General features: G+C 43.9%; 1 protein-coding gene across 1 annotated transcript; it reads right to left on the reverse strand.

The window, feature by feature from the left end:
- Positions 1 to 12,804: 12,804 nt before the first annotated feature.
- On the reverse strand, positions 12,805 to 56,889 carry LOC142767797 (uncharacterized). The gene is made up of 5 exons (XM_075870041.1): positions 56,727 to 56,889; positions 51,712 to 51,774; positions 49,432 to 49,593; positions 40,649 to 40,704; positions 12,805 to 12,930 (listed from the first exon to the last, which is right to left on the reverse strand). Exons 1-5 carry the CDS (start codon positions 56,887 to 56,889, stop codon positions 12,805 to 12,807), a joined length of 570 nt encoding a protein of 189 aa, XP_075726156.1.
- Positions 56,890 to 72,089: the final 15,200 nt, after the last annotated feature.

Consider the following 72,089-nt stretch of genomic DNA (forward strand, 5'->3'; position numbering starts at 1 on the left):
CCAAAAGATGTCCTCGAGGACGTCTGTTTTTTCCAAGCTAGGATGGGGCCTCTTGATCTCTCTTTATTTATTTTTATTTATTTACATTTCACCTACATCGCCGTGAGGCATTACGTAGGGGAGGTACACATAATAATTTAACTGCATAGTTTTCAATCAAAACAATTGATTCAACAAATAATACAGCACTCAAAATATTTTAAGAGGAAAAAAAACACTCGAATATTGGTGAGTGAAAACAACGTCAAAGTCATGCATTTGAAAACACGCACACGCTTCGAGACAGCAAACCAATCTCAGTGGCAGTGATATTGTAGGAGTTGTTACAATGAAGAAAAAAAGGATTCATTAGCACTTTCATTGACGAGGTCATCCGGTAGACGGTTCCATCCCTGTATTGTTTTTACGATAAAAGAACTACCGAAAGAGTGGGTTTCGTAACGGTATTTTAATCTTTTTCGTGAATGGTCTTGACTATTAGAGACGTACGTTGGTGTGAACAGATAATTGAGAGGATTAAGGGCATTTCCATTATAATATATATAATTAAGAAATTTAAGCCTGAGTGTCTGACTCCTTACAATCAGTGTCTCCCATTTCAATGCTCGTTTCATTTCTGTGATACTTTCTTAGTCGTTTTGCTCTTTGGTCTTCGTCGGTGGGTTTTTTCGCTTGGCGCCTGGTTGCTGTGTTTCCACTGCTATCATTTCTATTTCCTCATTCTCTCCCTTCCCCGTGGTTTTGGTAGCTGGCGTGGAGACGGCCACTATGGCGGTCAACGGAGGCGACGTCTCTATCTGCATTTTCATGAGTATTTCATTAAGTTTGCGCTGTAGTTCATCTATTTTTAGCTGATTCACTGTTTTGCGTTTTCTAGCTGCTGTCTGAGCAGCTTGTTTTCCGTTCTGTATTCCTCTACGCGTTTCTCTATGTCTCTGTAATTATCCCTAGCGTTACTATTATTGCCGGACATTGCCGAATCACGATTGGCCACTACGTCTGACCAGCCCACATTGTCTGGTGTCTTCTGTTCTCCTTGCTGCTTCGTTGTCGCATCGGGCGTCCTTCCCCTCGAGGTGGATCTTGGCCCACTCCTGGTCCTGGGTCTGCTTCTGGACCTTGACCCCAACCGACGTAGTTCCCAGGCTCCCAGCCTGGACTTGGATCCGGATCTGGACCTTGATGTGGGTTGACGGGCTGGTTGTGTGTTGCTGCTTCGCCAGCAACACACAACCTGATCTAGTGTCCTGATCTAGTGAGTCGGCTTCCCGCTGGAGTTCTGCCTCGTTCTTCTTCGCAGCCCACCTTTGTTGCTTTACGAAGTATGGCGTCTTAAATTTAGTTCTGCAAGTCTGGTCTACCGTGTGGTGTGCGTCTCCACAGAGCTTGCACTTGGGTGTGCGTTCATGGTGTCTGGTAGGATTTTGGCACGACATGCTGGGCACAACTTGCCTGGCGGTCTTGGGCAAATCGGGCCTGTGCCCGAGCCTCCGGCAACTCTTAACAAAAGTGTAATTGCTTCTGGTTGAGAGAAACTTTCATCATGATGCTGTTGAAGTAAGCCCATATGGGGACTCTGTTGCGTTCGTACAGTAGTATCACTGTGGTCGTGCTGCCTAGTCTCTTGGCGTACGCCAATGAAGGGTTCCTCGCGTTCACCAGTGCATGCATGAGCTGATCATGTGTGTACTTCAACGGAATGTTGCGGATTATCCCCTTGGCCATATGTTCCGGTGCCTAGACGTACGCGTGTGTCTCGTACTTCTTCCCGTTGATTTTTAAATCCTTGATTTTGACGAATTTCGTCGCCGTCTTCTCATCCGGTGTGCTGATCACCAGAATAGTTTGTGTGGGGTTGGGGCAGATCCTGACGATTTTGTCGTTGCTCACCCCTGCTTCTTGGCGTATCGCTTTGTCGAGGCTGGCTCCGCACGTGTGTCTAATGCTCAGCCCGTCTCTTGGTCTTACGATTATCTTGATGTCATGTGCAGGTAGCCTTAGTATCTTGCTTGCTAGTAAAATACTGTTCACGATGCTGTTCCCACCTCTACGCGTCGAGCTTCTTGAGTGGGTGCATTTCTTTGCTGCCTCTTTGCCAGGGCTCACACGGCCCTTCCTTTTATACGTGACTTCGATCCAGCCCTCCGCGTCGCCGTCAGCGTCTCGTCTCGTCGGATCGCTATCGTCCTCTCCGGAATCATTACTTGGAGTTTCCCCCACTTCTGCATCTATACGTTTGTTTCGGAGGTGCGTCCGATTCCTTGGCCTACAACTCGGCAGCGTTGATCACCCTTTCCAAGGCCGGCCTCGGCCTTGTCAGTGTAGGCTTAGCTGGAAACGCTTGTAACTCGGGTGGTTTTTCACACAAAGCTTCAAAAAAGGTCTCTCACCAAGGCTTTTGGTGTCGAAGCGTTTGGATGGACTAGCTCTATCCGGTGGTGGTCGATTGCCAGGTATTTGACTTGATTAAACTGCGGAAAATATTCATAAAAGGCTGAGCTGACGTGAAGCGCGTCCGCAGCGTTCCGTTGCCCGGCAGCGCGTCAGTGGAAATGACCATCCCCGTACCATCGTTCACACACGTTAATGTAAAGAAGAGGAAGTACTCCAGCGCAGAGGCAGCAGCAGAGGTGAACCCACCGCTGGCACCCTGAACGACGCAAGAGAGAAAAACGTCTTTGTTGAAACACACAGAGAGAAAAACATGTTAACTGACTCTGTGGACATTGCTTGAAGACGTAATTGACGCTCTGGACCACGAACAAAATGTCAGAAATGTTCCCTCAACTGCGAGCGGCGTTTCCCAACCATCAAACGGTCATCTTCGCAGACTACCAGGAAATGGAACTTTGATGGCATCCGTGTCAAACTCTCATCCTCTCTGAATATCAAGAAACGGTGCCTTGATGGCATCCTTGCCAAATTCTCGTCCTCTTCGAATATCAATAAAATCAGCCTTGATGGCGTCCTTGTGGGCGTCGCTCCTCCTTAGGTGGTCGGTCCTCAGGTCGCTACTACCAAACGAATCTGTGGAGTTGGTGTGGGACGCGATGTAACTGCGTACTTTTTTGGCATTGCATTTCAGCATGGCGAAGTTGCTGAACGAGTTGCCCAGGACACAGGCACAGCCCAGGATGGCTACGCCGAGCACGGCCACGATCACGTAGATGTCATGGCGGTTGACCAAGACGCCGTGAATACTTACCCGCGTCTCCAGCTCCTACTCCATAGTGGCCGCTCCTGGCCATGCCCAGCCAGCCCAGGGGGCTGCGAAGCCCTGCACGGCTCCGCCTCGAATGGGAGAGGCGTCAGGAGCTGCAGCATCCGTCCTAGCCGTCGTCCCGGAGTCGAATGCCTTGTCATCGTGAAGTCAAATCAAGTCAAGATCCTTGACGTTGTGGCGTCAAACCTCGAATTGATAGTTTTAATGCTACGTGAGTTGCCTACTTTTCTGGAAAATATTGCTCAAAGGCTGGAAAGCCGCTTCACGGCTGCTAACTTTTACCACTTGCCTTGCCCTAATAACAGCGATGACTTTGAAGAGGTTACAGCGTCGGAAATAGCCCAAGTAGTGAAAATAATACCCAATTCTGCTCCAGGTCCCGGTGGAGTAACTGCATTGGTAATGAAAATAATCCATAAAGTATCACCTCAAGATTAACTTGCAATAGTTAACCACTCCATTAGACATTCGTGGATTCCTCTTGAGTGGAGATTCGCGAAAATGATTACTTTAATAAAGAAACATGGAGCTGGATTTACTTTTGATAACATCAGGCCTATTTCGCTCCCATCTAATCTGGTAAAACTAATTGAAAGACTTCTACACAATAGAATAGACGACTGGTTGGACAAAAATGCAATTTTAGGCCAATGCCAAACTGGATTCAGGCGTGGGCCTCCATTTGGTGTGACCATGTTGATCTGGAAAGCAGGATACAACCAGCTCGTTCTAAGAAACAGGTTTCCGCCTTAAAAACCTAAGATATTGCAAAGGCTTATGACAGTGTGGAACACATTAAACTAATAAATTCGCTATCGTACATCAGGTTCTCAGATTACTTCGTGGCATGAGTTTACTCCTTTCTAAAAGACAGAGAATTCTATTGCTCTCAATCTGGCATATCGTCTTCAAATTATAAACAAACTAGAGTTCTCCCCCAAGGATCGGTTCTTTCACCATTATTGTTTATTATTTTATTGCGCCCAATTCCAGTACAACTGGATGTAGAGGTTTATGTATACGCAGACTACATAGCATTTTTTACCACAGCTACAGATATACATACATTATATCAGATGGTACAGTTTTATATGAACGCTCTCGAGACATGGTTAGACGACATTAATCTAGCATGAAACATCAGGAAAAGTGCAGTCATAGTTTTTCCTATAAGTGTTCCAGTGCAGATTTTCGTACTTTACAGACAGGACTTTATCCCGCAGGTGACATCGATTAAATACTTAGGAGTGACTTACACTGAAAACCCAAATCGGAGTCCACACATAGAAAATATGGCAGCTAAAGGAGCACAGACGCTTGGAATTCTTCGTAGACTCATCAATAAACGTTGTGGTTTACGTCATGATGTGCTAGTATATATATATTGAATGTATATTCGCCCAATACTGGAGTTTGGCTGTGTCTTGTTTTCTAGAGCACCCGCCTACAAAATTAGACCACTGGTAATATTAGAACGCGAAGCGCTACGGTTATGTCTTGGGCTTCCGAAATTAGTCGCAATTATTATTTTATATAAGGAAGCGCACCTGCCTTCTCTTCGTGCTAGGTTCCAAATACTAGCAGTCCATACCTTCCTAAAAATATACGCACCCCACATAGGAAGTCACAATAAGTTTTCATTATTGAGCCGACGTTATTTTTTAACCAACAGTGATCTAGACTAAAATGTCCACAAGTCATCGTGGAACAGAAGCTCTTGGAAACATTAGAAGTTAACCTTCGTGAAGTATGGGTACTAAAAACACCTATTCAAACAAATATAATAGAATTTGACAATATTTTTCCTAATAATTCCAAAACTCTTCCCAGTAGATATTTAATGCCATTTTGAAAGACCACCTGGCAAGATTATACACAAAGATTGTAATAGCAACGGATGCTTCAGTTCGCGAAGAGAAGGCAGGAGTAGGAATTACATCTTCAGTGTTGGATAGGTCTTTTTCGATTTGTTTACTCGTTTTACACCTATTTATCAAGCGGAATTACTGGAAATTCTCTTAGCGTTACAAAAATTACCTCAAGCAATAACAAATGCTATTATTCTTTCAGGCTGCTTGTCTGTGTGTAGTTCATTAGCTGCGTCTAATATGTCCAATGCTTCACTTTTACGACTAATTCGCTTAGTGTGGATACCAAGGCATAAAGGATTAACCCTCAAAGAATATGCAGATGCACTCACAGCAGCCTCAAATAATTATCTCATAATTTTTATATTACTGACGCTAGCGTTTATTGCCATGGCACGCTTTGAAAAATTTGTCATGTCAGAGCAGTTTGAAAATTCTCGATTGGCAACATCGGATTTTTCCCATGCTAAGTACCCTTGGAAAAATCGATGGTGCTCCTCTAGAACGGCGGAGATATCAATTACGAGACTAAGATGCCGAGTCACCCCCACCCCTGAACTTTTATCTACACAGGTCTGGTCTGGCACAGTCTCCCCTATGCCACCACTGCAACGAGAGTGAATCCCTTCACAATTTCCTCTTAACATGCAGGTTATACACAAACCAACGGAGGAGATTGTTAGAAGAACCTCTCCGTAGATTGGCTCTAAATTGGCTCTAAATTTATCCCTTCCGGTGGTCCTCTCCTTTGGAGTAACTGAAAAGGAATTTAGCCACAAGAATGTTTGCGAGGCCGTATGCAATTTTCTAAAGGCAACAAAAAGATTAGAATGTTAAGCTGAGGCATAAGTTCGCTTTATTTCAAATCATATTAGCCTGTTCGTTGTTTTTAATACCTCAGTTTTATTTCTAATCTATCGTTTTCCAATTGGTTCTTCGTTTAAACATTGTTATCTAAATAATCAGTATGGTAAAAAAAACTCCACTTCACAAATGAGGCACCATCCATTTCATGGCCGATCCTCGTGGTTGGTTGCGCCAGGACTCCGATGAACAACCAACCAACCAACTACCTACGCTAGACAAGATAAATTGATTGCTAAGTTTATCGAAATCCAGCATACTTTTCAAAAAAGATTAGTCACCTTGTTTTAGGGGCGAAGCTCCTGGCGCCGTGGTTGTACGTCCTGTGTTTGTAGTTGTAGCCATCTCTCGCTTAGTCCTTAGAATGTCCGCTCGATGGCAGTACTTGTATATGATGAATGTATGATGAAAAGATGCGAGAAGGCGGTAATTGGAGTGTTCACTAGATGGACAGGACAGACAGACGGACAGAGGGACAGATGGATGGACAGACTCGCGGACGGAAGCATGATTAAATGAACGGACTGACGAACCCCCCTCATCATCATTCACTCTGTGGTTATGCTGACCTCTTTTATTTATTGAAACAAATTGAATTGTAAGGATATCAGTATCAAGCATGTTCATTACACATTAACGTCCCCATAACGTCTCAAAGACCTCGGTATACACAATCATTATGAGTAGTTATGCGCAGCGGTGCTCATTTCTCAACGGGAGAGGCTTAACCTAACCACTACGGGGAGAAGATTGCTACGCCGTGTATGTTACATAGCTCGTGTTCAGTATGCGGAGGAGCAACTACAGTTCATGAATAAACAGCTGCGTGAAAAGGTTCTATTATCCCTTATCCCAAAAAACATGAGCACCCGATATCACAAAGGTCGTAGGAGTGCACGAGGTCACAAGGTACAGTGGCAATACGGGAACAATCGGGACACTGTGTACACAGATGTGACCCTATGCGGCACGAACAGGCACGCGCTCGCAGTCGTAGGAGCGGCCCCGGTCAAGGCCTTTTGACTTGCGCCACGGCACGAGCCACGTCCACGAATAACGCTGAGGCTTTAGCTATCGCGCTTGCTATTAAAGCAAAGGATATTCTGGGACGATCGTTCCTTGTTCTCACCGATTCCATGGTCGCTTGTGGACTCTTTCTCGCGGAAAGACTACCACACACCACCATTCGCCTAATAGGACCGTACCTAACGCAGGACCATGCTATCATCTTGTGCCCGGGTCACGCAGGACTTGATAGCAAAGCGAGAGCGCACGGCGCAGCTCGTGCTTTAACCAACCGAGCAGCCTACCACTCCGACGACAGCCCCTTTTTCCGCGAGATATCCTTGAAAACCAACGGCTTGAGCGACGAAGGTGCTGTGTACCACACACAGTTTTACCCGACTGAAATTCTTATGACTGGCGCCGTATACAAGCAAACAGATATCCAAATCTTTCGTTGAAGCATGCCATTCACCCTGCGATGTACAGCCATAGTTGTCCGTGGTGCGAAGGCAGGCGCACTTTCACCCACATAACGTGGGATTCTCGGAATAGGCCAACCGAAGTTAACTCGCCGCAAATAGCCGCCAAAATTTTCGCAATGGAGAAGTGGGAGACTTAGCTCGCCAGCGACGATCTGGGAGTGCAACTAGCGCTCCTCGACCAGGCGCAGCTGGCCACTAGAGCCAGTGGAGCCCTGGAATAGGGGCCCCACCCACAAGCTCCTCGTATCTTTTTTCCTTGTTTTTTTTTCAAATAATCGTTTGATGTATATCATTACACATTATTCTTTATTAATATTCCCTTTTTCTTATGAGTTAATCTAACAAGTGTTTTTAAAAACATCTTTTGATTAACATTTGGACATCACGAAAAATTCCTTTTATATCGGAAGGAGTCACTCGTTTCAGGCCCATCTCCCTTTATTTGTGACGCCAAGATGAAATGAACAATCAATCAATCAATCAATTAGGAACCTTAATTCAAAAAAATAAAATATGGTTAGAATTTTTATTCACTCAAAAACTTTGTCCCTCCCTCCTTTTTCTAATCATTTTCTTTGTCATAAATCTTACCAAAACAAATATCTCAACAATAATGGCAGATCCCACGTACAGTGGGAATCGATAAAATGCGAAGCACGAATGAGAAATGTGGATATGTCACTTTAAAATGAGCACAACGTTATGAGGTGTAGGTAAATGATGTCGTACAATATTTCCGTGTCATGATTATCATGTTTGAATGTGTTGTTTACCTTTGTCATCTATTCAAATGACATGATACCAAGCTCAGTATATGTGGAGGTAGCGAAACTGTCACTAGCACGCTGTGACCGTAATAGGTTGTCCTGTTCTTACATGACACGCGTGTCAGGATTATCATATTTGCACCAGCCATGTATTTCGTCATCCGTTGACGTCATGTGACACTAAATTTGGTATATCTGGTGCTGGCAAAACAGCCGCGAGTGCGTCATGAAGGGCCCAATTTACTTCAGTGTAGCGTTGATGCGCGCGCACGCTGGGCGCAGTGACGCCACGCTGGAAAAACGCGAACATTCTAAGTCTGACGCCAGGCGCGACCAGCGTCCGTCAGCGCATCCCGACGGCAGCAGTGGGAAACGCAACATGCTTCATTTTCCGCCGATGAGTGACAAAGACAACACTGCGTCTTTCTCTTTTCGTGACGGAGGGACGCAGGACGTGGTGAAACGCGCCGGCGTCAATGGCGCAGTGCGGCGCACGCCTGCCAGTATAAGGCAGGACCGGCGTGACGCGACGAAATAAACGCCGGCGAGCACGCGCACCGCATCACATCGAAAAATATTGGTGCCTTGACTGTGGCATGTAGTCATATTCTCACATGACACGCATCTCATGCTTATCACGTTTGCACCAGCTACATAACTTCGTCATCCATTGGCGTCACGTAATACCAAACTGGGCATATGCGAAGCTAGCGAAACGGCCGCGAGCGCATCATCAGTGTGACATGTAGTGATGTTGTTACATGACATGCACTTTATGCTTATCATGTTCGCACCAGTATCATACCTTCTTCATCTTTTCACGCCCCGTAATACCAAATTTAGTATAAGTGAAACTAGCGAAACGGCCGCCGGCGCATCATGAGCGTGGCAAGTAGTCATTTGGTTACATGACACGCATGTCATTATTTTCATGCTAGGGTCTTTTCACTTGTGTTCGCCATGCACTCATGCCAAACCATACCAGTTTGGCAACCTTCCATGTGAACGAAACCACCGCAAAAAATGAAAGACCATGTAAAGTACATCATGATATCACATGACATACGTATCATGAATTTCATGTTAATATAAGTCGTATATGTTCTTCATTGAGTCACATTATGTCATACCAAGTTTTGTATTGATACAATTATCGAAACGGCCAGGAGAGCTAAAAATCGTAGATGGTTAGATAGATTGATAGATACGCTCAAAGTCGCTGATCTTCACTAAGAAATGCTTCGGATTCAAAACAAATCACGCACACAGTCATCATACATACAAGCTCACATTGATCACCCCAATAATGTTTGGATCCAATCTTGTCCCACTAAATGTTTTTGTGACTTATTCATGCCCAGAACATGTGCTAGTTAAAATGACTATCCCCGTACCATCGTTGAGACACGTTATTGTAAAGATGAGGAAGTACTCCGGTGCAAAGGCAGCAGCAGAGGTGAAGCCACGACTGGCACCCTGAACGACGCGAAAGAGAGAAACAGCTTTGTTGAAACACAGAGAGAGCACAACAAGTTTCTTGACTCCGTGGACATCACTTGAAGACATAGTCGATGCTCTGGACCACGAACTCAACGGCGAGCGGCGTTCCGGAACATCAAACGGGCATCCTAGAAGACTACCAGAAAATGGAACATTGATGGTGTCCGTGTCAAACTCTCATTCTCTCCGAATATCAAGAAATGGAGCCTTGATGGCATCCTTGTCAAGTTCCCGTCCTTTCCGAATATTAAGAAATGCAGCCTTGATGACGTCCTTGTGGGCGTTGCTCTTGCTTAGATGGTCGATACTCGGGTTGCTACCACCGAACGGATCTGTTGAGTTGGTCCTGGACGCGATGTAACTGCGTACTTCTTCGGCATTACGTTTCATCAGGGCGAAGTTGCAGAACAAGTAGCCCAGGACGCAGGCACAGCCCAGGGTGGCTACGCCGAGCACGGCCACGATCACGTAGAGGTCACGGCGGTTGACGAAGACGTCGGGGATGCTTACCCCCGTCTCCAGTTCCGACCCCATAGTGGCCACTCCTGGCCACGCCCAGTGAGCCCAGGGGCGCCGCGAAGCACTGAACGGCCCCGCGTCGAATGGGGAAGGAGCCAGGGGCTGTGGCAGCCGTCCTCGCGATCGTCCCGCAGTCGAATGCCTCGTCATCGTTCTGGCTCCTCCAGTCCTTCTTCTCCTTCTTCTGTTCTTCTCGTGGATCTTGCCCAATGTAGAGGATTGGCCAAGTGTTAGGTGAAGTTTTTTTTTAAGTGTTTCTTCGCAATACTTCTGGTATGATCTAGGAATAGCTACTAAACAAACTTAATTACGGAATTTGAGTATTTAAATGATTAGGAAATGAAGAATTTAGCTGAACATTCTTTAGTCTGACTGATAAAATTCTTCTTTGGCGTAATAAACATCCCTGTGACTGTAGCCCAGAGTAGAGGCGCCAACTGAAAGAACAACTGAATCGGATATTTTTAGACCAAAGTTTTGAGAAGGTGGTGATGTGAACCTTTTCCTCAATGACACGTGCCGGCGACAATAGAGAACGTAATGACTCATTCTTTCCTCCTCCTTCTCCTTACAGAAGATACAGGGAGAAGACAGCGCTTAATTTGCTCTATGCAGGTACAAGTTGAGGGAGGTAACCCGGCAGCGAAGTATGGTTGTTGCCACTTCCGTTATTCTTGACCACGATGAGCTCAGGCCTCTGCTGTGCTCTCGATGCTCTGCCTCTGCGCTGGAGTACTTCCTCTTTTTAAGATGTTATTGTTATTGGAGGATCTACTTGACTATATATATATACATATATATATATATATGTATATATATATATATATAGTCAAGTAGATCAAGTAGATATATATATATATATATATATATATATATATATATATATATATATATATATATATATATATATATATATATATATATATATTCAGTTGGAGTTTAGACAAGACTAGTTTATTTTCCAAGAAAAACAGGCTTCGAAGGTGAAAACCAAATGGGGCGTGGCTGCGTATCTTCTGCGGCCCTCCGGAGATAACGTGAGGCATGTTGGCCGCGTCTGCGCCGTGCGCTTCGGCATACGAATTGGTATGCGAACACAAATAAAATTATCGCGATCACCGGCGTCATCGCCCGCTACAACACAAATCAAGCAGAAACATTCACGTGCATGTGCATCTATAAATATCGAAGCTCCTGCTAAGTTAAATATACATAATCCAACGTTTCCATTGCAAACACAAAAGCATGCTTGATACAGGATTTCCGAAAGCCGTTATTGTGAAAATAGTAAGGAAATATTGAAAGCATATTTTACCGCTACCTCATACTTCTAGTCACACCGATCATTCTTTTAAAGTCATCCCTATCTTTGCCCGTACTAAAATAAATAGAAAATTGGCCTTTACATTTACCGATAATGGAAAAGAATGTATTACCTTCCAGGATTGCTACAATGACAGAGCTTTCTTTGTTTAATTCAGCATTACTAACCTATTTGCAGCTCTGTTATTTTCATTTATATTTGCTTTATCTGATGTTTACTCTTGTTTTTCTGCTTGCCTTGTCACTACGTTTTATGAATTTCTGTACTATATATATGGCATTGTATTAACCTGCAATTATTCATTCTCTGTACAAATTGTACTCTGTTTATGTTTCCTCCTCTATGTAATGCCCCTATTGGGCATTTAGGGTAGTTGAATAATTAAATAATTAAAAATGATAGTACGTCAGAACATTTCATTTCAAAGCAAAAAAAATCCGCGCACATGTGCGTTCACCGCTGGAACACTCTGAAAGAGTGCTGCGTAGTACGTAGACATCTTCGTATGTGGCGGTTCTAGGAAGGCTAATAGAAGTGAGCCGCAAAATGTCACGCTAACCAGCGCCCGTGACTTCAGCTCATTTTATTAATAGGGCCTTTCTTCTACCCTAACAACTATGGTTGCACTTGCCTGGGGATTCCACTTCGTTTTTCCGTTCAAGATTCAACTTTTCCATTTACTAGGCCGAATGAATGATATGCATAGCACAACGTGGACAACTGAACTTTTAACGCGATAGCGTTAGAGAGCTCGTGTCACAGAAATTCTGCGGTGTTGGCACCGTTCGTTGTCAGCGAAAAATCGTCCGTGAGCAAAAAATTGAGAAAGAAGCAAATAAGTGAGGAATAAAATTCGCAGCTCCATTGAGTATCGTGCTCAGGCTGTAAGCGGGGCAAGCAGGTGTCCTACCACGAAGCCACAATGTTACTTGCAGTTACTTCGGGAAAAAACACTACCTAAATGTCGTGTAGTGGAAGGAGTCTCGTTAACGCATTTTGTTTGAAAGTGTGACGAGAAAAACGAGGCCAACCGGCGATTTGTAGGGACGTTTGGGAAGCCATCCCACTACGTCGAAAATGACCGGAAAAGTGCAGCCATTGCCGCTAAAAACACACAGCAATTTTCAAGCAGCTCTAAAGATGGACAACTATATAAATCTAGCGGAAAACATATCACGCGTTTTCAGAGGCATTGATTAAGCTAACATCTAACGCTAGATAATATTCTGCCATCTGAACTAGCGGCTTTCCTCTAGCCCGCTTCTCTTCCACCGCAAGTGAACTCAGTGGACTTGTTCTTGCGTAATGGTATCTCCTCAGTTCCTGTGTCTTTGGCGCCCACAAATAGGGCCCCCATCGAATGAAGAATCTGGAAGTACTACAGGCAGAGATGTGAGCAGAGACACAGCTCATTTCAAAGTATCTCAGAGGTTCAACAGCCTGGCAATGGTGGTATCCTCTGCTTGTCGTTAGACCAGCTCTGTGTTCAAGACCTCCTGAAGTATTCTATGTTCGCCTCCTATCCGCTGAGCGCATTCATCTCTTCTAACTTAGCATGCATGAAAGAGCTTGTGGGAAGCCTAGACATTAATTTGACTCTATCAAATGTATTGGAGATGTCCGCGGTGGCTTGTGCAACTTCATTTACAGGTGCACCCATGTGGTTGAAAAGACCAAAGGCCCCACGGAGTTGGTGATTACAACATTTGCTAGATGGAGTCGACCAACAAAAAATAAGGCGTGGCCCCTTACCTACCTTGTTGAACCGCTTTCTCTTCGACCACTGCTGTGCGTAAAATGCTCAGGCTATGGTCACACGGGGAAAGGCTGTAGGTACACTCTCAGATGCTGCATGTGCGGGGATACTCACAATGACAGTGAGTGCCAAAGCCAAGAAAAAAAAGTTGTTTATGCAATGGAGCGCACAGTGCTGAAAATCCAAACTGATTTGCTGAGGTGCGAGAAATCCAAATTCTCGAAATCGTAGATCGGAGATGCTGCTCCAGAAAAGAGGCCTTAGCTGAAATTCAGACTAGAAGTCATGTTTATGCTGGGGTAGCTTTCTGTCATTCTGTCAAACTACGTCGACGGATGAATCTTTGTCCCAATTCCTAGCGGAAGTGGCCGAACGAGCAAAAAAGAAGGCTATGGAGCCCTTTGCTGCAAGCATTTGTGATGATACGTCTGAAATTTCGACCAACAAAATGGCTCGCACATTTGGAACGCCGCCAAATATTATATTCTTGCAGACTGCTGAGCTTCCACGACCGAATAATGAAGGAAATACGGCAACCACGCCACCTGATTTGGTCCACGCAGGACACTCTCTAGATGGACACCAGAACCAAAAAATGGTGTATATAAAAAATTGATGAGTCCGATGACAAGGATTTTGCCTCTAGACCACTAAAACCCATTAGGTCTCCTCTGTCAAAGAACACAAGCTCGCCATAGCATGCTAAAAGCAAAAAAGCACTTATAAGACAAAGCGACCGCCTCAAAGACAGATTTTTTTTTAAAATTCATTTTGAATAAAGGAGTCGTTGAGTCAATGTTTCATCGGAAGTGTAGATTATTTACTTTTCAATAACTAATTTAGTAAAGTTGTTTTCCTAATTCATTCTTGTTATAATCACATAATAGGAGAAATGGCTCTCTGTAGATAAACGGTTTCATTTAACCAAGTACCATTCGTTAAGACTAGACCACACGTCGAGAGGTGGAAGACTAACAGCTTTTACCTCTAACAGAATCATTTAAAGGCAAAAATCTTGTACAAGTATATGTGCCCAGAATGCGAGTTGTTTTGCAATAGACGTCACATTACCCAGCCGCCGATGTTTCTCTTTAGTTAATGCGTACTTACTCGATGGTGTACAGGACACCAGACGATTGGATAGTGCAATGAGATCATGGTGTGAAGAAAAATTGTAGTGGGCGGTTTTAACTCTCAATACACGTGTTGATTTTGAAAACTGATCGGTGTAGAAAACGTTTGTGGGAGTGGGCAACAGATTATAACTTTTCGTGCTTAAACGCCAGAACCCAACATTTATTCGCAATCGATGTCGATCAAACTAAGATTTAGATTACGCATGTTTGAATATTTCTAGCTAGTCCTGGACAGCGCTAGACTGTGCTAAAAGCAGTGATTATCTTTTTATACGTTTTGATTTTTTTGCCCGAGAACGCCTGCTTGCTCTGAGGCCAGACGCTATGCGAATTACAGAAAATATAAACATGATCTGAAATCAGAATTTTCTGCTTCCTACGACACGGTTAACGATTAAAAAACAATGAAGTTAAACGCAAATATTAAAAATGTTTATAAACAAGCTGAATTTTCTGTTGAATCGGCCAGGAGGGTGCCTTCGAGTCTTTGGTGGAACGAGGATTCCGCACAAGATCACCGCCATTGCCAGGCAACTTGGAAATAGCTCATTCACAAATAATCTCCCAAAAACTGGTCTCCTATAAATCTATGGCAGCTAGTTTTAAAGGGCCACTCACCAGACCCCATACCAAATTTTAGTTAGACAGTGGAAGTTCTTGTGTGTCCAATGAGAAAAATTTCGCTACAAAAATATTTTGAGTCGGTTCATCACGAGTGGAGAAAAAAGGTTTTTTTTGCAGCGGCGCGAAACGAAGATGAGAGGATGTGAGCTGGAGACCCTTGCTGCTTATCCGCATAGCCATCGCAAGCCAAATCTCTTCCACCCCCCTTCGCCGGCATCCGACCAAGAGGTGACGTGCGCAAGATGGGCCCAAACAGGTCCAACAAACGAGCACGCGAGCGGCGTTGCTTTATTGGCCAGCGTTATTTTGTGGTCTTCTGCCTGTTTCTGCGGGATCGTTTGAAAACGCTGGCTTAGACGCGGTAGAATCGATGAGCACAATGAGTACGCGAACGCGTAGGAGCGTTTCATGGTGGTCGTCTGCTTCATGTGCTGACCGCGGTGACACGAATGCATGCGAAACGCCGACACATTAGCCCCGCATCTCGTTGCAATTCACCGGAGAAAAACGGAAAAGACGCTTACATTCCCTTAGTGTGGCTCATTATTTATCTAGGGTTTTATTCATCTTTTCAAGCAACAAATTACGTGAACAACGCATATTATGTTAAATAATTTTCGCCATATCACGTGCCACTGTCTGCAACGTCACAGCAGAGCCGTATACGTAGCGGACCAAAGTCACTGCATTGCCGTGTACATAGGGTCATTCATACGCGCAAGTCATGCCCTAATCCTCTAGGCATGCGCCCGCAGAGGGGAGGGGTACCAGCGTTCATCTTAAAATTTGACCCAGTTCCGCGGCGCGTAGCAATGCAAATTTTCGCAGAGCATGAACGCCTCGTCTACGCATTGCGCTTGTCAGCTCAAGACTTTGAAACCTGATGAGTGGCCCTTTAATAAACGCATAGCCGCTAGAGAGAAAGAGGAACAGGGTCACAGACTTGACGACTTCCTTTCAAAACTAAAAAATAAAAAAGCACTGTTTTGATACATAAGAAGAAGAAAAATGCGGCCATAACCAGTAATTTTGTATTTTACAGCCAAAAGTACAAGTATACTTGAACATGCAGAAAGATGGCTGCAGTCAAATTCAATGATTTTAAAGGTAAATAAGAGTGCTCACTTAACGTTTTCTATAGCCAGTTCTATTTCACTTTTCATTACATACAATGATGAACCTATTCCGCAAGTAGACTCTCCTAAATATTTGTGTGTGTTGTACACAGGAAAATTTGACTGGAGTCTACATATAGTATACATTTTGGCTAAGGATTAACGGGTTTTACGCTTACTGCAAAAAATGAGTAATCTCGAATTTGGCGTGGGTAGATACTTCATGTTAATGTTGCACAAAATTTATATACGCGCAATATTAGAATTCGGATGTGTGTTGCTTTGACGAGGACCGGCGTACAAAACAAAGCCGTTCTGTCTCTTGAAGCGGGGGGTTTTCGTTTGTGTCTGGGGCTCCCTATTTTTCCAGCAATATTGATATTTATTAAAAAGCGCGTCTGCCTACATTAATTTGTCGAATCCGTTTCTTAACAGTACAAACCTTCCTAAAACTTTACAGGTTGCCAGTGAAAAGAGATGAATAAACTTTCATCAGTGACCCAGATTCTTTCTTTCTGACTCATTGGCCACGTTTTCATACACCACAAATAATCTATGTACAAAAGAAACTTACAAGTGTAGATCTCAACATTAAAAAGGTATATGCATCTCATAACTCAAACCACATTCTTATTATAGAATATAATGAGATGTTTCCTCAACATTCTAAATTTCAATCTTGCAAATTCTCAGAGAACAGGTTAGCAGATTTTTCGATACATACAGAGACACGTAACATCATAGCTACCGATGCTTCCGTCAGTGAGGAGAGGGAGGCGTAAGAATATTCTCCCAATCCCTTGGCTGACAATTTGCCGTGAGGCTACCTGATTTCACTCCGGTTTTTGAAGCGGAGCTTATGGCAGTCGTCTTGGCACTGAGAAAAGTGCCGATGGATAAGAACAGGGTAGTAATAGCTATTGATTCGCTCTTAGTATGCGCAGTTCTTACAGCTTCTGATACTCTTGCGATCACGACATTATGACCTTCAGTTCCGTCTTAGGTGTACCTGTAATTAGTATGAAACCTAGCTCACTGTGGATTAACACAAATAAAATGACCGACGCCTTAGCCTGCTCATCGCTAGATCTCCCAATAGTTCAGGTTCTCCCAATCGTAAAATACTTCACCGCATTCAGGTATGCGATAACTATTCACACAGATAAGATGAAGACAATAATCATGTCGACAGAATATAATCACGTAAGCTATCCATGGAAGACACAGCGGAGCAAATCTCGGCAATCAGAAGTGTCGATCACCAGATTTTGATATTGTTTCCCCCCAATAAACTTTTACTTGTACAGAGCTGGTCTGACGATGCCACTCCTCGGCCAATTCTGTGGAGATTTGGGAAATATTGCACACTACTTTTTTGTATTGTTCAAGATATTCTCATAATAAAGCTTCACTTTTATTTTACTCCTCATGCAAAAATAGGCTTGAGCTTATCGTGGGAAATTGTTTAGGTTCGTTGCCTCAAGCTTGGAATATTACCACAGGGATGCCTCTCATGCCGTGTGTAATTTCATTATAGCTACTCAATGAGGATTGTTTACTCTGGTATTTATATATTCATTTCAATTGGTTAAAAGCAAACTAAGTTTTCCTAATTGTTCCCTGCAGGGTCATATGGAAGTCTGAAATACTAGCTGTAAAACATAAAACTTGTATTTAAACTGAATATTTCAAGTAATATTGCAAATTGCCTGCTTTATTTTTGGTTTTTAATTACATATCTTACCTGAAATATCATTCATCAGTTTTAACGTCACATTCTTGACCAATCCCCTAAAGTGGGTGCGTGCCATTTATCGAAGTAAACAAACTTTTCCTGCGATCTAAAAAAGTGTATTCATTTGTGGTCTTTTGCATGCAAGTCGATTCCTCTTCGACAAACTGGTGGAGCTGCTGGGTGGTCTTCATGCTTGGCACGCCTTCGCGGAACAAACAATCGAGCCCAGGAATCGCTACCACGCATCAACACATTGGTGCACTGTTTCAGTCACCGTCTGCTACGCCTGGCGCCCGAGCTCAATCCACAGCGAGAAATTGCCAGCAATCAGTTGCCTCTGTCAGCCAGCATGGCCACTGCAGCTACATCCCACATGACACTTCATAATCCTATATTTGTGACTGTTTTCATGGTGAGGCTCATAAAGACGCCAAAGGCTGCCTGGGTCAGTTCGAACGCTGTGTGAAGTACAACCATTGGGCCACCCCAAAGGACAAGATTTCGAACGTCTACTTCCGCCTGAAAAACAACTCCCAGACGTGGTACATGAGCAGAGAAAAAACTTGGCTACGTGGGATGACTTCAGCAACCAGCTGCTAGACATCCCGACACCTCGACAGACAGGAGAATGTGCAACGTCTCTTGGAAGCTCGAATTCAAAAACCAGACGAGAGCGTTGCTGTGTTCGCCGAAGGCATGACCTGTCGTTTCAGCAGCGCAGATCCTAAGATTCCGGAAGACATGCAGCTACGGTATCTCATGCGAGACGTGAAGGAGTAACTGTATGCAGGGTTTGTGAGGAATCCACCAACCACAGGAGCTAAGTTCACGAAAGAAGGCACAGCGATTGAACGGGTCCTACCACGACGGTAACACCAGCGAAACCTGGTCACCTTTGTAGCGAGTAGTCTAGCCGCGGCTACGAAAGCCTCTGCGACAACTACAGGCCTCTCCTAGAAGTCATCCGGGAGATTCTAAGGAAGGAGCTTTAGCAGTTTGGAATAATTCTAGCAACTGAACCGACGCTGGCATTGTCTATTATCGCCGATGTTGTCCGGGATGAATTCCGTCAGGCTTTCTCTTCATCCGGCTAAGCTGATGTGTGATGACATCTTACTTACGCCGATGCAGTCGGACACCTTGTCCTCGCACGTTCGGAACAATTAGTGGACCATCACCAACCCAGCTCTCAGCGCCAGCGACATTGCTAACCTCGCTTATCTCGCCGACGAGACTGCCGTATGGCCATCTTGTGAACCTCACAACGTGGTTCAGCAGTAAATACCCGCTGGCCTTCCGGCGTCGGGAAACCGTTTTGTGGCATTACCAACAGTTTTTTGCCCGTTTTGTGCGTATCCTATTGCCATATACACAGCTCACTAGGGAAGATATCCCCTTCAAGTGGAGCGAAAACAAGGAGCAGGAGTTTCACGAGCTTTGCCCGCGCATGCAAACAACCTATCACTCTTGCCAACTTCGATGTAGATGTGGCAACAAAACTACATAAAGACACTAGTAATATGGGTTGGGAGCACTGCTCGTACAGTTGCAGGACGACAACAATATGGTCATCGCCTACGCCAGCAGGACGTTTTCCAAGCAGAAGTTAACTACACTACGACGAAGAAAGAATGTCTTGCAATGGTATGGGCATCCTGAAGCTTCGCCCATATTTGTACGGGTGCCCATTCACCATTATGAGCATTCATCACTCGCTCTTTTCGTTAGTTAACATGAGATAGATCTGGCCAGCTTGCTAGCTGGAATAATCGGCGCGAAGGGTTTGACTTCAATGTTGCCAAGTAGGGAAAACGACACATCAATGCCCACTGTCCTTTTTGGTCTCGGTGTCACGACGACCACACAGCCTCTTTAGTAACGGCGGACACTGCCGCCTTTTCTCAGCAGCAGCGGGACGACGCTTAACTGGTACCTTCCATAAATTACATAGAAGGACGAATGAATAGTGTGCTTAGGTTATTTTCGAAAAGGTAGGCGTGACGCCCTTTATAAGAAAGTTTCCACCCAGTGGCAGCAGCTACTTGCTCGTCTTTCCTTCTTCGCTTCAACATTATATATGGCAAGCTTGCCATTAAAAACCATCCGCTTATCGCTAGACAACATAGGAGCATTGGTGAAGATTAGGTAAAAAGGTACTCGCCAAAACTTGCCGCCAAAAGTTGCCGGGGTTGGCAAAACTTCCGTTCAGAAATGTCTTGATTGCCAGCGTTCAAGCCACCATACAGCAAACCAGCCGGCCTGCTGCAGCCTGTGCGAGTGCCGACGGCACCATTCGCATGAACTGCCATGGATTTTTTTCATTACATTCCCAAAGTCTGCCACTGGAAACAAGTGGAGAATCGTTACCACTGATGACACAACCCGATACACGGAGACAGGGGCTCTGCTACGGGCAACGGCAGCTGAAGCGGCAGAAGTTTTCATCGCAGCCATCGTTTGAAGACACGGTGCTGCCACAATAGTTATCAAGGGCAAAGGTACTGTGTTCATAGCTGAGCTTTTGCACAGCATTTTCCATCTAAGTGGTACAGCCCACAGGAAGACAATGGCGTATCATACCCAACCAAATGGACACTCCGAATGTTTCATCAAGACCCTGGCTGACATGATAAGCATGTATGTAGATATATAACACAAGAACTGAGAGACATTTTGCCCTACGTCACGTTCGCGTACAACACGGATCGTCAGGAAACCTCTCAGAAGACACCCTTCAGTCTCGTTTACGAATGTGAAGTTACAACTTTAAACGCGATGTTGCCCCATGAAAATGATGTCAATGAGATGAACGCTGAAGAGTTTACCCAGCGAGCAGAAGAACTCAGACAACTGAAGAGGTTGCGAATCATCTAACAGTAAGATGTTTATGCCAAACAATACAGCTTCCAGCACAGAACCATCTCATACAACGTGGGTGAGAATCTGTGAGTCTGGGCACCTATTCCTTGGCGTGGGCTCTCCGAAAAGCTGTTGCGAAGATACGCCAGATTCTACGCTGTTCTGCGACGCATCAGTGACGTCAACAACGAGGTTGTTCGGGACTGCAATCACTGTTTCAAGTCCCGCAGAAATTCACCAGAATCTATCCACAATTTTCAAATAAAGCCCTACTTCCAGTCAATAACCGTGCAGTTTTGGTTTTACGATGCTTCCGGGGCGTTCACCCTCGGGACGATGTTTTAAAGAGTAAGAGTAAGATTGCTTTAGTTACAGTAGGGACATTGCAAAACTCACTGCAGAGACAAGAGCTAAAGGCAATTAGCCCGACAAAGGCCCCTGTCTCTCTGCAGTTCATACTAGGCTTCGTTATGGGCTGAGACAGAAACAGACAAAACTCAATAGATTGGTTTCATTGAAATTGTATAGAGGTTGCTTGCCAGATTACATACGTAATTCACGCAAAAACTAAGTTAAGATGTTTACATAGCACATTTGAAAAATTTAATGTCACTCATAAGGAGATTCATAGCCAAGTGAAATTGACAAAAGAATTGAAACACCGTGAAACACAAAGTACATACGGTCACACCAATAAATATCTGTAAATAATACAATAAAATTAGAAGTTATTGATTGATTTCAGGATTAGTCCAGGCATGAAACTCTACTCATTAGTTTTGATAATGTGTACTAGCAGTTAGTAACAAGTTTTTCGATTGTTTCTTAAAGGCTGCTTTGCTAGCCTTAAAGTTCAGTTTATTTGCGAGGGTATTAATCACGCGAGATGCTTGGTACGCGATACTGTGTTTTTCATAATTGGTTCTTGTTCTAGGTGCTCGTTTTTTTCTGTTGTCGCAATTAGTAGTGTAACGTTTCGGTACAAGATTCCGCTCGTATGTCGTCCTTTTTAATTCGCTGCGGCAATTTCAACGCGAAATGTTTGATCAATAATGAAGCAGTTCGCAGGCCCCATATGTTACCTCTCTATTTTTTTAAACAAGGCAGTATTTTTTTGTATGAGTCTAAGCTAAGGATTATTTGTTTTGTGATGTTTTTGACCAAACTAGCATATCATAGGTCCCTTTGGAGTGGAAAAGAACGTAACACAATTATTTTTAACCTTAGTGGAATCAAAAGCATTGTTCTAAAAAATCAACCGACCATTCGTGCCAGTGGGGTAATTAAGTGGTTGGCATAAGTGTTTATATTTAGTCCTTCCTGAAACCGCATGCAAAGATATTATGGTTCCCTAACACGCGCAATGCCATTTCCTTCAGACTTTACAGTTGTGTTGCTGATAAGTTTGTTTAAAGGCCGGAATATCATATAGTTTTTTTTTATTCAAGCGCGGTTCATTCTGCTTTAACCGAATCAAAAGATGACTTGGTTATGTACGCTTACTTCGAGTGATAATAAATTGTCTGATGTAAAGAGCACATTCGTATCATCAGCGTAGACAATAAGTTAAGAAAAAATAAGTATATTGATTTAATCATTTAGATAAGCAAAGAACAATTCTGGCCCCAGTATGGACTCGTGGGGCACTTCTTCGTTTTATGTGATTGTTGTAGATATTCTATTGTTGATTTGTACAAACTGGTAGTGATCTTCCAAGTAACTCTTCAACAATTGTAATGCTACAGCATGCACCTCATACCTTGGTTATTTATTAAACAATAGTCTGAATTGTATGAAGTCAAGCGCCTCCTGAAGATCGAGCAAAATCCCAAGCGTGTATTTTTTATTTGCATATTTTTCTTGACCTTATCTTTAACATACAGCAACGCTTGTTCACTCTATATATTTTAAAAAACTATACTGACTTTTAATATTATTTGATGCTTAAGAAAAAAGGATGCTAGTCTATCCAAAATCACCCCATCAAAAATTTTCGACACTGTTTAAAGCACAAATATAGGGCAATGGTTCGCCAAAATATTTATATCAGCAACTTTATCTACTGCAGTCACTTTTGGCACATTTAACTGCTCAGGAAATACGCCATTAGTGAGGGTGAGGTTCATAATATAAGCCAACATGTCAGAAATGAGTGGTGACCTCCATTCAAGCTCGACAGAACGCATTTTGTCGATTCTTGATGCGACATTAGTTTTAAGGTTACCGGCTAGGTTTTCTACCTCCGCCGAATCTGTGGGTAGAAGAAAAATACAATGAGGCATAGTAAACTTATGAGTGGTTGGAGCACTATCCCTATTTACATCCGTTGAAACAAAGCAGCCCGCATTTATGAAGTGTTCATTCACAACATTTATCGCCCTTTCACCACTGTATGTCTGACCATCGATTGCTAAGTCGTGTGTCCCATATCGTCCCTTGTTTCTGTTCATAAGCCCATTTATGACCTCTCATATTTCCTCCGATCATTGTGGATTCTTTCAAAAAGTTTTCATAGTAGCTCAATCTAGCTTTACGTAATTGTGAATTTTGGATGTTTCTGTATTTCATATATTCACTTAAGGCATCTGCGTTCCGCGAACGAATTAAGTCATGGTACAACCTATTCTTTTCTTGAATGCATCGGTGAAGATAACAATTTATTCAAGGCTTTCTACATTTTTTTGTTTCTATCATGTGAGTGCTTCTGTAGTTGAAATGCTGCATCATGCTTAGAACTAAACAGACGCAGGAAGGTGTTATAAGCTCTATCAAGGGGGAATAATGCTGCGCGTTTGTGCCAGTAGCAGAGACAAAGCAGCAGCAAGAGTGTCCTTCGCCGAGCACAAAGACAAAGAAGATGTCGCATTCTTTTCCTGTGATCGATAAAGCGTCGTGTGCTCGTCGATCACGCATTGCCACAATATGACAGCAATTTTCCCACGTCAAACTTCCTACTCCAGCTATGTTTTTACAGAGACATTCATTCTCCCCTCTCTAAAAGCCAGAAAGTCATCCAGACTTTCTCGCGACCATCGTATGCGAGAATCTGCCACGTTTCTAATATCAAAGCCTCACTCATACGCTCCGACAAGCTCCAGTACAGCTTTTATTCCTTGAACGATAGAAGCTTGGAATTCCTAGTCCAGATGTGTCTGTTTGTTAGCAATTACGTAGTTCCCAGATGCCTGTCCATAAATACTAACTTTTTGTTTTTTCATTTCTTTTTTGCCACTCCTGCAATTGCAATAAACTCATCAAGGCGACTTTATGTAAAAACAAAAAATGAACAACTCTAAATTTTACTAGAGTTCTCAATTGAGACTTGAATTTAAAACGTCGGATAGAATGAACAAACTTCGACAAAACTCAACATTTGTATACTGTCTTCAATTCTTTCCAGTGCATTTTTTCTGTCTCTACCCTAAAAAAGTTATTGATCGTTTGTTCTTGTATGGCTGGAACACTTTCATAAACAACGTAAACAACATAAACAACATTATTAAATGGGTTGAATGCTTTCTGACTAATCGCACTCAGTTTGTAACAACTAATGACTATAACTCACCTATTTCTAAAGTAACATCCGGCGTACCCCAAGGTTGCGTATTAGGCCCTTTACTTTTCCTTATATATATTAATGATCTCCCCGACAGCATTAACTCCACTATAAGGCTATTTGCAGACGATTGTGTAATTTACCGCGAAATAAACAATGAATCAGATAACCAATTTCTACAGTCAGACCTTGACACTGTCTCAACCTGGTGCAATAAATGGCTTATGACTCTCAACTCTAACAAATCTAAATGCATGTCAATAACCCGGCGATCTATTTCTCCCCCCTGTACCTACAGAATTAACGCAGTTCCCCTCCAGCATGTCTCTTCATATAAGTACCTAGGCGTTTACATTACCAACAATCTATCTTGGCATACGCATGTTACCTACATCTGTAATAACGCTAACCGAACGCTAGGATACTTACGCCGCAACTTTTCTCGCGCTCCGCTGTCCCTCAAAATTCTATTATACCGATCACTATTTCGCCCAAAGCTTGAGTACGCGTCCGCTATATGGGATCCCGTGCAGCAAACTTTATTCAACGTTACAGAATCTGTTCAGAACCGCTCAGCTCGGTTCATTTGTTCTAATTATTCCCGTACTGCTAGCATATCAGAAATGAAATCTAACCTTGACCTGCCCAATTTAACTGTCCGGAGAAAACTGGTGCGACTGCATTTTTTCATAAGATATTTTTTCACAATCCATCATTGAAGCGAGACCTCATTTCACAACCGTCATACCACTCATCGCGCATTAATCACCAGCATAAGGTTGCCACTCCGTTTTGCCGCACCAAATTCTTTTCAGCAGCCTTCTTACCGAAAACAGCCGCCGATTGGAACCACCTTCCCTCTTCCGTTGTAACAATAACAGACCCTTTGTTATTCAAGATTGCAATTTCTCAGCAATGTTTGTAACTATACGCAGTTTCCATTATCTATATTTGTCTTGTATGTGCTGTGCTTGAATTCTTACTTATACATTTTTAGTTGATTTATGTTGCCTTCGTGATTTGCGCATCTGACACTTGTTTCTTTCTTTTTTTTTGTCTTTTTTTCTTGTGTGTTATAAAATGTTGTACCCACCCCCTCTGTAATGCCCTACGGGCCCTGAGGGTATTCTAATAAATAAATAAATAAATAAACGTATTTTACTGCGCCGTTATAAAATCTACTAGCTCATGAAGATTACTTTGCTCCTTATTCAATGATTTTCGCCAGGATTGTCTTTTTATATTCATTACATCGATTAAGAATTCTCGCTTGAGCACGCAGAATTTTGAAACTATTATTTCGCGAGGACCACTATTTCTGGTTCTCAAACGACATCAATGTTTTCTGTTCTCAGGCAAGAGTAGTTCTAAGAAAGCGTACGACAATATAGGGACCACAATTACACCCTTTTCTAATGGATCGTAGGTTTCGCTTCCCAAAACTGCGATATGATTATCAGAGACGTCATAGTGGAGGGCTCCGGCTATATTGACTGTTTGGTGTACTTCAACATGCACTGAAATTCACAATACATAGGCCTACGACATATCATCTTCATAAAAATGTGACTGCCGAGGCCAAGACTGAACCCGTGAGCTTTGAATCAGCAGCGAAGTGCCATTATCACTACACCATCACAGCTGACAGCAAGAGAAGTTTGGAGTCTTTTCAGCAAAGGTTGAAGCAAACTCAAAATCTTTCGTTATCATAAATGTCCCATTTTGCTCTGTCCTACTTAACACCACTTCATCGTCTGACTTAATTGCAAAAAAATGTCAACAAAAGCATCGCTCTTAAAGTTTGCATATACACCTAACACGAACATTACTTGAAACTTCATGTAAACCTAAATTTTAAACCTGCAGCTATGCAACAAGAACGAATGTGTGTGGTTTTTCTGGCAAACGCAACCTTCTTTCGACTGCTTCTTTTTATCGCAACAAAAAATGCATGCATGCACAACTTCTGGATGTTCTCGGCATTGCGCTAATTATGCATATGAAGCTCAAATCACTAACATCGCTGCAGGTCCTGTATACGGTCTGAAAGCAGCGCTTCCGTTGCCTACCTGTGTCTTTCAGCACACTGGGTGGCGCTGCAAACGCATTGCATTGTCTCCCAGTGTACTGCAGTGTGCTGCGAAGCACTAGAAGGCATTTTACAGTATGTCGCAGTGATCTGAAAGACAGTGAAAATGCTGTACCGTATGGCTCTTTAATTTACGACGCACTGGTAGTCACTGGTCATGCTGTACAGTGCTTTCCGTGGCACTGGGAGCACTCGCGGTACATTGCAAAAACCTGGGCGTGCTGGAGGACTTTGCATAAGGTTTGATGTTCAAACGCAATTTTTTCGAGTGCAACAGTTATCGAGTATGTAGAAAATACTTTGAAACTCAGTGTCCTACGTACAGGGACTGTTCAAAAGTTTCTGGAATATTTCTTTAGTGGCGAAGTTCCATATGGCGTGGCTTGTGCGTTCCTCGTTGTCGTTGTGCACAACCACTAGTGGGAAATACCCGAGAGAGCGGGTATGTACCACAGGGGAGACTGGTTAGTGTCACAGGGGAAGGATAGAGACGATTGGATGGATGGGTGGATAGATAAATGAATGCACAGCCGGACGCATAGACGGACGGATGGATGGCCGGACGTACGAACGAACGCAGGGATGGACGCATGGGTGGACGTATGGATGCAAAGATGCACGGACGGACGCACCAACGGACGGACGGAAGCAACAAGAAACGGACGATTTCAAGGCGGATCACCCCACTTATCATTCCCTCCATAGATACGCTGTTTTTTTATGTAGCAGTGAATGCTGCGTGGTGGTGAGGCCCTTTGGGCGCAGCAGTTAGTGGGAATAAGCTTTCAAACAAGTACTGCTTAGGTTGCGTGCGGACGGTTGTAGAGGAGGGTCATACCAGTGCACACAGGTACCCTCATGAGGAAGAAAACGTTTCAAGTTCGTTTTTTTTTTGCAGCGTTGACGATGACCACTAGGAAGGTCTGTTGAAATTATAAACTAACGACTCGCTGAAAGAACTGCGTGAAGGTACTGATAAAGAATCGAGCCTAAGTATTCAGACGACCACAAAAAAGTCAGGGATAACAAAAATATTTGCCCTTAGTGGCCCTACAAGAATAAGAAAGAAGCAGAAAGAAAGAGCATCGCTCACAACTTAGATACTTGTAGGTGAACTGCACAAAAAACACAGCATATGCACAGAGTGAATGATGATGAGGAGGAGGAGAAAACTTTATTTATCCCAAGAGAGAAAGGTATGGTGGGGGAGTGTCAGAGGAGCCTACCCAGCGTAGGTCTCCGCTACCACTCTTGGCCCAATCCAAGATCTCGTCCTGGACCTCGGGCGCCGAGCTGCACATAGCAGCCTCCCACTGCTCCTTACTATTAATGTGTAGAGATTTATGTGGTGGGTTCCGAGTACACCCCCACATGATATCGTCTAGGTTAGCTCTTTGTTGACAGAAAATACACAAATGGGAGGGGTATATCGCAGGGTGTATAAGATGGCGAAAAGATGGGGTAGGAAACGTACACGTCTATAACTGGCTCCATAGTATTTCATATTAGCGCAAAGCTCCATGATGTAAGGGGGGTATATAGTGCGCTGTAGGCGGTAGTGATTTGTTATATCGTGGAAGGTCAAAAGACAATCTTTCGCGCTGAAAAAGGCCGCGTGGTCTAAGGCGCCATCAGAGGCCAGTGCTCGGCCGGGTAATTTCTCGAGCACAGGTATGAGCCGCCTCATTGCCACTCAACCCCGCATGCGCGGGCATCCATATGAGAGCAACGTCTTGTGTGGGAGGATGTTTCTTAAGAATTGAAAGGGCAGTTGATGAGATGCGACCTGCGCTGAAGTTGCGTAGGGCAGTTTTAGAGTCACTTACAATCGTAGTGATATTGGGGATGGATAGACCTAAAGTGATGGCAGCCTCCTCTGCTTCCTCCGAATAGTTGACAGTGACGGATGCCGTTGTGAGCGCCTTGCCGTTATTGTCGACAGCAGAGAGGGCATAGGATTAGGAGGATGGGTGTTCTGCCGCATCGACATAGAGCACGTCATTGGCTCCATGCAATTTTTTCTGAAGAGCTTTTGTTCTTTGAATTCTACGCTTAATGTGATATGTTGGTTGCATGTTTTTTGGAAGGGGCAGTATGAGTAATTGTTTGTTTATCTTTAGGGGAATGTTGTATTTTGCATTGGTGAGTGCGGTGAAGTTAATTCGGATAGACGATTAAATGTGGCGACCTGCGCTAGTGGTCGCGAGCCTTGCGTATTGAGCTGTTAAATGGGCTTCACGGATTTCACGTAGGGTAATTATGACTCCTGTTTGGTGGAGTAGTGCGTTAGAGGTAGTAATTGTGGTGCCTAGTGCGTATTTGTAAACTCTGCGGAGAAGGAAGTTGACCGATTCCTCCTCTGCTAATTTAAAGTGAAGGTAAAGGAGGGTATATGTGATTTTATTAATCACAAAAGCTTGTATTTTACGAAGTAGCTCTGACTCTAGGAGCCCTCCATTTTCTCCTGAGATTCTTTCTATCATTCTCAGGGTGTTTTCAACGGTATTGCGTAAATCTTCGAGTTTCTGGGGATTAAGTCGGTTGGTTCGGATAAATAAACCTAGCACACGAATGCGTGATACTCTAGGAAGGAGGCATTCATTTATGTGAACTTTGATCATTGGAGCGTGTTTATTCCGACGATGAGCTGGTAGAAGGAGTAACTCTGATTTACTCGGGGTACAATAGAGATTCATCTGAGATGTTAGTGCTGTTATTATATCTACAGCTGTTTGTAGGGTGTCTTGATTGCGTCTATCTGAGCCTCCTTTCACCCATAAGGTGATATCATCGGATATAGATGGAGAAGTTCAAGTCAGCGAAACGTTGAAGAACGTTGGGTATAGGTAGCATAGCCAGGTTAAAAAGGATTGGAGAAAGCACTGTCCCTTGAGGTGTTCTGAATCTGCCTAGTGTATAGGGCGAGTAATCTTCTGGTCCTAATGTTAATGTAGCTGTGAGGTCTTCGAGGAAGCTTTTGAAGTAAGAGTACATTTTAGCGCCACAATAAATGCGGTTGAGCCAACATATATAGCTGAGTGGGCTACGATATTGAATGCTCCATGTATGTCCAGACCAAGGATTGCCTGAGTATCCTCGCTCTGGTTAGGAGTTATAATGTCGTGTTGAAGGCGAAGCATCGCATCTTGCGCTGAAAGTGAGGCCCTAAAACCAATCATTTCTGGAGGCAGTAGTCCATTATCCTCCACGTGTCTCTGGAGGCGTGCAAGTCCAACATGCTCTATAGTCTTTCCGAGACACGATGTTAAGGAAATGGGCCTCAGATTTTATACCAAGGTAGCTTTGTTCGGTTTAGGTATAAATATAACTCTGGCATCTTTCCACGAAGGTGGAAGGGTGCCCGTGTGAAAACCGTCGTTAAAGTACTCAGTCAAAGCTTTAATAGAAATAGAGTCAAGATTTCTAAGTAATTTGTTGTTAATGCGGTCTGGGCCTGAAGCCGACGTGGTACGGAGTGTTGCGAGGGCGTGCTTAACTTCCCCTTCTGTTATCGGCGCATCTAATGACTCATTTGGTTTCCCTGTGTAAGAGGTTAAAGAATCCTTACGTAATTGAGGTAAATGCAACGTGCGGAGGTTATCGAAGAGCTATCCTAAATGGTCACTGTGCTCGTGTAACTGTTCAGTGATAGCGTGAGAGTGTCGTGCGCGAGAAGTGCTGGGGTCTAGCAGATGTCTAAGAAGATGCCACGTTCGTTTATTACTGAGGTGGTCATGCATTCCTTCGCAAAGCTGAACCCATTGTTGTGTCACCAGTTGAATCGTGTATCGCTCGATTTGTTGGTCTAGCTTCGCTCTCCTAATGCGGAGTTTCCTGTTGTGGTGCTGGTGTTTTCGCCGTCGCAAAAGTGAGTGTTTTGCTTCCCACATATGGAGAAGCTTGGAGTCGAGAGTAGTTATTGGGGTGTCGGGGGGTAGAGGTCTCGTGTGAATTTTAACATCTTTTTCAAGCTGTTGAGTCCACTCGCTAAGGTCTGCAATACGTGAAAGAGCGGTGCTATTGCGGGTCTCTCTAAATTTGTCCCATTTTGTGAGCATCAGTGGTTTAGGTGCAATGGGCTTGTGTTTTAGTTGTAAAGTATTGCTAATAATGTAATGATCACTGCCAAGATAAGTTTATGTCTTAGTCCAAACTATTGTGGGGGCAATATGAGTGAGGGTAAAATCGTGGGATGTATCTTTGTTCCCACTGTTCCCCAAACGAGTAGGCTCCTCCGGGTCGTTGTGCAGCGTAAAACGATGTGCCTGAATATGGGACCAGAGGGCTCTACCTTTCGGTGTACATGCGGTGTAGCCCCACGCTGGGTGGGAGGCGTTTAAATCCCCCACTATGAGGAGGGTGTGTTTGCCTGCCGAGGCTGTAGCTCGGGCAAATAGGGAATCGAAGCAGTGTCTTTGTTCTTGTGGTCTACTATATACGTTAAGAATGAATAATAATGGCGAGTAAAGTTTTTCAGGTAGTATTTGAAGAAAGTCGTGCTCAATGTCGATGTCAGCAAATTTTGAATAGGTAACTGTAATGTCTTCTAAGTTAAGACAGCAGTGTTTGGTTTTGTATCAGCCGGGTTTTGATGCGTTCTATAACCTGGCAGCTGCACTACATCATTTGTTTCTTGTAACGCAATGATTGGGGTAGGGGTAGTTTGTGATTTGATGTACTGCAGGAGATTTCCCTTTTTTCGCCGAAACCCCCTGCCATTCCATTGCCACACGCAAAGTTCAGTGCGGTTACGAGGAGCCATTTTCGCTAAGTTGTTTGGCTTAGGTTGGGCGAGCTCTGGATGGTTAGCGTGGACTGTGTCGATCCACTGCGTGACTCTATCAAGGGTTTGTTGCATCGGTAACATGGCTTGTTGTATCGAGGCCACGGAATCGTGTAGCTTCTGCAAGGAAGCTGTAGAGAAGGTAATAAAATTGTCTAGCCTTCTCTAGTCCGCTTCGACTTGGTCTACTCGCTCATCGATTGACAACGTGGGAGTCCAGACTTTTCGTTTTTGCGCAGGTGGTTGAGTGGGGTGCCTAGCTATAGGGGTGGTTGAGAGTGAAGCTGCTGCTAGTGAGATAGGTGTAGGGGTGAAAGATGAGGCGGGGAGGTGGGTGGAGGTGGATGGTTGTTTGAGGGACTGACGCTCTAGGCGTAGTTTTGCATTTTCTGCCCTTAATTTAGCCATTTGAATTTAGCCTTTTGAATGGAGCTTTGAGGGGAGGCTACATCAGCCCAGCTCACCTCGTGTCCAGGGCCAGTGCGAGGGCTGGGGTCTTGATGAATGCTTTTGTTGTGGCTTCGGCTGCGGCTGCGGCTTTTCGGCTTTGCTGTCTTGTGATACTGGGTGAGCATCCTCTAGGAGCGTTCTTGAAAGAGGGGCTTGGGTCAAGGAATGGAGCTGCATCCTGCTGGAAAGTTGAGGGTGCGTGCTTTGGTTTGGGCTTGTAGAGCTGTGGGCACTGGGGCGAGCCGGTGGGGTGGTCACTGTTGCAAACCATACGCTTAGGTTCACATTCGTGATCAAGAAGTGGGTTCGGAATGCCACACATTGGACATAAAGGCTGAGGGCTGCCTGGGCATACGTCTGGTCTGTGGCCAAGTTTGCGGCAGAGATTACAGGCATCCGTCTTATGACGATAGAGTACGCATCTGGTGATGCCACCCTGATAACTTATGTAGAAAGGCACGCGCGTACCTCTGAAGGTGACCAAGATGGACGTTGTGGAACCTATGCGACGTCCGGTCAGAATGAGGCCTAGTCTGTCATAGTCCAACAGACTTCACAAGATTGTTTCAGATGTGTGTTCTATAGGAATATTACGGATGACCCCTCAGCAGGTATTCGATGGATCGGTAATGTGGCGGACCACTTCAAAGCTGCACTCGTCCATCTTGATGAAATTGATACGGTGGTATGCTTCGGTGCGTGCCGAGTCCAGTGTGCTTATGAGCAGAATGTTGCTTACAGAGTTGTTCGGTATTGGTCATGTAGGGAGCTTGTGAGCGCTGCCGCTTTTAGGACGGAATGTATGAGCTTCAGAAGTTGAGTGTCAGCACAGCTGAGGCCTCCACGTATTCGCAGAACTATTTTGTAGTCATCCGCTGGAAGTGGAGGGGGTCTGGGGGCAGTGCGACAAGTCGATGGGAGAGCTTTCTGTGACTCTTCTTGCGAAATGTTGATGTCAGGCGTCGAATTCTTCGGGGATTAAGCGGGCTTTCTGGCCCTGGAATACACTTGACGCCAGCTGCCTTCGTCATCGCCGAGATCTTCGGCGGAGGGAAGCTCCTCTCCCTCTGTTTCGTGGATGACCATGTTGGTAGGCCTAGCCGGTAGGCCCAACGAGGTAGTCGAACGCTGCCAAAAAGTCGATCTTCGGGGACGCGAACAGCAAAGCACTCACTTGAAATCACTTCATATGATGCGGTTGATTTCGTAGAAAGCTTCACATTTGTTCAAGTTGCCATTAAATGACTTAAACAGTCAGAAACAGGAGTTTTGCCAGAGCACTTGCGAAACGCGGCCTCTCCCGGTGGCGTCTGTGGCGCGTTCTCCAGAATGATGATGAGTGGGGCGAAGCGTCTATCAGCCCGTTCGTGCTTACGTCCGTCCGTTCGCTCTTGCTTGCGTCCTTCCACGCGATCATCGGTGCGTCCATCCATGCGTCCATTCGTTTGTCCATGCATCCGTGCGTGAGTCCGTCCATTCCTCTGTCTGTCCGTTCGCGCGTCCATCCATCCTTACTTCCGCGTATCCATTCACCCATTTGTCCATCGGCTAGTTTGTCTGTCCTGATTCCTGTTAAACCATCCGTGTGTCCATATAGTGCACTCTACAAGTACCACGATATCGCAATCCAGGTGGCACATACCCGCTCTATAGTGGGTATGTGCCACTGGTGGCTACTTACTACTACTTATACGTTGGGGACGCACGAACGACGACTTAAGGAGCTTCGCCCCAAAAACATATATACACCACATCCCACATGTGCAAGAAGCACTGCCTCACGTAATCATATACTAGAGCTGTGCGCCACCGCGCCGAAGTCGCCAAATGTTGCTGCAAACGCCGCTCGCGCCGCCGCGAAAGCTTCACGAATTATCACGTCACTGCCGCGCAATATTTGTGGCACGTCGACGTTAGTCGTTTATTTTAGGCCGAACAGACAACCTAAACATAGAAGACATTGCATCACAAGGGGAGCGCTTTTTAATGCGTCAATGTATTGAACTTTCCAATTCAGCCGCCACTGAATGATGGGAGTTCGGCAAGAAACGCCCCCTCTATTTGTGGTTCGTTTGCAGCAAAAGCTATCGTGAGATCACAACACGGGTCACGCGTGGCACCGTCGTTGTTTGCCGCTGCCGCCGCTGCCGCCGCTGCTGGCGTATAATCGCACAAAATAAATATCGCACAAAATATTAAAAAAAACTAAATAAAAAGTTGACAGATCCCACGTACATTGGGCATCGATGATAGTGAAGCACAAATGAGCAAGGGTGATAGGTCGCTTTAAAATTAGCACACCGTTAAGAGGCGAAAATAAATTATGCCGCAAATGACTTCTATGTCATTTTTATCATGTTTGGAAGATTCATTTACTTTCGTCATCTAATAACGTCCCCTGATACCAACTTTCGCATATATGGAGCTAGCGAAACGGCCACGAGTGTGCCATAAGCGTAGTATGTAGTCATGTTTTATATAAAATTTGTATCATGATTATAATATTTTGACGTGTAATTTACATTCTTCCTTCAGTCACATCACGTATTACAAACGTTGGAATATGTGGAACTAAGGAAACGGCCGCGCGAACACTATGAGTGTAGCATGTAGAGATGTTTTACATGAAACGCATATTATGATTATCAGGTTTGGACGTGTCATTTACCTGCGTCGTCTATTCACTTTCCGTGACACCAAATTTAGTGCATGTGGAGCTAGCGCAACGGCGGAGAGCGTGTCATGAAAGGGCGAATATACTCCGACGCAACATTGACACAAGCGCAGGCTGGGCGCCGCGACGCAACGCTAGTAAAACGTGAGCATTCTATATAGTGACACCAGGCGCGAATAATGCTACCAGCGTCCGTCGGCATGGCCCGGTGGCAACGGGCGCTACAAGCGACATACTGAGTTTCGCGCTGACGGCGTTGCTCAGACATCACCGCGTCTGCCTCTCTTCGTGACGCAGGGATGCCGTGTGCTCAAACGCGCATGCGTCAAAGCAACGCAGCGCAGCGCGCGCCTGCGAGTGTATGGCATGCAGATCCACAATGAAAGTCAATGGGCATATCCACTGATCTCTACTAGGGAGATATCGGTGCTTGGCATGGCATCGCCAGCGGGACGCGATAAAACGAACGTCGGCGAGTACTCGCGACGGCCCACGTCGACGTGTATTGGCGCCCTGAGTGCGGCGTGTACTAATGTTCTTACATGACACGCATCTGATGAGAATCATGTTTGCTCCAGTCACATACCTTCGTAATTCATTCACGTGACGCAATACGAAATTTTGGCATACGTGAAGGTGGCTAAATGGCAGTGAGCGCATCATGAGTGTGACACGTATTCATGTTGTTACATGACACGTATGTAGTGCTCATCATGTTCGGGTGTGTCATTTACCTATGTCGTCCGTTCGCATCACGTAATACCGAATTTGGTACATTGATAGCGAAACGGCAGCGAGCGCATCATGAGTGTGGCAGGTAGTCATGTAGTTACATGACACGCATCTAATGATTATTATGTTTGCACCAGTCACATACCTTCGTCTCTCATTCGCGTCCCATAATGACGAATTCGGTATATGCAAAGCTAGTGAAACAGCCGTGAGCACACCATGACTGTGGCATGTAGTCATGTTGTTACATGACATGCATGTCTTGATTTTGATGTTAGGGTCTGTCGCTTGTGATGGCCATGAAGTCATGCCACACCATGCCAGTTTTGCGGCATATTATGATTGAAGCCACCGCAAGAGCAGTAAGACTATGCCATTTATATCATAACATTTGTAACATACATACAACATACATATTATTTTCATGTTATGACTAGTTATTCTGTTTGTCATACACTCATGTTATATCATACCAACTTCAGTATTGGTACCTTTATCTAAACGGCCAGAAAAGCTAAAAGTCGTAGGCGACTAGATAGATAGATGGATAGATAGATAGATAGATAGATAAATAGATAGATAGATAGATAGATATATAGATAGATAGATAGATAGATAGATAGATAGATAGATAGATAGATAGATAGATAGATAGATAGATAGATAGATAGATAGATAGATAGATAGATAGATAGATAGATAGATAGATAGATAGATAGACAGACAGAGAAACAGACAGACAGGTAGATAGATAGATAGATAGATAGATAGATAGATAGATAGATAGATAGATAGATAGATAGATAGATAGATAGATAGATAGATAGATAGATAGATAGATATGTGCGGTTTAACGTCCCAAAACCACCATATGATTATGAGAGACGCCGTAGTGGAGGGCTCCGGAAATTTCGACCACCTGGGGTTCTTTAACGTGCACCCAAATCTGAGCCCACAGGCCTAAACATTCTAGCCTCCACCGAAAATGAAGCTGCCGCAGCCGGGATCCGATCTCGCGTCCTGCGGGTCAGCAGCTGAGTACCTTAGCCACTAGACCACCATGGTTGGGCTGTGAACTACGCACAGCATACATCATCAGAAGTCAGGCAAAGTCACCAGCGTCCAGAAGGAGAAACCACTCCGAAACGAAGTCAAATGTCTCATCAAAACTGTGCCCTTGAGAAACTGCTTCTCAGAAGATGGATCTGTCGGCCGTAGTGGCTGGGCGTGTCTATCAATTATGCGGCTCTTCCATGGTGAATGAAGTCCCAACAACATTAACAGGTCATACGGAGTATAATTCATGAGGCCTGTATATTCGAGTTTCTGCGAGTGTGGGCCATGGTTTTCCTAATATGAATCCATAGAAAGAGTAATGATATCTTGGTACGTGAAATATGGATGCATACTACTTTTCAAATAAGGGCGATACGTGTGTTAGTGATACATCTGTTTCTCTTTATAGCAATGAAGCTCATTTTTTAGAATCTTTTTTTTTGTTCTGTAACTTTTTTGTCATCAATCTTTGTTGTCGATCCTATCGTGCGCTTTTTGACTAGAATTTGAGGCCATCTGCGTGCGCATAGTTGCTGGAGTTATAAGTTTCACTGATTTTTCGAGCATACTCTTAGTTACGAGTGACGTTCTTCTGTTCTGCCCTCAGTTTCGCTCCCCGCTGTTATGCGTCATTTTTTATTTTAGTAAGCACTGTGTTATTTTACAATAACAAAACCTTGCAACACGAACATTTTTCTGTTCACCTGCCTATCTAGTTAGAGCAAGGGTTAGCTGTACAAAGGAAGAAAAGAATTATCGAAAAAACCAAATTATGAACCAGAATGATATAATAAGAATAGTCAAAATGAAAATTAGGCAGCCTAATTTCTCACCTCCCAATATACCCCCCCCCCCCAGATTGGCAGCATAACCATGGGGTGAATGAAGGAGAGTGGAGCGAAGCATTCGTTCGTCCATTCGTTTTTTCTTCCGTTCATCTATTTGTCCATTTGTGGGACCGTCCGTGCGTCCATCCAACCATCCATGCGTGCGTCCGTTCGTGTGTTCGTACGTCCATCCGTGCGTCTGTCTTTGCGTTCGTTCATGCATCCACTCCTGCATCCGTCCATGCCTCTATCTGTCTGTGCAGCCATTCGTGCGTCCGTTCATGCATCTGTCTGTGTGTCTGTTCGTCCATCTAGTCAAAACTCCAAGTACCATCATCTCACCTCTTTTCACCATATATTCCGCATGTAGAAGCACCGCCATCCAGCGGACATTCCAAGGACTGAACGAGAGGTGGCACACGCACACTTTCTTACGGCTTGCGCTTCATGTGTACTTCCCACCTTTAACCACCTCGAGTTCATAGTATATACTAGTTCACTGTATTCAAGGCACTGCAGCCCGATGCTCGCTAAACTTTTGAAAAACCAAGAAGGTTACGCCCAGCGAGTAAAATGCAGTAACCCTTCCTTGTCAGATAGTGCTCAATGTACATATCAATGGCTGCAAATAGTGAATGAGAAACAGGAGAATTTGGCTTTTAGTTAACGCGCTAACTGCAAAATTTTGAGTGTTCAACAACACCCAGGAGAAATCTCCCACCGGCACAACCTTGCAGGTCAAGCCGTAAGACATGTTACGTGCTACGATGAGAGACGAACGGTTGCCGCTTCAAGGAGGTTCGCTCCTAAAAGAACGCTCATCATCCCAAGGGTCCAACGATAGCATGCTTACACTTCCTTCTGTTGACCCTGCTATCTCCTGCGCCTAACTATCTCCTTAATTTTTCGACCTCGACTTAATGCAAGGACCACGCTCTCCTCGAAAACAGGCCTAACCCATCGACCCAAACAATCATTCCGAAAAACCCCAAAACTGTTGTTTTTACAATAAATCACGCTCACAGCGTGCATCAGTCGGTAAGGTTCCTATTCGAGCCCCTGACCTCCTGCCTGTCACAGTATGGAAGGAGTGTTCGAGGGCTGAATTCGCTTTCATAGGCCCAGCAAGAAAACTCACACAAAAAATTTACGTAGCGTATTTTTGTTGCCTTAAGCAGTTAACGATACACTTACCGTGGCTGGATTGATTAGCTACTTGAAAAATTGTTTCACAATGCTAACTCACAATTTTGGTTTTAGAGAGCGCCAAGTGAGGTGGTACCTAACACGGTTCTCGTGTGAGCATAGCTGGCTACATGAACCAAAAACCACATGCACGTGGTCATTGCAATGACCACTTTCTTGAGTTAAGGCTTCCTGGGTGCCCCTATAATTGTATCTGGGACGTTGTAAATATGAATGACCCATAAAAATGCCCAGTCGAAGCAAGCAGAGCCTTTGTGCTCCCTGCAGGTCTGCCCCCTTTTCCTTTGAAAAGTCTGCTAGGTGAGCACTTGCAAGCGTCGAGGAAGCCAACACAAACTCAAGACGTGGTTGGAAGGGGGTTTTAAGACAAATGACACAGGAGTGTTTTGCAAGTAATAGCTTGAGAAGCATGGTAAAATTAGTTTTAGATGTGTTCAAGCATATAACATTTGTCGAAAATTTGTAGACGACAAGTGTGTCCCTACATATATATCCCACAAGTGAACTCGCCTGCAAAGACTGCTCCGACTAAATGCGAGGGGAGGGACAAACGATAAAAAGATACATCACCATTTTCCCACTGAAATTTATCACCATTATCCCACCGCTCTGCATTACCATTACTAAACATCACCATTTTCCCACCGCTCTGCATTCTCGGTCAAAGGCGTCAAGTTAGGGTGGCCTAATCAAGTGTGAGGAGTCGTGCAGAAGTGACCGAAAAAGAAAAGCTCTAGTGGGAAAAGCAGAGTACTTCTCCGCAAAAGATAAGCCTGATCAATGAGCTTACTTGATGGGGATATTGCAGCACAAAATAACGTCGACAGCAGAGACATCTGAACGCCTGAGTTCTTGATCGGCGATTTGAAGGTGAACTGAATGCTGTTGACAAAGAAATTTCAGCTTTATTTCACTGTTGCAACTCAAAAAGCTGTATCTATCGAAAGGACCGTGATACTGTGACTTTCTATAACCAGCGCACCTGTTGCCATTTTGTGCAACCATTTAGACATCGTTCCTCCAACTGAGGCGACTCTACCACCAGAAAGCGACTTTTCTATCGCGTAGCAGACACTTCATGCACACTATGCTAACACGCTACAAAGAGTATAATTCCTACACCCTTCGCTGCGGAAATCGGCAAGCTAAGTAACATTTCTGCTCTTTCCCCACCGCCTCACTTCTATAAGGGCATAATTTTAACAATGAGCAGAAACGTGACAAGATGATCGGACAAAAAACATCCACAGGTATGAATTACCATTATTACGGACTAGCGACAATTGTCCACAATTGTCATGTACAGAGCTCGCCAAGTTCACCAAGCAATGGCAGCTTGCACCCGACGTCCAGCTCAAATCATCCTTAGTGAAATGGTATTTTGGATAGTATGATAAATGCAGCTAAGCCTTCATTCAAGGAAGCATTGGAAGTTCTTGATGAGCGGCACCTATGCTTTTTTTGACCACAGATATATATCGGTTGCTAGAACAAAAAGGGAGGCCTGCCTAACCTCTTATAGGTTACCATACCTGCTCTTTGGACAACAAACATGCTGCTTAATTTACCTACAATGCACTAGAAGCCTAATCAAAAGGAAAAATGGAATGAATAAAAAACTACTACAGAGAGAAAGCACGGGAGCTGCCACTGCTGAAGAAAGAACACTTCGTTAAGATTACAACCGTTCACGCCTCGAGTGCCATAGAAAAAAGCCGTTGTTGAGGGACCAGTATTGACCACATCTTACGGCAGTGAAATGTATGGTGGTATGGTAAGGGGAAAGAAGCACGCCTGTGGCATATGCCTCAGCTATTATTGTAGTGACCAACTGGAAAAAACACTCGAGTTGATGAAATTGGTCAATAATCCAGACAGCTGCGTAAACCTGGTGCTACTTATACATCAACTGCATAAAAATCTGCGTTAAGTCATGTGTAGAAAGATTGGTATCTCGTTAGCAGCTTTGCCTCAGTTGTGTATCTTCTCGCTTGACCTACAAGAGCAAGGGAATCACAATCGATAGGTGCATATATTCAAACTGACATAAGCCTTACAGTCAAAGTGAAGCTGAATACAGGCCTTGGACGAATGACAAAAAGACTGCACTGCTCTGGTGTTATTTGTGTCCTGCTTAATGACCAGGGATGGAATCTACTTGTTTGTGTCTGCCATATTTTCTGTTGTTGGTAGTGTGTGCAGATTACTGTGGCCTTTAGCGATAGTAGAATTGGTGCTTTAGGTTTTCGCACCAATAACACAGTGTGTTCAGCAGGCCTCCTTTCTCTACGTTGGTGTCTTCTTTGTGTGCTGGGAGTGATCATCTTTGTGTATTAGTGTGCCCTTTCATCGTGGTGCAATTTCATGGTTAGATTTGATTTCAGACAGTGTGTGCTGCAGGTCTGGTGTTTTCTGCGTGTGCCGTTAGTGATAGCTTTGGCAGTAAGATATTAACGCACTTTCTTACAATTGTTTATTTTTGGCTGACCTTTACTTACAAGCAGTTCTAGAAATGCTTTCTTGACAGTCACAAATGCTACTAGATACTTGCAAACTGCAAACAGGTAATATGGCAGTTTTGAACCAGAATGGGCACCCAGTTTTATCCGAAACCTCAGTGCGTTTATATATTTATTGTGAGTTAGACAATGATATCACTTTCTACTATATCTAACCACAACTTTTTCTGTCTTCCCCTTTCACTCGAAGCAATTCGTTGTCTTTTTTTGTTCACCAAGAGTAAGGGCTCTTTGAAAGTGCAGTTTTTCTAGCGCCATGGCTCCTATTTCTTCCACTTCCATATTTCTTGACAATCTTGAGGTTGGTTGTAGCTTTCGCCTTGAATCACGCAAGCGTGTTGCTCCCGTTTTAGTAGATCTGTTTCTTGTGCGTTTAATGTGAAAACACTCTCTAAAGCATGATTGGGGCGATGCATAATAATTCAGCCACAGTTTTAATTCACAATTGCTCGCTCACCTAATACTGTAATAATTTCCATGCATGGTGAGTGCTTTATTCTACAGACTTAGAGGGAAGGCATGAAAATTATGTAGGAGAGTAGCAAACATGACAGAACATTGTCGTGCTTGTTACATCTCTACGCATTTGTCTCTTACATACTCTCTTAGTCTTCAGCTTGTACAACCAACTTGCCCAGAGATATGCTCTTCTATGTATTCAATTTGTTTAGTAATGGTATAGAATGAAAGCGCATAAGACGCAGACAGAAAATACATTTGGCGCCCATGAACGACGGGTGTTAAGCCTCTTCTCTGTCTTTGCCTTTTCCGTTTTCACCCTGTACCATGCAAACTAAGCTTAAGCTACCCTTGTGAATTTAATAGCGAATAATAATTTTACCGTAACTTGCACTTGGAGTTACAAATTTGAGCAGTGGTAATCTGTTTTTCATCTTTTAGTATTTTTATTTTTTCGCCAATAAAATTTTTCGTCCATTCATTCATTGAACCACAACATCAATTTGATATAGTTTTTATTCGAAGCAGTGTGATGCAATAGGGTGGTTCTGTGGCAGGACACCTGCTTACCATCTAGACACCCTGCATGTAATTTTCACTGAAACTGAAGCATTTTATTATTTTGGTTTTTTTTGCGCCTTTCTCAATTTCTCGTTCGAAGAATGAATACGTTTTACTTACAGCCAAAGACACCGACGTGCGAATTTCTCGGAAACAGCTCTTTATTGCTGTCATGTTAATAAATCTTCGTCTTGTTCGTTAAGCTCCTGCTCCGTCTATGATAATATGAAGTACTGAAGTGTTGTAGCATCAGCTTCCTTTTCGTGGGTCGAGGTCTGTATCGTCCTGATTGTTTCTGAGTACTGTGCGTCAAGCCGCACTTCCACCATCTTTAGCGAATAGGTGCTGGAAGGCTCTGTGTGCCTCGTGCTGTTTCTGATGTGATGTTAACGATGTTTAGAACAGTAGTTGGCGATTGCATGGTTGGAGGGTTTTTTTCCTGGGATTGACGTCTGGGCATGTTTCTGCTTATTGTGTGGCCGTGAATGTTGAAATAGTAAGAAGAAATTGGCGCCACAGGCTCTGTGATGTATCGCGTCACTGTATGTACGAGTTGGCAAAAAAATGTTTAGGCGAGTGGGAAATTTGGGTTTATTTTCATCTTGTAGAGCTTATTAGAATGGAAACATAGGTTCAGTATTTCGGACAGCAGCAAATCATTCGTTGCAGTCCATGGCACAAATACAAACCAATTATTCAGGGCTGTTGTGCGTATATTGCTTCCAGCAGATCATTTGCAGTGAATCACGAACTCGGGCACACGAAGTTGTGTTTCTCCAATCGGTAGGTTCGTACACGTGGCATTATTTTTGGCCAATACAGAACTGCATGGCCGTATTTTCAGGTTATTGGACTTCTTGCATGATATGTAATAGCTATGAAGATGCATAGAGGCAGCAATATGTTCCTGCATGATGAGGACCTCTTATTCTGTTGGCTAACAGAGAACTTGAACTTCTTTTTCTCCAATTGCAAGACATAACTTAGCAAATGGCTCAAGTTCCTAGGCCTCTGTTCCACACCTAGGCACTAGAGATCTAAATAACCAACTGGCCGAATAGTCCATATCTAACCGACTATACTGTTTTTTTTGTCATTTTTCATGGGGTTGACTGTGCTTCATTTAAGTCTCCTTTCTGCATTGTTGGGAGGTCTCTCAATGACTAGTATAGCTTTTCGTTTTTAGTATCATCCCCTTTCATAAAGTTCTTTTGTTGCGTATGCATACGTTTAAAAGTTCACTGATAGGGGAGCGCATGAACTGAGTTCTTGTGCCTATGAGTAATCGCACTGTGTTTGCCTCTCTGTTTTGGCAAGACGTTTTGTGATGATCTAGAAAAGACAGTTGTGGGTTGTGATCGGTCTCCAGGCGTGCATCTGTAGCGACTAGATTCTCGCAATCTTTTTCAACCATGAAGTAGCATTTGTCAAAAGCTAGAATTCGTGTGCTGTGAATGAACTGTGAAAGAGCAGTATATTCTTCCAATGCAGTACTTGTGAACTAAAACATGTTGTCGCTCATTAGCCTAATAGGTTTGGAAAATGTTGCCTCGAGAGTTTTCTTGCTGCGAAGGTTGTGATCTATGTTATTGCGATCCCGTCTCTGAAGTTGCTGAAGTAACTCTATATTTTGGGCTCTTGTATATCTGCGCCTACTGTCTCCCAGAATATTACTGTTTGAAGGGTGACACTAAGTTGTTCCCCTGGCTGTGCATGAACTGTTTTGTTTTATTTTGTTCAAACAATTTTTGTTTAAAACACGCATTTTCACAGCGCCTGCCTATTCAGAGGATGCCGTTGCTGCGTGTTACTCGTGTTTTGCTGCCTGTATATGTGTACAAAGGCTCTGTTCCTGAATGTTTCTAGTCGACCTATGAATATACCAAGCATTGAATACTTTTTCAGCAGTTTGCGAGGTTCGGTCCTCCAGTTTCAGCAGTTACATGTGTGCCGTTCGAGTGCTCCTCCCAGAAATTGCTTGGTCGGGTAACATCTTGCCACGCTGACCTTAGTTGTAACAGTCTCAACGTTGCCTGTAGGTCCATAAAATGGGTCAAAAACTTCCCACGGCTTTCCTTTAGGTAGGCCAGTACATGTTGTGCCTTTATTTATTGTAATCTGGGCAGAGTATTTATGAAATAATTCTACTAGTAAATAACGAACAGTGCAATATTTTACATGGGGACACAACAGAAGGGACACACCGTGGAGACTACTCTTTCAAGCTCTAGTACCGTCTGTGTTGGCACAATGAATTCCATGTTATACACATCAGTGACATCTGATTCTGCAATACTCACTGCAGTACAACAACACCGCAAAGAAAAGACTCCACCACACGGGTGTATACAGCAAATTTGAAGAGCTGAAGGATGCGGTTATGATAACTCAGACAGAACAACTGTGTCTTACACAACCCGAACAAACAGTATCATCTGGGCTGAGCTACCGGTCCCTCCACCTTAGTGCAGTGACAAAATTCATTATTTCTGAGCCACATCAGGACGCAAATACAAGGGACACCGAAAGAAGAATAATTTCAAATATCATGAAAGCAGAACGCAAGCTCTAGCCAAGCAACTCATTAAAACTTTTGTACACAGTCAAGAAGTGCTGTGGCATGGACGCCAAATGGGCTGTCAGAAGACACGTCATAGTAGCTGTTCGAAACACACAAAATTAGTATAGTGGCTTCCATGAACACGAAATTCACCGTCACAACTAAAGCCTCAGCAATCGTGATGTCCGTCCAACATTCGGACAGCGCTTAGCAGTCGGCATTGCTTATCTCTAATTCTCAAGCAGCGTGCAAAGTGTACGTACGAGGGATATTACCACAAATTGCACTAAGAATATCAGCTGACTCATTCCACGAAGACCGTGTGATCAAACGGTGCCCGTCTCATGAAGGCATACCAGGCAAAGAGGGGGTGCGTACCTTAGTTCGAGAACTTACAAACTGAGCGGGTAGCCACAGCCCATGCCTAGATAAATCGCTTACAGTGCAAGACATCTTTGAAAAGCAACGATGAACGAGAGAAAAAGAATAAACGTTCATTAGTGCTGTCAGTAACTAAAGTAGGTGGGGCCCTTCATCTAGAGCTCCACTGGCTATAGCGGATCAGCGGGCCTGGTCCCATTTGCCAATTAATTTCCCAAGGCCTGATCCGAGAGTCGTGCTTTCCACGACCAGTCCCAGGCAGCACGCCGCCGTTGGACCAATCTTGGACCAACATCGGCTAACATCGGCACCGACGTCGGGCCGACGTCGGAAGTGCAACTTCTTCCAATGTCGGGCCGACGTTCAAGCCAATGATGGGCCGACGTTTTGCCGATGTTTTAGCCAGTATGCAACCAACATTGGGCCGACGAAGGCCCATCGTATTGCCGACAAAGCTGCCAATGTTCGGCCAACATTGGGCCATATTTCAGCCAATCACATGCCATTTTTACGCCGATGTTTGCTGCACGACGAATATTGGCTACGGATGTACGACCGACATTGGACCAATCCAGGGCCACATTGCAGCCAATCAAATGCCGTTATTACACCGATGTTTCCTGCACGACGAATATTGGCTACTGATTGGCTTGCCATTATGTAACCATTATTAGTAGGGAATTTTTCTTACCGGAAGATTTAAACAATATGCCTCGATGACCCGCTCTTGTAGCTTTGCAGCCCTCTATACATGGGGCAACAGAAAATTGAATGCCGAGAACTGAAAGCAGTTACTCGATCTATTTCATCTTTTATACCTCATTCCCTTTGCTAACACTAGAAGTGTAGTTTATTTTTTTGCCAATTTATCTTTTGCCATAGCGAGTGCTTTATTTGGTACTGGTATTTGGTACAGCAGATCGAAAAAAGTCGTTAGGAAGTAAATGTTGAAAGCGTATGTCCCCCACTTGCAATTCCCACATATGTCCCCCACATGGTAATCGAGAATATTCATAGTTTAGAGCATTTTTTTGTAACTAAAACATGGTGATGGTGCTTCCGAATCAGCATAAGCTAGCCGAACAGTGCACCACCGACAGTCTGCAGACTATTTATTCTTTGTTTTTTTTTATTTATTTGGTAAAACAAAAAATGTATACATTGAAAAATATATATACACAACTAAAAAAGGCCCGCTCTACTGCAGGTCAGGTTGCGTTGGGGGCACAGTGACAGTGGTGCTGTCAAGGCCCTGGCTGCTGTGGCTGGGCAGGAAGCCAGCTGCCGCGAGCAGCCGATAATCGGCACTCTGAGAGTGGGGACCATCAAGCTGCTCCACAACAAATGCTTCTCTGAAGCGCCGCTTCCTGCCCCCACAGCGATCACCAGACCCTGGCAGCCACCTCTTAATAAAGTTGAGGGCCTCCGCCTGGTCGCACCCTGCTTTTTGGCAGATGACATCTGCATACAAGAACAGAAATACCATAGTACACATGAAGCACTGCAGTACAGAGAATACACAAGGGTACACACACATAAAACAATGAACAAGTCTAACCTGTCACTAATCTACAGAGCCTCAGGTTCACAAAGGCCCTTTTCCCTTTTCTGCCATGAAGGCTGTACAGCACTTGCACGTCATGTGCCAATACAGCCTTCATGGCATTCACACCAATTTCTCGGAGGCGACGTCCCCCAATCTGCAGGAGGTGCTTGCGCTGTAAAAAAATGCAAGAAGCATAGATGGGGTAAACGCAACAGCACATCGAAATGTTTTCATGATAAAAATCTGCAAGAAGAGGACACTGAAAACAACAACTTGAATTTTCGGGCATCACAACATTTCATTGTTTTTTTTACGCTAACTTCAACTCACTTGACCTAAAATGGTTTCCACATCAGCCCTCTCACAGTCAGTGTGAGAACCTTTCTGAGTCCTTCTCTGAATGCAGTTTCGCTGTTATGAAATCAATACAACACTGTTATAACCCTTAATAAATATTGATTCTAGCTATGAAATAGTATAATTACTTTGTACAGTGCTCAAATTCCAATACACGTTTCTTCGAGGTTACAATGTCTTTGCCTGAATGTTGACCAGGAGTAGCTTCTACAGGTGAAAAACGATAAAATATGTGGAATTCAAAAAGAAGCTTGGACATGTTTTTAATCAATGCATTGTAAGCAGAGCACAACAAGATAAATGAACATGATCAAGGCGTACTAAGAGGCAACCTTAGAGCGACCAAATCTTGGTCATAGATGAAACTGATAGAAAAATAAAGGTCGCACTAGATGGTCGCACCATTTGCTGTTTATATTTTTCTGTGATAGCCAACAAAGAGTCATGTCGCTATAGAAATCGCATCACAATAAACAAAGGTGCATTTTTCTTCACACTGCGAAAATGGGTGCATGTTAGATTTTTAAAAAAGTAAGAAATCAGCTAACACAAGGCAGGGTGAACTGTAGCTCAAAGTAGAGAGAGCCGCAGCGGACACGAAATAGGGTGATAAATGAACAAAATTACTGAATGTCTGTTTTAAGCAGGCTATTGCTAGTCACTGCCCATCAAACACACGATGCCGCCTACATCGTCTGCTAGCTTAGGACAGTTCACTCGGACTTCACAGACTATAGTAAATACAGGCGAATCTCATTAATTCCAACACACTTAATTCGAACTGACGCTGTGGTCCTATCAAAGCTATAGCGCGCTCGGAAAAAGCTCTCAGCACCCCGCCCAATCCTGCGGTGGCACTTCAGACACCTGATCGCTGTGCTTGAAGAAGAAAATGAAGAAAAGGAAAGAAAAGACTGCGGTGGAATGTTTGCCAAATGCCAATCTGCGGCATTCCTGTGCCCCGCTTCGGCTTTTTCCGTCCCTGCCACGTAGAGACCCTTCTCCTTTTAACACTGCGCATGAAGAGAAGGAGGGGAAAAAAAGCTGTCGCAGAGAGTTGGCTCTCTCATGCCGATCTGCAACGCGCCGGTGTCACGCTTCCCTGTTTTTCGTTCCTGCTATGTAGAGACTCTTCTCCTTTCAACACCGCGCATGAAGAGAGAAAAAAAAAGCTGCCGCGGAGTGTTTCTCTCTCGAATGCCAATCTGCTTTTCTCCAGGTGGAGACGCTCCTCCATTCTCATCATGTGCTGGCCACGCTCCGGCTGCAGCGCAGATGGTAACAGTGGAAACACAGTTGTCTTCGAAGAGTGTCAGCACTGGACATTGCCGCGCGCAACTTCTTTTGCCAGGAGAATACTGAAGCCGAAGTACAAATACTTTGCAAACTGCACGCAAAACTTGTTGACTCGTTGCAAGGCCAACGTGTACAGACATGTATTGACTACTTTAATTAATGATGGATGTCCTGTAATTTGTGAATAAAACTTCTCCATGCACATGCATCACTGCATGGTGAGCCGTCCGCTCGTTTACCGTATTTACTCTATTCTACCGCACCCTCGATTGTAACGCGCGCCCGGTTTCCACGAAAAAAAAAACTAAGACATCGCTTGCAACGCGCACCCTTTTTTCTCGTTGGCCCGCTTGATCACACCACTCGCGAAAACGACTCTTTTTGAGAGCGTCTTCCATTTAAATATGAAGTACGGGGGAAGCTTCTGCCTATCTGACGTGCAACAGAGCATTGCTGTCACTCTAGTTTTACCGTGGCCCGATGTCAGTACACAAACTTGCTTCGCCCCCTTCTCCTAGACGGTTGAGGTGCCAGGCATGTCGAAGTAAAGAGGCGTGTGATCGGCATTCCCGATTTGCCCAAGCAGGTAGCCGTTGTTGTGCCGCAAGTTTAGGAGGAACCTCTGAAGACTCTGAAGCTTTTCTTCGTACTCCTCCGGCAACTTCCGGCATATGCCCGTTCGCCTTCGGAGGGAAAAGCCTTTTCTCTTCATAAAGTTCGTTAGCTAGCACCTGCTCGCTTTAAAATGGCTCCGCATTAGCCCTTTTTCTAAGGCTAACTGCATAGCCTGCACTTGGAGCAGTTCTGTCGTCACGGACCGCTGTGCCGCTCACTGCTTAATCACATACTCGCCGAGCAGCTCTTCAATTTGTGGAAACCGACCCTGCTGTGGTCCACTGAAGCCTTTGCGTGAATCTTTGCTGTCGACAATATTCTGCTTTTGTTTCCGCCAGTCCCGCACGCACGTTTCGGAAACTCCGAATGACCGCGATGCGGCCCGATTTCTGTCTGTTCTGGCACACGCGACGACTTTTCTTTTAGAAGCAGCATTGTGGTGCACTCGTCGAGTTTTTGGAGTCGGCCCTACCATGCCGTCGATGCTAATGTACTACAAGATGACGAACTCCTCAGCACACATATGAAGTGCCGCGCATGGGAAACACACAGGCAGAAATGACCGACGCGCCATGCCGACGCACGTAGGGGGCGGCCATTTTGTAAGTGGCGATGGCAATAGAATGACCGTATTCATTTTTTTTTCGTACTCGATTCTAACGCACATGCGATTTATGAACTCTCTTAACCGGAAAAAAGGTGCGTGTTAGATTCAAGTAATTACGGTAACTTTCATTATTTTGAACTTCTTTTAATTTGAACAAATTTTCTGGCCTCTTTGAGTACGAATTATTCATATTCGACTGTAGTACAGTGGCTCATGAGATAACCTGACTAGTTTGTTTCCCGAAACACAGTATCTTAAAGCAGTACTAAATTTCTGCATGTTACATAGGCATATTAAAACTCAAGAAATATACACCAAAGCCGCAGCCACAGCTTTACTCTGCACAGCTGCCTCTGCTGCCTCCACTTCTCCAATTGTACCAGCAGGCAGCCGGGGAAGGTCAGAGGGGCGCTGTGCTGGCTGGGCGTGCTGAGGCACGGAGAAGAGCCGTACCTTGTGCTTCAGCTGTCGCACCTCCTGCAGAACCTCTCTTTGTTGCTGCCGGATGCCAAGTTGGATCCGCAGGATCCGTAGCAATAGAGCTGAAACATACAAGAGTACATACCATATTTACTCGCACAATTTGCATCCTCACATAATTTGCTCACCAGTATAATTAGCCAGCCTGCTTTACTACAAGAAACTTTTTGCTCGCATACTTTGCCCTCCCCAACCAGCCCGAGCCACCTTGCCAGCACACACCTCTTGTCGAGCAGGCGAGTGCAGTCTTATACAAAATGGACTGAGTGCAAGGTCCCTTCTTCCATGAACTTTTATGCTTTCCCTAGAATATCGAACTTGAAAACTGAAACCTGTTTATGTGTAGTCCGAAATGCCTAAAGGTTTGCCTCCTATCTTCCCACCTCTTCCACGGCAAGAATGTATTCCCGAGACACAGCACAGATGTTGAACGCGTGCAAGGACCTGTCACATCAACTAGATGAGGCAGGTTTTCGCACTCATTTTTTTGTTCTTTTTTCGGTTTCGCCATCTGGCCATTGCGTTTTTACCGTTCCTTGTGATAGGCTACAATAATTATATACGAGGCAGATTGCTGTTATAAAGCTTACCGAAGAAAACTGAAACCGTGCTACCGCTAAGCACATCATCGTGGAGTTCTTCGACATGCAATATTTAGTATGGGAGCCAGCAGAAGAGTGCGTTGAATAAGACTTAGCATAGAAGCTTGGGTGTGTTGGTTAGATATCGGAGGGAACACAACGCAATAGAAGACTGGGACAAGGAATGGACACACACACACATGAAGGGCGACACACACAGCACTGTGTTGGCATCGCGCTTCCTTGTCTGCATCTTACTTTACGTTGGGTTCACGACAATTATTGGAGAGTACTTATGTTCTCTGGTATAACCCTGTCATGGGAACTGGTTTTTGTGAGCACTGTTCGGAAGAACTTCAAGAAAATGGGGGCATTTGAACACGCTTAGCAAACAAATGACAATCCGCTTTGAGACAGCTGTGACAGCGCCTGCAACATATATTCCCAGTTGAGCTTTTAGGCCAGCGATTCCTACTAGCTTCGCACATGACCGGATTGACAAAAAAAGTACACATAATACGCGAGTATATACCGCATTTGACTCTGTAGCTTTGATGAACCAGACAGATACGCAAATTTATCCAAAACTCCATTGATTCTGTTGCAAAAATATTCAACAAACAAATTGCGATGTTATCCATGTTACTATACGATTGTGGCACTTTACCATTGCAGCTTTCCAGGAGGCACACATAGTGCAGCGTTAGTTCACCACTCGCAGTTAATTGTATGCAGTAGGTTGCTCACAGCAACTGACTGCATGCAATGGTGAAAATCTTGCATGCTTGCACCGCTGTTTCAGCATGCTGGCTGCTTCCCATACGGCTATCAATTGATGTTCACAAAATTGGGAAGATGAAGAAAGACTACACAGTGCCCTCTGGCCACCCTATACTCCAAACCTCCAGCCAACAAACAAACAAAAGAAACAGAACTATGCAAATGAATATTATTCCTAATGCAGCTGGAATGGAGTGTAGTTTTCACCAATTCTGTGTGTTAAGTCAATATGGAGTGAGTTAACTCCATAAAGTAGTTTTTCTCATAACAGTGTTCACTCTATTGTAACACAAGGAGTGACTTCATAGAATCTAGAAGGAAAAATAGAATCTTCAGTATTTGATAGAAATGTGAGGCTCTACCTTAAAACAACAATAATCTGGAAAAAAAACTCATTACATTCGAAAAAAAAAAGGTAGCACAGTTGATCCCCTTTACAAGAGACACTGATGTAACAGACAAACGGGGATAAGAGGCACCAGTGTGCAGGCTGACATTTGGCCCATCATGCATCAGGCACTCCGTAGATGCGCCTGTGCAGCCGGGAGCCCTGCAGTCAAGCATGCTGAGCAAGACTGTTGACCACTGTACAATGACACATTGCCACAAAATTTCAAAACTTCATTTCACAGACTTCTGCAAAAGCTTCTTACACTCTTGCATAATTTTTGCACAAGCTTCTCTCATTCTTGCGTGATTTTCGTCAGAACATATAAGTGTTGGAAGTTGTATGTCCCCAGAAACTTGCACAATACAAATAGCATACATTAAAGTCTATCACTTAATACGTGCATAGTGTAACAATGAAAGGAAACTCACGCATGGTTTGCTCCGAGCCATCCCTGTGCGGTGCCTCCTTGAGCCTTGGAGAGCACTGCACAGCTAGAGCAAAGTAGCATCAATCCAGTGTTAATGGCAGGTTAACAAGACAACAAAACTAACCCCCATATTCATAAACGCTCCCCGACTCGACTTTCACCCTTCACTTGACAAAAGTTGAGCACTGTGCCGCTGCTCGTTTGAAAGCGACGCTGCGCTACTCGAGAATCACAGCAGATTATTGCTGACATGCAGCAATTTTCTCTGCTTAGAGACGGCGCTCCCATCAGCCATCTCAAGTGAAGGTGAAGCGTTGAGTGGAGGGACGTTCTATAATACGGGGGTAAGTTTGGTTGCAAGAACACTACATAAGACACACTTAATTTTTACACTTCATCTATATTGTACAGCTACACACATTCGGCATCCTTATAATGCCACATATACATACAGGCTTATAAAGTAAACACTGTAGGCTGCTCAAATAACACCTACACAAAAAAATTACCCAAAAGTGGCCATGCGCAAAGTACTTTTATTTGAAACTCACAAAACTTTTGCGGTACGCTTGGAGGCACATGAGACCTTCGCAGCTTTCATAAAGTACAAAAAACAATATGGTATGTTTGTGTGTATGTACGCGTGAAGCTTCAGCCTTTACATATGATTTCTTGAAAGAATCGACTATGAATTTTATGGCACCTGTGTCCTTCAGCGCAATTGAAATCCTGCTGATCAGTGTGTGCAATTGTAAAATAGTTACATAGAAAATGGCGTGAAACACCTAAAATCAAATTTTTCTAGCTAGGAAATATGCAGCTGTGTATACACAACACATGCTGCAAACAGTGGGAGGTGACCACAAGAGTGATTTGAGTGTAAGCGGCAGTATTCCGCATTCATGCACCCCGCCATTTTCAACTGTTGCCCAAAAGCAGCACCACTTCAGCGTGCTACTTTTTTTTTTTACATCATAAACAGCACGGAATACAGCGAAGATGAAAACAACATACGCAATTAAATTTTGAGCACTATTTATGGTGCGCATGATTGATTGATTGATATGTGGGGTTTAACGTCCCAAAACCACTATATGATTATGATAGACGCCGTAGTGGAGGGCTCCGGAAATTTAGACCACCTGGGGTTCTTTAACGTGCGCCTAAATCTGAGCACACGGGCCTACAACCTTCCCGCCTCCATCGGAAATGCAGCCGCCGCAACCGGGATTCGAACCCGCGCCCTGCGGGTCAGCAGCCGAGTACCTTAGCCACTATACCACCGCGGCGGGGATGGTGCGCATGAAAAAAAAAATAGGCCTTTGTACAACGACGAATTCATAATTTGCCTTCACGGACCTTCTGTTAGGCTGCACCACATACAGATTTTTTGTGGCCTTCAAAAGAGATTTGAAAAAAAAAATAAATAATAATAACCGTGTTTACTCTCGTCATGAGCACACTCACTAAGTCACCCTCATTTCAGTCGCCAAATTTTGAATTTTTTTTCTTCCACATATTAAACACACACCTTACGTTCATCCGCTGAAGTCCCACGGGCTCCCCCCCCCCCCCCCCTTGCCGCCTTCGCTCGCTGCCACGTGCCATTTTATTTTTGTTTCTATTTGTTCACGGAACGTCCCCTGTCTTTTTTAATTATCTCTTGTAACATATGTGGCATTATCTTGTTCCCGAGGTGCCACAGGTGCTCTGCTATGTAGATGCACCATTAAACTAGTATTTTTGATCAACTGTGCATTTCTGATGTTTAACTTGCAAGTACGTAAAACTGGCATGCTTCTTGATCTACGATACACATGTGGCTTGTCTCACTTTGAAGGAAAAGTTAGCATACAATGGTGTAAATGCTTACAATTTGAAATATTGAGGCAGCAGCACACCGGAGATGATCATATGGTAAAGAAACAAGTGCTGCCTTATTACTGGCAAGTTGTCACTTATATGTACAAATAAATTTTGCGAGCTAAATAAAGTACAAAAGCACAGCAAGGCTATGATGTGGTTCAACCTGTGGATTCGCTTCATTTATCACGCCATATGATGAAGCTTCCTTTGGTAAAACTGCTCAGATAAGAAAAAAAGTTTGCTGTCCAATACAGCAACTATACATACAAAGTGTGCACGTGCATCTCGCAGCGCCTTTTTGTCACTTCCGAAATGCGCCACCAACATGCCCGGGCACCAACCGAATCTATCGCCTACAACTGCCATGTTGTCTCCTCGTGCTTGCACCCGTTTAGTTTTGCCTCACGATGCAAGTTTGAGAAATTATGAGCTGCTAGTGAGGCAAGTTGATTTAGTAGTCCACGCAGAGGGAGCAGAGCTTAGGGTGTTTCTTCGCTGAAAGTTATTACCTAAAATTGAGAACGCACATTGCGATTTTCCTAAAAGTACCAGCGTATTTGGCTGGTGCAGATTAACAAAAGCTACTTGAAGAAACTTTGCAATATTTGCATCTTCAGGTGCAACATTACAAGTAAGTGCCATAGCCTGCAAACAGATATAGCTTACCAAGATACTGTACATACAAACTTGTCCGCAGTTAAAATCATGATGGCGAGGAAGGCGGTTAAAATGGTGATGGCGATCGCGGAGATTTGGTATTGCATTGAAACAAACTGTAAAGAATGGGAAACAATATCAGTTCACTTTGAAGTATAGCCGATCGGTTCAAGTTGGGCGTCAGGATTTTTTTGAATTAGTCAATTAATTCTATACACGGTCTCTATCATGTTCAGTGACTCCACTGTACATTAGCGTACAACGAAAGCAAAATACAAAGTGAAAAGTGTGTTAAAGCATACGCGAAAAATAAAGTGATGACTGGCATTACCGCGGCACACACCCCGCAATGTCGCTATCTGCCTTGTAGAATATTTTCCTCGACTATTTCCACAAATTGCAATCAAAGAGGCTCAAGCTCAACATCAGCACTGTTTAAAACACTTGGGGGGGGGGGGGGGGGCATTGCTACTTTGGTGGCGTAGGCCGTGACAATATATTCATAATATTATATCTCTTGTAAACTTGCCTAGCTCTGCACGACTAGTTTTCGATGGGAGCAGCTGCGCTTCGCACATCCACTCTTAAAATTGCGGCTCGAGAGATTTTGAGCTTTCACTTGTTTTTGGGCCAGGCAATTTGTAGTGAAAGCAAGATAATAGGCTCTCATAGGTTGTGGCGGGCAGCCGGTGTACGCCGTGGCTGATGTATGTGTCGCACATCTTGATTATCTGGTCTTGTATCGAGTGAACGAGCAAGGCCTTCCGGATCCAATGAACTCGTTAAAGTAAGACAACAAAAAACCACAATGCTTCCACATCGTTCACAGCAACAGATGACGAGCCCCCAACAAACCGCACTGCTGCACGTGAACTGCCGTAGGTACCCAGGAAGTTACCCGGGCATGGCGGGAGAGGGCGACAACGGCAGAAGTGACATCACAAGAACACTATGTATAAAGGGGGCATTTAAAGACTTTTTTCCCCATTTTTAAACTTCGTGCACTGTTCTGTCACAATTTATAGCTCAGAATAGTTGTATTTTGAAAAGGGCACTAATTCATAAGCCCAATGGTTCAAGAATGGGTGCATTTACATTTAGAGGGCCCATTCTACGTTTTACTTATGCCCTTCAAGAACTCGCTTACAGGGCCAAAGTCCTGTTTCAGAAAGAACACGCTAGTGCGTGGCTAGCAGTCCGTCAAGCATTAGTGCTGGTGAGATTTGGAAATGCAGCGCATGAGCATTCTCATCTGCTACTTCTCTGCTCATGCTCTCGGGGCTTACTTGCGAGGCACGGTCCTTCGCACTTTTCATTTTCACACTGTAAATCAACTGATACCAACTCTGCCTTCCATTATTTATTAAACCAATATTTCATGGTCACGAGGACGAGCTTAAAATGTTTGCTACATCAGACCTGAACAGCATTTTGAGTCATCGAAACTTGCTAGTTGCAGCGAGCATTATGCGAAAAATATGATGTGCTTTACGGTGACAACTTGCAAAACACTGCAGCAACGATTAAAATCATGATTTTTTGTGCTCACAGGAAATCCCTGGAGAAGGAGGCACTGGGCAAGATAAATTGCGCAGCTAAAATACGGATGCGCTTTCCAATGCTGTCATGCGTACAGGCGGAGAAATGGCAGACAGAATTGGGCACACCCCGATTCTATGCGCATGCGTCCCATTCACAAGCCTCGCTGCCAGTTAGCACCACATGGCTCACTGTCCATGAGCTCGCTTGTTTTCTGTAACAGTGGACCATACGGTACACATATGTAAAAACGAGGATAGAATGTATATAATGCAGCATCTGATGAAGCCATGATGATGTGTTGCTGATGAAATCTGGAGCTCTAGTTAGTACCCTTATTGTTAACCAGCCGACCGACTAGCAAAAAGATTTGCGACTGAAATGATGGCATCTACACCTGCCCTTAAAGGGACACTGAACAAAGTTTTTGCCGCCGAGATTTTCAGCCAAAGTGAAAGAATGGGCCATGAAATTCATAGACAATAATAATTTCAAGCAGAAACTACGAAAAATTACTGAATTTAATGAGCCTTTTACAAAATGCCACGTCTAGCCCTTAGACACGGCGTTTTCTAAAAGGTCGCGACATTTATTTTTCAAGTTTTTTTTTGTTATTCAAGACAATTCTACGGTGCATTGTTCACAGAAAACAAAATTGCCTCGGAGAGATTTCTTTGCGAGCAGCTTACTAACTTTTAGGAAGGCGCGTTGATTCGTGAACTGAAGGATGCGAGTGATGGATCTTGCCTGCTAGTGGCTAGGCGACAAAGGCTTTACCTCACGTCCTCGCGTAGCTAAGTCACGCAAATGGAGCAGAAAATGTGCATTATCATTTATTTCACCTAAATATCACACGTATGTGACTTATTGCCGGCGACAGGTGATCACGATGAAGTCGACAAGTTGCAAATCTGAACAAGAATTCACTCGAATGAAAAACCAACCTGTATTCACGTGCACGGTGAAGTCGAACACGTCGTCCGTCAATGTTGTCGCTGATGCCCGAAGGAAAAGAGAAGAGGACAAGCGACGGGGTCGTCTCTTTCTTTACAGTCGGCGGAACTGCCAGAACGGCCAAAACAAAAGGCATTGGGTTGGCATTCCTCCATCCGGGCATGCATCAGTCACTCCATCCGGGCATGCAGCTGCTACTGGTTCTACTACTATCTTCTTCCCGACATTGCAGTGTTGCTGCCATACTCGCGAACCTTTTTAAATTAAAGCACGCAATCATGTATTATCGTGCGCCATACTAAACTTAAAAACAGTGCGCTGGTACATGAGATCACGAAGCGCGGTCCACGCCATCACAAGAGCAATTAGAGAAATGAAACAAAGAAAACAAAATTGTATAAAATATTTTGTCTCAATACGATCCGCAATCCAGTTTCCTGCAGCGGCTTTTGGCTCTGTATGAACGGGCAAGCCAGTGCCAAGCCAAGCTTGCGTCCCTGATCAGCTGTTTGTTTCCATCGAAAATTCAACAGTGAACTGGCAATTTGTTTAGATGATATTGCTAAAGGGCTTGAAATTGAATATTTCTCTACGTACTACTGCTGTACTTTTCCTCTCTGTTTCCTGATCACAGTGATAAGATTGAGGAGGTTACAATTTAGAAAACAGCAAGTGCAGCTCAAGCATTGCTAGGATCGCTGTTCCGGTAATAAAATGTTACAAAAATTTTGCCCCGCGACCTGCTTGCCGTATTCGAGCACCCAGTAGAAATTTACGGTGCCGCGTTTGAAAGAGTTGAATAAAATTGCAATATTACGAAAGAAAGGCTCTGAAGCAACATCGCATTTTATCAGGCCTACACCTCCCACACCTAGACGAGTAAAACTCGTCGATATTATCTTGCAAAGCTGTGTATAATATTTAAAACACATTCTTTAGCCCACGATGAATTGTTCTCTCGTGTGGCTTCTCCATTTGGTACTGTCATGTTAACTTACAAAGGCAACTTTCCATATTTAGTCTCTTTAGATGTTGCAAAAGCTTGACACGTGGTGTGTATGCCATACTGATAATTTTCCTCGTAACCTGGGTCCGCCTCTTTAAACAGCGTCGCATTTTATTGTTCGCAATTGTGTTCGTTTTATAATGTAAGCGAGCTGTGTGATTTCATCAATATTCATGAGTGTTCCCTGACTATACAAACACGTGCGTCTTATTTGGTGCGGTGCACGTTTGTATGTAGCAAAAAATGTCATTTCGTCAGCGTGTGTCTGCATACACTTGCATGCCCTGCAGTACGTGTACATAATTAATGCAGTAAGGACTGCAATGCATAGCCTTGCATGGGACATATATTCCATGCACCCTCAGAGAAATGTTGTTTGTTATGAGCCTACTGTTTATCATTACATTTTTTTTCGTTAAAGTTTCATCTCCATATAAAGCAGCTATATACAGACACAAGCTTCAGCAGCTTCCTCGTTGTTCCATTTTAAATAAAAACACCAAGCCTACCCGAATCAATGATCTGTTTGCTATCATTACTGTTATGTGTTCTACGATGTACACAAGGACAGTAGTATACAAAAAATAGGGAGGGAATTGAATGCCCTGCCTGCATGGCTGCGCCGTTTCACAAGATCAGGCGCTGCGCTGTGAAGCTTCCTACCGGCCTGCAGAAATTCAAGGGAGCGTACAATAGCGTGGTTCAAGAGGACTTGTGGGGAATACTAGACACACTGGGTGTAAAAGATGGAGTCACTAATCGTTTAAAGGAAATCTATAAAACTAACAAGGTAGTTAAAAAGTGGGAAAAACAGGTATCCAAGCCCACAGTGGTGAAACGTGGACTTAGGCAGGCGTGCCCACTGTCACCCTTCTTATTCATGATGTACCTACAAGGATTAGAGGCCAAATTAGAGGCAAGGGGACTTGGCTTCAACCTCTCTTTAGTCAAACAAGGGAAACTCATTGATCAGGCACTACCAGCATTAATCTACGCAGATGATATAGTGCTAATGGCCGACAACAAGGAAGATTTGCAGAGGTTGATGGACATCTGCGGTAATGAGGGAGATAGGTTAGATTTTAGATTCAGTTAGGAAAGATCAGCAGTCATGATTTTTAATGATAACGAAGGTAGTGAGCTTAGAATACAGGAAGTCACGCTAGAGATAACAGATAAATACAAATAACTGGGCGTATGGATAAGCAATGGGACCGAGTACCTGAAGGAACACGAAATATGCGTGACGACTAAAGATAACAGGAATGCAGCAGTGATGAAAAATAGGGCACTGTGGAATTACAATAGGTATAATGTTGTGAGAGGAATATGGAAAGGGGTCATGGTTTCTGGGCTGACGTTCGGCAACGCGGTCTTGTGCATGAGGCCAAAAGTTCAAGCAAGATTAGAAATGAGGCAACGTGAAATATGTAGGCTTGCTTTAAGAGCTCACGGGAATACACCAAACCAGGGAGTACAAGGTCATATGGGATGGACATCATTTGATGGCAGGGATGCTAGCAGCAAGATAAAATTTGAGAAGCGATTGAGAGAAATGGGGGAGGAGCGTTGGGCTATGAAGGTTTTCAGCTACTTGTACATGAAGAATGTCAATACAAAATGGAGGAAGCGAACCAGGAAATTGACTGGTAAATACTTAGAAAACAGCAGGTGGCCAAACCAGAAAGAACTATCGGTTAAAAAGGAACTGCAGGAAACGGAGACTGACATGTGGAGAATTGGCATGATTAAGAAGTCTGCACTAGAGATCTATCGAACTTTTAAGCAGGAAATTGCCAAAGAAAGAATCTATGATAATACTCAGGGTAGTTCTCTACTGTTTGAGGCCAGGACGGGAGTATTGCGAACCAAGACATATCGGGCCAAATATGAAGAGGTAGACACAATATGCAGTGCGTGCGAAGAGAAAGAAAAAACTGCCGAACACTTGACAATGCTCTGTAAAGGGCTTCACCTTATAGTTCAAGATGATGGCGCAGAGTTTTTCAAAGCACTGGTGTTTAGGGACAGGGAGGGCAAAATAGACTTTAAGCGGGTAGACTTAACTAGAAGGAGGTTATCTGATTGGTGGCTAAAGTCAAGGCACGATTGAAAATTAAACCCTTCACTTCAAAGTACCCGTCCAACTTTACTATTTAAAGGGGAAAAGAAAAATCTAGTGGTTAGTTCACTAAGCATTACGGCTAGGTGACGTTAGCCGCCGCCCGATTCAAAGGGTACGGCCACATCCATCCATCTATCCAGCCAAGAATATGCTCTCTGGCTTGTTGCTCCAGGCCTAGTCAGGTAGATTTTCTGGCCTCACCGTTGAATTGTTTGCTCGGGTTGTGGCTTGCAAACATTGCGGTTCTGGGCTTCGTATCATCTTGTTCCTTCATCATGTCCTTCAAGTGGAGGACATGTCGCAGTGTGAGGAGGGAGTACGACAAGGTGCTGATAGAATGAGCTATCAGTCTTACCAGGCAGGCGGTTTAGAGCGCACCGAGGCAGCTGACGCACACCAGCACTATCCGCTTCCTGTATAATACAGGCTAGGAAATTATAGAAACACAGAGCAGAAATCAACTCTTGTGCCTCTCTCATGCACTCACAAGGCGGAACCTGCTTCGAACACTGAGGACCGAGCTAAGCAACACCATGCGTGACGATAAATCATGGTCTCCTATTGCAATAATGATTAAGGCACGCATGCAACTTAAACCATTGTCACGCAAGATGAATTCACAACACCATCGAAGAGAACCCAAGGCACGTGCTGATTATTATGTACGGTACTAGCGCTAAATTCATGCAGACGTTTAGTTGGCGCTGCAGTAGGCCTAGTTGAAGGAATGGCCACAGCTACTGCTGTGATGGAGAACGGGCTCATTAACATCTTCATGTAGATTAAAACGGCTTACCCCAAAATGGCTGGGAGTGTCACGCTATCCCTAGCAGTGGCACATGCAGTTGCATATTTAACGATTACAGAAATGGCGTACCGATTTCCAAAGCACCTATCAATACTTCCGTCAAGGCGTAGCACCAAACACTTTATCGCACATTTCGGGAAACATTCCTTTTTCTCCCAATCTTGTGGCTAGGCATGACTTTGCCCAAGAATAAGCATGTTATTATGTACGTCGGAGGTATTTTCATCTGATTCCTGAAAAATTATTTCTCTAAACCCATGGAAAAAAAAGAAAATGGAATTCGCACCTGTCATCACATTGCACCCCATCACAGGAATAGGATCAGATTAGCCTGGCGCTCAATACTCCCTTATGCTTAATCAGAGCTCGGTCTGGCACCAGCTCCAGACAAAACCATTTATAATCTCCTGTCTGGCACATCTGTTTTACTCTGCTCTCTCTCAACCAGAGTGCACCATGTACCTGTGGTTCACCCCTGGTGGATTTTTTTCACTGTTTGTGAATTGCACACAAAGCCCTTACTGGTAGATCCTATTCCCAATTCTTCACTATTCTCACAGGAGGCCACTCTTTGGGCAGCTTACGTCACGACATGTGCGTGTCATGATGTCAGTGCCGTCTTTTTCAGAGTCGGCGCCGTCTTTTCTTTCTCTTTTGCTCCTTCCCTGTCCTGTGTTTCTGGTGTTGCGCTGCAAACAAGTGAAGATGTTAAAGAACACCAGATGTTCAAAATTTGCTTCTCATTAATATATCGTGGGTTTGGGAATTAAAACCCCAGATATATTGAAAGAAGATGCATGAAAAGGGAAGGATGATATTGGAAACTGGCAAAAAAGGGATGACAGACTTCTTAAGCTATGCTGCCATTGAGATTTTCAGCTGTTCACGCAATTCTCACACGTGGCTTTGATGCAGCTATGCACATATCACACAAGCATGCTGACTGTACAGTTAGTATAACTGCAACCTTCATGTACCCAGCCTTCATGTACCCTCTATGACATTTCAGAACATCTGAGTCAGTGTTAGCATCAAGTTATGTTCTTCATGCTGGGGAACCAGTGTGATGAGTTACCATTTCTACAGAATGAAGCCCTGTCTACCTGGAACAAGCTGCAAGATATATAACTAAATGGCCCTTTTCAGGGCCAGTCAATCTCTATCCAGCTTGGATGCACCAACTGATTCCCTTTATCATCAACCCTCAATAAAACTAGCAAATGTTTGTACATGTGCAAGCAGTGTCATTCAATATCTTAGGAAATGCTTGTGAAGCAATTTCAAGGAGAATCGTTTTTCTGATCTCATAGTGAGGCATTAGGAACACCTTAGTCACACCAAATGCCATTATTCAATAAGAGGAACAAGATAAATATTTCACTGGGAACTATGAAGTAAAAAAAACAAATGATTTCAGATACTGCGAGATCATTTTATAAAAAAGCTCAGAGTTTGCTATGTGTGGCCACATTTAATCTGTACAAGCATCGTGTGGTTACAAAATTCTGTACCAAACATAGGTTCGGCTTTCTGGAATAGACCGCGCTGCACAAGCTAGCTCAGTGCATGCACTTCTGTACCCTGCCAGAGAATATTTTTACCACCAGTATGTTGTAACGTGAAGTGAAATGGTGATTGCATACTAGGGCGCATCCTGCAGGACCCCAATAAAGTTGTTTCACTTGATCGGTTGGTGTGCTGTAAGCAGAACATTTCCAAGAAAAATCGCATAGTTTGGAGGAGGACTTAAGCAAGGAAAGGTGTAGATAAAACACTGGATTCACTGGCATTATCCTCACCAAGTATAACATTGTTTTTCTGGTGAAGCTTTGTGTCTGAACAGCGAGCAGGATAAGCTGGTAAAAACATGCAAAATGGGAAGTCTAGCACAGCAATCTGTGCAGTACTGCTCATTTCATGGAGCATTAATTTCACAGGCTTTGCTCATTGTTAGCGTTAAGCCTATATTATGTCCACTGCAGAGTGGAAGCCCAATCAATGTTCCCTGTCCTGTATGAGCCAATTTCATATTATGGCTGATAATTTCTCGATCTCATTAGAACTAATCACCTGCCACCCTCTGCTACATTTCATGTCCTAATATAAATTATTTGACATTACTGACCTGTCATCTATCTTTTTTTCTCATTCCCAACTAATGCATTCATTTTTGATAAACTCTGCTTTCTTCCCATGTCTTAATATTATGCTAGCCTTTTTTCATTTTTCTGAAACATTATCTTTGCTCAGAAGCTAGAAGTTATCAGAAAGAACATAACGACATTCTACCTCCTGAGTATATGGCATCATCAATACAAAAATGTAATAAAAGTGAGAAAACATCCCATCTATATAAGAGGCCCTAAAATACTGCAGGAGGCAACAAATAAACTGGTATTTATATAAAGGCAGTGACAAAAACTTTGACTACTGTCACTTATTCTGATTCTTGGGACATCTTTTTTAGTACATCATAACACATAATTACACATTTACACAATTTACACAGAGGAATTGCCACCATGTGCATTGAGGCCACCCTTCAGAAGTCATGTGAGCACAAGGATGAGGTAAGCCTTAAAAACCAGATTAAAAGACTAAAGGATGCTGGATATCCCAACAGCACCATCACACCCGTGTGCTAAACCCTCCTGCAGAAAGTCAAGTTAAACAAAACAGGACCAAAATAAAAACAGAATGACGAAAGATCTTTGCATGCTATATCGTACGTACATAAGGTGTTTCACAATATAAAGAAAATAGCGAGCCGATATGATTTTATCTTGTTATTTGCCATCCCTTGCAAGTTTTCAAAAGTGTGTGTACTAAAAAGCAACAGGAATAGCCATTATTTCACCTTTCGTCACGAGAATAGGTATACTGAATGCCAATATAATGTTGTGTATGAGATACTATTGACACGTGGAAACGTAAACATAAGACAAACTGGGCGATGCCCCAATGTTTGAGCAAGACAGCATGCTTAAAATGTTAAGAATGGCTATGGTAGTCGCATGGCCATACACTGTAAAGAATGTAAGTGCAGTTCTATGTTTCATAAAGCACTGTTTTCGAAAAAAGCAAGAAGAAGAAATGAAAGAGAGACTGTGAAAGCATTTTCTTGTCAGGAAGGCCATGGATCAGTGCATCAGTATACCTTCACTCATCCATTCGGAGAGAGAGTATTCTTTTCTCAGTTAAGATTATATTATCATGGTCTCACATGTGTCGTTGTGCATGAGCACTGTTCTTGTACTCTGTAAAAAAGTGGGCAAAGTACCTTCAATAAAATTTAGTTGGCAGTCAGCGCTCTTTCCTGTCCTTTTTGTCTCTTCCTGAACTTCTCTCACTGTTACTAGAACACAACCACGCTGAACCAACTTGCCCAGATTAAGCTATTGTTGACGAAAAGTCAGAGCATGAAAATACTTCAGGGGCTCAGAACCTTCTCACTACCCGTCTAGTTACGGCCCTGGTCTATGTGTTCCGAGAGTGAAGCACTAGTGGAGCTATCTAACTACCTAACGGTGAGGAGGGTTTGTGTATACTTGAGCTTGTTTCATGACATGGTGAGAGGTGGCAGGTTGTTGAAATAATATGCTGTGTGGGAGGTCAAGATTTTGATTGAGAACGCTGAGTATGAGCCAGTGACATTAGGCGTTCAAGACTTTTTGCGATATTCACTCTAGCATAGGACCTTGGTTGGTGGTTCACGTGTGCATTTGATCACATTGTAGTCTTCCATCATAATTTTTTTGCCACTTGGCGTCAACGCTCTTGAGTTGTACCAAAGTAATTAAGCATCCAGGTACAAGTATCTTCTGTCAGTGTTTCAATGAAGAGCTGAATATGAGTAATAGCTTTCATCGATACTTCTGGCATTGGTGTATGCACATTTCTTTTGAAGTTCTCTTGTAAAAAAGGCATTAAAGGTATGTTTTGTGACTTTTTAGTGTTGGCCAGAACTGCTGGTGTGTCCGAACGGCTCTTCGATTGGTTGTGGTGTTGTCTTGTTCAGGGCCACAGAGCTTTCAGTCTTTTTTTATATCTGCCTTCACAGGAATGCTCTTTGCATGCTTCTTCAGTACTTTGTATTATTCCTAAAGCATTGACTTCCAGATTTTGATTGTGGTGCTTTAATCTAGTGTTCAACTTCACGCTAGCTTCATTTGCACGCAAAGCAAGAACTCGGGAGTATGGTAACTTTTGCTATGGGTTTTCCCTTCTTCAGTCTACTGTATTTTTGCCTGTGTTGTCTAATCGCTGACAGCCTCGTGCGACAGCTTTTTTTTTGTGCACTTATTGTGTGCCAATGACTTATTTGCCTCCTCAGCTAAAGACTTTTTGTATTATAAGAGAAAGCTCTGTCTGTATTGCTTTTGTCATTTGCTGATGGTGTATCTTCAGTATCTTTTCTCAGTGTACACTATACTTGAATGGAAGAGCAGCATGACTACCTTCAGCTGTTAGCAGGCTTTTAGCTGCTGTAATACTGATTGATGCTCCTTTCTCGGGCGTTCTATTTTGGATAGTTGGCATGTCATTGCTTCTTTTAAACTTTAAAACGGCAGGTGCACCTTTTTCTGGTTACACCTGGTATATTTTCCAGTGGTTATATATATATATAAATATATATATATATATATATATATATATATATATATATATATATATATATATATATATATATATATATATATATATATATATATATATATATATATATAATATATATTGCTAACTTGAGAAACAAGGCCTCTTTACGTTAGGTGCACATCAGGTGGGAAGAGTACTTCTATTACTTGCCATGATTGTGGCCCCTTATGGTGGGAATCATAATGCACTGTTGATGTGTCAAATTCACATAGCATAATTCCAAGGCACTCGATCAATATCCAAGGAAGAAAATTGTGTTCTTTTGCGTGAGTTTCAGCAACTCATAGTAATTTGTATGTAAATGAATACTTCATCATTCTTGGCTGTCATGTTTTATGGAAGCACATGTGCTTCGTTAATAACAAAAAAACACGCACGCTCACGCCACTGCAGTGGCGTGAGCGTGCGTGTTTTTTTTTGTTATTAACGATTTGCCCTATGCATTCACGTTTCTTCTTTTTTTGTGTGTGTCGTACTTCTCGTATCGCGCAGCCTACCGTTTTGGGCACACGTAAAAAAAAGTACATAAAAAAGAAGCATTCCATGCCGAAATTCGCGTTCGCAGCGAGCTGGGCACCGACAGGGTGCCCTACGACGCCCACACACTCCGCAACACCTTACCAACCGTTCGCTGCGATGTTGTTGGGAATTCGTGTGGTCGTTGCATGAATATAGCGCGTGCGTGCGTGCGCACGCGCGTCTGTGTGTTAGATCACGGCAACTGCATATGTTGTATGATTCAGTCACCATAACGCAACTGACGACCCCCGCTCTTCCCACACGTCAAGCAGCAGTAAGGGCCGTTAACCGTACTGTGCTGTGAATGCAAAACAGATTCGAATAGGTTGCGTAGATAGCTAGCCCGACACATGATACGATAAGATTTGCGTCAGATATTCGACGTCTATATGCACGCGTAAGACAGCGGTATCCGCAGCAGCTTCGTCATACGTACGGATAGCACCGCATCGGACGTCACGTCTGACAGAGAAACTTGATCGGTAATTTTTTCTCACTTAAAAAGTCTACCTTGCACAACTTCAACCAACGATTATGCATTTGATTTGATTTGTGGGGTTTAACGTCCCAAAACCACCATTTGATTATGAGAGACGCCGTAGTAGAGGACTCCGGAAATTTTGACCACCTGGGGTTCTTTAACGTGCACCCAAATCTGAGTACACGGGCCTACAACATTTCCGCCTCCATCGGAAATGCAGCCGCCGCAGCCGGGAATCGAACCCGCGACCTGCGGGTCAGCAGCCGAGTACCTTAGCCACTAGACCGCCGCGGCGGGGCATGGTTTAATGACGAAAAGATAGTTCTAATATTGTGCCCGGCACATATATTACCCTCTCTCTAACTTGAAAAATCGGCGCGTGAATCGGGGCCAGAACAGCGCCAAAAAGCAGCACACGCAGAAATTGGCTCATATTCTAATATTATGACATCGTGATGTTGACTTTTCAGCTGACGCCAGCAATAACGTTCCAACGGCGGGCCAATAATGCCGGTCTTATTGGATGGCTCCGCCCATATTGGCTGCTACTTGTACAACCTGGCCCGATGTGTCCGTTCTAATAGGCCGGCACAGCCTATATGGGCGGAAAGTTCTGAAAGCTGGCCCAATATAACCAATCTAATAGACTGGCACAGCCATCATTGGCGGAATGTTGTTATAGCTGGTCCAACATAGCCGTTCTATTCGGCTGGCAGAACCAATATTGGGGGTACGTTGTCAACGCTGGTCCAACGTCGCCGTTCTATTTGGCTGGCGCAGCCAATCTTGGCGGTACGTTGTGAAAACTGGGCCGTTCATGGGCCAGGCAATGCCGATCTATCCCCAATATTGGGCCAACCTTCTGTGCTGCCTGGGGTGTGGTAACGTACGTGCTCGTATGAGCGTCGAGTTTGCCGCAACAAGACGCGAGGGACAGCTGTATGTAATTTGTGTATGTGTGGGTACCCCTCTGCACCAAGGGCACTAATCTTGGTATTTAGAAGGGTGTATTTTAGAAAGTGTGTGAAGGTTGTGGTACGTGTTCGTCTGAAGAAGGCTCCAGTCTATTGATTGAGCTGTTGGTTTCGGATAAAGTGGCACCATAGTGCATCTCTTCAGTCATCGAGTTTCGAGAATGTTTGCTTGACCTCTCAGTTTCTCATCGTAGTCAGGAGATATGGCGTCATCTACAGGCGCTTCTGTTGCTCGGTATGTACCAGCGCGAGCAAGTCGGTCAGCCCATTCATTAGCGGGAGCACCTGTATCCGCCGGGCACCAAATAATGCCACATTCGGGTACGATGTGTGAGCCCAGGAGTTTTAAAAACGATCCACGAAAGAACTTCTAGCCCAACCGCATCCGCAGCTGGGAACTGCAAAAGCTCGCGCATACAGAAGAATTCAAACGCACGCCCACCGCCCTCCTCCTCTTAGAGAGGGACCACAATATATGACAGCGCTCATTTTCACATTATATGACAGCGCTTGTCCATAGTGTGGTGAACAGCCATCCCTGTCGCATTTGACGTGGGAGTGCGCAGCAAGACCACATGAGGCAAACTCGCCTGGGATACGAGCTTACTCTAGAGAGCCGTCGGAGATCCTCCTAGCTCAGCCAGAGCTGGAGGTCGAATGAGGCCTCTTGACTAGGCGGAGCGTATTGTAAAAACCACTGTAGTCTTACAATAGAGACCCACCTACTCACTCTTTCCTCATCTACCCTTTCACCTGAACAACCAATATAGTTTTTCCACTGTCATGCTATACCTACTTGCTCTTTTGAATATTTGCCGTCATATATGGTTCAAAGCACTCTTTTAGGGACTTTCGTTTTTCTTCAAGGTATCCGGTGCAGCACACCTCCGATTACCTAATCACCATATTGCTCAAAATGTTTTCCTCCCGGGTTCCTTTCTCATTACAATTCTCTTGCTATGCAGTCATGGAATTTGCTCATTTCCAATGTATCCTGATCTTGATGGCTGCATGGCGTCTCTTGCTTCTTTGTCAGTGTTTTTAGAACATGTGATATCTTTAGTCACGTTTTTATAAATAAAAAAAGCAAAAATTGGTTAACTAGCTGAACTAGCTGCAACTCTGATGTCAGGGTGATGGTCTTCCCCGACGATGCTACTCAATTTGTAAGGAAAACTGAAAACATTGCAACATTAAAGTGCTATTTTATTACTACACAATTATAGTTAAAAAAGACAGGCACGTTGTATTCTTCATGTCTGCATGCATATATGTTGAGAGGAAGCCTGCCTACAGCAGGACTTTTACAGCCTTGAATTTTGGCGTCTGAACCCCTTTAACGAAGTCGTAAAAGACTTCCGCCTAAACATTGCTCTCGCATGTCAGTTCAATGTGCTTTGTGCATGTAGTTAAAGACATAACAGGGCAACGCAACGTTCTCTGCAATGTGATTGTGTGCTTCTGTTTCGTTTTTTGGCTATAGCAGACACTCTGTATGAAGAATGTACGGTCTGGTGCTAGAGGCTTATTCAGGTGACTGCTAATGTTGTCTTTCACCTCCTGCAACACGACAATGTTGAAGTGACAAACAAATTATTAAAACATAGGCAAAAGCTATATGGAGAAGTCGGATTCATAGAATAATTACCCTGTCAAAAACACAGGCTAAACTGTTGTCTGTATTGTTCGTGTTTCTTCTAATCCTTACTCAACCGCAGTAACTAGCCACTGTCAGCCGTTATTCAAATGAGTGCACGTCGTTGAAAAAATTCCTATTTCTGTTATTGGATGTTTCAGCGGTCATGTTCTCTATGTTGTCTTTACGTTGTCTTTTAGACATTGGCTTGATGTTTATATATAATGTTGATGCCATGTGATTAGTTGATTGTTGCTGCCACATCAAAACCATCGAGTTAGGCCAACGTGATAATTTCAATGTTGCCGCCTTATCAAAAACATCAAGTTAGGACAACGTGAGTATTTGAATGTTGCTGCAACTTTAAAAACACTGTGTTATAGAAACAAAATACTATAAACGTTTGTACGATGGTATATTTTACTGTCTAGCGTTGCCTCACATTCTTACATTCAAAAAACGTTGGCTCAACGTCCTGCGTTACTAGGGGGGGGGGGGTAGTGGACGCTCACACGTTCGCAAGCTTATCTCGCGGTTGGGAGAATCGTACGCCTTGGGTTTTCACCAGAACGACTTTGTTGTAGTTACAGGGCGCGCAAATCTTACTGCACGTTGTGCACATTCTCCGTTTAAATAATGAGTGTGCTTTAAGACACAGTGAAGTAACAACTGAGACGCTTGTTTTCATTCATCTGAACCTTTGAGTACGTTTCGTGCGTCATTTGTGCATGAGAAACGTGGTGCACGTGTCGATTTGCGTGCCATTATTCGCGTGATCTTCTAGTTTGTTGTTATCGCGTTTCTTGTTTCGTCTATGCAGCAAAGCTGTTGCATTTCACCTTGCTTTCAGCCGCTGTGCGATATAAAGCTCAGGGGCGTTTGTGGTATCTTGACTACTCTACTGAGTGCGTGTTTGCACGTCATGGTTTTGTCGCCACAAAACTGCTTTTCAAAATACCAACTCAAGCGCGCTTTTTTTTCTTGGCACTTTTCGCGTTTGTTTAAGCGCTCTTCTTCATACCCGAAGTATGAATTGCCTGAACCAATTATGCCGCATACTTTTGATTTGTTCATATACGAAAAATGACAGTTGTGAACTTTCTTTCCTACGACCGACCGTGCATTCGCCCACCAGCTCTTTTTCACCACATATGACTATGGTGCCCAATCAACTGATTTCTCGGCGTTTTGTGGGTTTCCGATTGCGTGAGTGTAAATGAGAACCTACACGACTAACCGCGAACTCCTGATAAGCTCATCGCTCATTGCTCGCACCTATGCGTATTTTATGTGTAAAAGTCTAGGACATATTGCCTTTGAATATTGTAGTGAAAGTGAGGACAAAATAAATTGAAGCGGAGCCTGATTGTTTTACTCATTTAGCAGACGAACTCTTTCAGAGATGATGCAGCTTCCTAGACAAAAAGTCGAGCCAACTTGCACAATTTGTGCATAATTTATTGTAATAGCAATGATATCGAAATTCTATACAGGGTTTTTGTGTCGCCATATATTCTGTATTAAGTTAAAATCAACCGATTTTGTACGTTCATCGTACGCTGTACCCTTGAGTAAAAGCCAGCGAGCTCTGGCAAAGAACGCGATTGAACCATAGATGAATGAAGCTGCCGATCTATGCAGCAAAGAGGGCTCATGCGATAACGTCAACAACCTGCGAGGACTGCCGTCAATTGCTCCTCAACAAAAACAGAAATGCTCCGTCCGCTTTTCACCGGATGAATGAATATGAAGAAATGCCGAGGATTGTGGTCTGCACGTCTCCAATAGCAACAGGGAACTTCGACTAAAACGGCATTGTCCAGAGCCCTGGTGTGGGCTCTATCTAGACAGGCATCAGTAAATGGCTCTTATATCTTTCAACGAAATATCTCACCACTTAGTGATGTGATTACTGACACGACCAACTGCACAAAAACCGCTTCTTTGCCGGGAGCGACCGAGTTCACGCCGTGCACTAGCTTTATTCAGAACAACGCGAAGTTGGGTCAAAAAGAGTTGTGTGCAGGTGTGCGTGCGTGTGTGTGTGTGTGTGTGTGTGTGTGTGTGTGTGTGTGTGTGTGTGTGTGTGTGTGCGTGTGCGTGTGCGTGTGCGTGTGCGTGTGCGTGCGTGTGTGTGTGTGTGTGTGTGCTGAGCAAAGCTGTGGTGAATTTTGTCTTCCCAAGACCAGTTGTGACATGGAATTTGCAACGATATAATAAAATAGGACACGAGGACACATAAGACTTTGTACGCTGTAAATTCATGGAAGGTGATTGTGAGATTCTATGGGGGTGGTTTGTTTCGCAGTTGGAGCGAATTATGGATTCAGCGGCTTGTCTCTCCACATCCACGTGCACATTTGCGATATGCGAAGAGATTTCAATACTCTAAACCTATTTTACGTACTGATAAATTTGATATGTGCACACAAGTGCTGCATCTTCATCACGCGTTTCCCAGGGAATTGAACATTCGGGCGTTATTTAATTTGATGACACAACATGAAGGATCATCTCAAAGCAAATCAAAAGTACAGATAGCGATAATGAAGTAAACATACATTGGTAAATGTAAACGGCACCTCGTGCAGTTTGTTACCCTACAGCTAAAAATGAACAAAAGGGTGTGATCGAGAGAAAGTGCGAAGTTAAGTTGTTCAAAGGTCATATTGCTACCTTCACGTGATGGGTCTGGGGGCAAGAGTGGCCCTCGCCCCGTAAAAAAAAAGAAGCTCGCACGTTCGTTCTCTGCTCGAGACTCAGACCCGAATAATGCGCATATAAAGAGCCAGCTGCTCAGTGATTCAGCAAAGAACCTAAAATTCGTATAGACTCGTAAGAATTTAGAATTTTCCTTCAAGTATAGCAAAAAATTGTATGACTTCATTAAGTGGTTAGCTCTCAGGCAAGGCCCTTAAGATTCTTTCTTTGATTGAATGATTGATTGATTCATATGTGCGGTTTAGTGCCCCTAATCCACCATATCATTACAAGACACCGTAGTGGAGGGATCCGGAAATTTTGACCACCTGGGGTTCATTAACGCGCACTCAAATCTTAGCACACGGGCCTACAGCATTTTCGCCTGTATTGAAAATGCAGCCGCCGCAGCCGCAATTCAATTTCGGGACCAGCGGGTCAGCAGCCGAAGACCTTAG

The sequence above is a fragment of the Rhipicephalus microplus genome, chromosome 7 (assembly GCF_043290135.1).
Source record: "Rhipicephalus microplus isolate Deutch F79 chromosome 7, USDA_Rmic, whole genome shotgun sequence".
NCBI lineage: Eukaryota > Metazoa > Arthropoda > Arachnida > Ixodida > Ixodidae > Rhipicephalus > Rhipicephalus microplus.

What these genes read in the sequence shown, in the direction of transcription:
- LOC142767797 (XM_075870041.1), bottom strand. Translation starts at nt 56,889, where the DNA reads ATGCCCGGATGGAGGAATGCCAACCCAATGCCTTTTGTTTTGGCCGTT. An exon ending in TGGCTCGGAGCAAACCATGC is followed by an intron (nt 49,594 to 51,711) that starts GTGAGTTTCCTT and finishes TGTATGTTTCAG; the next exon opens with CTCTATTGCTACGGATCCTG. An exon ending in CCTTCCCCGGCTGCCTGCTG is followed by an intron (nt 40,705 to 49,431) that starts GTACAATTGGAG and finishes ACCTGTTTGCAG; the next exon opens with TTTGCAAGTATCTAGTAGCA.